This window comes from Balaenoptera borealis, assembly GCF_965194805.1.
Source record: "Balaenoptera borealis genome assembly, chromosome: 11".
NCBI lineage: Eukaryota > Metazoa > Chordata > Mammalia > Artiodactyla > Balaenopteridae > Balaenoptera > Balaenoptera borealis.
The window spans coordinates 80,372,209-80,444,297 of NC_138868.1; the positions used below are offsets into that span (position 1 = coordinate 80,372,209).

The following is a 72,089-nucleotide window of genomic DNA, read 5'->3' on the forward strand; positions in this document are numbered from 1 at the left end:
CACATGTATTAATGTGGAATTGTTGCCAAACTATAGTAAGTGAAAATAGCAAAGAGCAGAGCAGTGTAAATTTACATGCTACAATTTTAACTTAAAAAATGATATAATATTACTGTTTGTATATGTATAAAATAGCTCTGAAAGGATTCCTAGAAATCTACTTGGTTGCTCTGAGAAAAGGAATTAGATGTGATGAAACGGGTGTGAGGAAAATTAACTTTTCATACAAAATGTTTTTTACCTTTTGAATTTGTGCCGTGGCTACATAGTACCTATCAAAAAAAAATAAACCAAATAATTTAGTTAATTTTTAAAATAAAGAAATGTTCAATCCCCGGCAAAATATTGTTATTTATTAGGGTTCCATCTTAAAATCTCTCATATGGTGTGTCTTATACTCATGGTTTTAAGAACAATCTAAATGCTGAAAAATCCCATATATTTATATCTTCTCTCTCTTTTAAAAATATTGAGATATAATTTACATATAACATTGTATTAGTTTTAGGTGTACAGCATAATGATTTGCTATATGTATACATTGCAAAATAATTACGACAATAAGTTTAGTTAACATCCATCACCAAACATAATTACTGTATCTTCTCTTTTGAGTTCTAGACTAATTTACCTCATGGTCTTACTTGGAAATCTCTCAGACATTTCAAAAATTGGCAAAACTGAGCAATTCTTCCTAACTCATCAACGCTTATGCTCAAGGAAGCTATCTGGGAATTATTCTGGCAACATTTCCTCTCTTAAACTCCATATCTGAGCCATCATAGAGTTCTGTGGTCAATCATATATATATATATATATATATATATATATATATATATATATATATGTATTCCTGTCTCTGACTCTCCACTGTGACCACTTTAGTCCAAACCATCATCTTCTCACCAAGTTTTCACGTCTTCCTTCAAAACCTTCTCCAATGCCATTCCCCCAAAACTTCTTCTAAAACCACCCAGATCAAAGTAGATCCTCCTATTATTCTATCAAAGAAGCCTAATTTTTTTCCTTTTTAACTCTTACTAAAATTACAGTTACATGTTCATGTTTGTCACTATTTGCATATATTCTTTCTTGCTGGATTATAATCTCAATGAGGCAGGGACTGTGTCCATTTTCTCAGGCTCCTATGCCCACAACCTAGCACAATGCCTGACACACGGAATATGATTAAAAGATTATTCTCAAATGAATTAATAATTTACAGCATGAATGAGCTCTTACTGTGTAGCAGATACCGTGTTACACTTATTACTTAGGAGTGGCAAACCAGTTTTAGGATATGCAGTTGTCCATGGGCTTGTGGGCATGGACAGATACAAAATGAGTACAGGAGGATATTTTCATGTGCGAATAGGGGGAATATGAGCACATTTGTTGGCTAAGGCAGGGAAAGGGGTTCCATTGATGGAATATAAGTAAAATATAAGTAAAAGCAAAAGATGAACAACAGGTTTATTTCCCCACCTGAATAATGAAGTATGTGAACTAGGTGATTTGCTATAATTATAGGATTCTGCTTCACAACTTTTTTTTTTTTAAACATCTTTATTGAAGTGTAATTGCTTTACAATGGTGTGTTAGTTTCTGCTTTATAACAAAGTGAATCAGTTATACATATACATATGTTCCCATATCTCTTCCCTCTTGCATCTCCCTCCCTCCCACCCTCCCTATCCCACCTAGAATCTAAGAAAAAAAAAAAAAAAAAAGGGTCATGAAGAACCTAGTGGCAAGACGGGAATAAAGACACAACTTTTTTCAGAGCCTGCCCTATAAGGTGACAACTTCCCTAGATCTTTCTCCTTAGGTATGTCAGGAACACATACGATGCCTGGTTGGTGGAAATAGCATCTCTTTTGTAGGGTACCTGGGGAGGGCAAGTGGCAGATTGTTTCCAGTTCTGGATGAGCCCATTGTGAGGTCCCAGCTGTGGAGATCCTAATCCTGCCACCTCTACTGTCTCCTGCTCAGTCCACAATGCGCCCAAGATTGTGAGGACAACTCGTCCTTGAAACAAACAAAACAATAAAATAAAATAACTGACAACTCGTCTTTATTAAATAATAAGAAAATATTCTATATAAAGTCACTTGTCTGTTGCACAAGTGCTTCTTCCTTCCCTGTGGGAGGCTACCCCATGTGAGCAAAGTGCAAACACACAGCCCATTTGAATGCCCTGAAATTTGTGAAGCTAACAGGCAAGACACACCAGCTCACACTCTCATTCTCAGTCACTGCACACACAGGAGAAAATGAACCATTTCAGTTCACAGAGACTTAGGTGAAGAGATATCAGCTTCATTTAGAATTCACATATTATGCCTTCTAAGCATCTCTCCTAACAATTCAACCAGCTGTTACTCTTCAAAACATGTGTCACTTTCTTTGCATTTGGGTCAAACTCCAACTGCGAAGATCCATTGAAGAAATAGAAAAACCCTGCAAATACAGACAGGGGAAATAGTGAGATATTTTTTCCAATAAATAAATTTGGCAAAGTACAAAACTCATAATAATAGATACCTAAAAGCAGAAAGTGTTTATAGAATTAGACTACTTGCCAGGGACTACGTTAAACATTTTACATGATGTTTTTTCATTTATTTCTGCAACAATCCTAAGAGGCATGTATATCTAACTCCATTTTACAGATGAAGAAGTTGAGGTTCAGACAAATTTAGATGTTTGCCCAAGGTCACTCAACAGGGAAAGAATGGAGATGGCACTCATCTTCAGCTCTGTCTGACAGCAAAATCATGCTCTGAGTTATTAGGTTATTCTGCTTGCAGTCAGATAAAATTCTCTGCATCTTTGGAAACTGTGGTATCTTTAAGCTTTTTCTTCCCAATACTCCTCCTCCCCTTTCCTCATGAGGCAACCTGAGGGGCATTTCTGGCCTCAGAGAGGCACAGGGACTCTTTCAGAGCCAGATGATCCTTTATGGCTCTGCCATCATGGTGCTCAGATTACCTTTCAATAAAGATCATCTATCCCTCCACCCATCTATCCCTGAGGAGGAAAAAAAATCTTTTTTTAGACTTTGGGCTCATGGAAAGTTAAATATTGGCAACTGACTGACTACTCAGGAAAGACAGAGAAAATCTCCCTGGGAATTAGTAGCAGCAGTGGGATAGAGAAAGCCAGCTGGTCAGTGTTAAACTTGGCCACACCACTTGAGGGAATTTTTATATAGCTTATTATATGAGGTAGTCATATAATTGATATGAAATTCATAAGTTGAAATTTAGGGTTGAGAGGAGGAACCTGGTTAAAGAAAACTGTTATGAAATATTATTTCAATTTTCCTCTTCCCTCTGATACTATAGACTGTTTCAAGTGCCCCACTGCCAACAAAATAAGGGTCCTCTTACCAAATGCTTCAAAAACAGCATCCACCTCTGGGTCAACCCCTGGGAAGTCTTCCACTATTTGCTTGGGAAAGCCTGGTTCCATGGATTGTCTCTTCTCATCAAATCTGCACCGAGTAAAAGAAAAAAAGCTCAGCATTGCATGGAGGTCATGTCACCAAAATTCGTAAATCATGTTAGGTTTAATGTGGAATTCTAACAAACTTTCCAAGTACTGCAAATAAATGTCAGACATGTTTAGTGCTACAGAAATGTGTGACTTTAATGGTACTGCAAACTTAGCTCTTAAAACCTCTACCAGAAACAGAGGTAACACCCTGATCTAGCAGATGCTGTTTGTTACCATATTTCTTAGGTCTGGACAGAAAGAATCTTAATCATCCTTCTATCACAAAGATATGAACATAAAGTGAATTCAATCATTCATCTAAAATACAAATTTGAAGTTCTCTATCATACTTTGTACATATATGTTGTCCCTACCCTGCACATCTGGATTTCCTATGGCAGTCTCCTATGAAAAGGGATTGGGACAAGAAGCAAAGCACAGTAAGTGCATCTTTGATTGTTGGCTGGACCTTGGTTGGTCCGCCCAGATCTCAGAGTCTGGGCAGATAGCCCAAGAATTAGCCTCTCTGAGAGTCCTATATAGCTAGACTGTTATTACCTGTCATCCTCTTAGGCAGAGGTAATGAATGGGTGAGGCTAAGGGAAGCCCTTGAGAATCACATAGTACAGTTGGGAAATCAAGACAGACACTCAAACAATGAGTGGATTATAAGACAAAGGGAAAAGAATGATTTTCCTGTGGCCTGGATTCGCAGGGCTTCTTTCAAAAAAGAAAAGTACAGTTGGGTTTGGAATGCAGCAGGGAAAGCTTCATGGAAGTAGTGGGACTTGAGCCAGGACTTGGAGGATGGGCAGGGTTTGTGTCGGTGGAGGAGAAAGGAGAACACTCCAGGCGGATGGGTCAACAACACAAAGGGAAGCTCCAGCTTATTGTACATGTGACTCAAAACAGGAGAGCTTAAGAAATGCCTGTTATCAGGCACTGCTATATTTGAAAGTAAGTACTTCCCCACAGTTGTCTAAAGCCCCACCGTTCCTATTGTGAGGGACGCAGGTCTAAGAGTAAGGCGGGGGATTTCCTTAGAGAAAGAAAATAATTTCCCTAATTAGGATCATACAAAGTCATTCCAATCAAATTTTACCTCCAGTATTTGTCCTCTACAAAGAAGTATGTTTTCTTCTTTTCCTTATCAGAAAAGGCTGCATCTATTTTCCTTATTGTTGAAGGAAAACCCAGGGTATGGATGTCTCTTGGGTAACCTGCTTGCACCTCATTTCCTCTGATGGCCCAGAACTGACTTCCTGTGGTTTTTTTTAAAAAATCACAATCACTTTGAATCTATAACAGATATCTTTGGTTTTAGAAATACTTCTTAGCATCTTTAATTTTCATAGTAAAAGGGAAGCCAGAATTTTAGATTTAGTCACCAGCTCAAAATAGACATTAAACAAAAATTTGCAGCTTGAATGAATGAACACAGACCAAATGAGGGAATTTACAACTCTGAGCAATTTCCAGTTAAACTCTTAATCAATTTTCCAGTGAGAGGCTTTATTTCAGCAAGTTAAAGAAATTATTATATAATAATTACCTTTAAAAATGAAAACGCTGTCTTTGCTAATAACTTCATATGCAGCATCTATGCCTGAAGGAAGAGATGGCCAAAACGAAGAGATCAAATGAAATTCAGGTACAAGTGTCCTGAAGGATTTGCGCCAAAAATGTCTGAAAAATATGTAAAAAGAAATGAAAATTGAAAGAAGTCTTTCACCTTTCAGCATATTTTCTTCATTGTCCTGTCTCACACATCTTCCCCCATTCCCACATCCTCTAGGCTCGATGACAGACAGAAATCAGGTATGTTGTCACTGGGGAAAAATCTTTCCTTTTTTTCCAGAAGATTGCACTGGACCTGTTGCCGTAGGATTCCAGAGTAATGTCTTCTGTGAAAGGAAAGTTATCTTACAATGCAAATTAATCAGCTGACTGTAACCTTTAAATATCTACAATTCATGCAAAACAATATATATATTATACCATCATTTATATTTTCAAAAAGATAGACAGATGTGTGTGTATGTATACGTGCATGTAAGTATAGTTTTATATATACACAGAACAATTCTGGAAGGATATTTAAGAGTTCATCACTATGGATGAAGATAGGGAGAACTGAGGAACTAAGAGTCAATGATGTGGTGATGACTTCCTTTTAACTTTCTTTCCACTTGTGCAGTTTTATCATGTGCATATTTATCCAGCAGTGAGTAAATTAATTGATTAAATGTAATGGTATCCTGGTATCATTTTTAAAGGAAGTAAAGATAAAATTCTGATTCTAAAGTTCTACTTGTGCCTTTTGAAAAGCAACTGTAACTTATAACATTTGGGAATGACAATTACAGGGTAAAAATCAAATCATCCTAAGTCTTTGAAAATGAACTTGACAATTTTAGGAAAATGTGGAAAGTGAAGCATCAGAAAGATTCTAAGTTCAGAGCAAAATTTTTTGTTTTAAATATTTAAAAATCCCTATCAAGTTTCTGTTTGTTTTCCTCGCTAAGCATTGTATAGATACATCAAAAGAATAGATAGGAAAATATAGTTTTCTGGTCTGACCTGTCTTTAAAGAACAGAATTTCTCCCCTCAGAGTGCTGACTGCATCAAAGGACAAAGCAGGATCACATGTGGCTGGTGTGCCAGGTTCTGGAGGCACAGATTCTGTGGGCACCACAGGGTCATCTGGAGAAGCTGTCGGAGGTCCTAAAGGGAACAGATATGAGGATGCAAACATTAGAAGAAATGTGATTCTTCTGTCAATTTATATCCTTTCCAAACATTCTCAAAGTGCTTTGAGTTAAATTACAAATGCTTTATGCAGCATTTTGAAGCTTTCCTGAAGACCGTCATTGCAAAGTTACAATGCCTAATTTTTCCAGCATCACTCACCATACAGGGACTGAATGCCATTCACATCATCTTGAGAAAGGTGGAACCGAGTCAGGTCTGCGAATGGCTTGTAGACTGGATACATCAAAGCTTCACTGTTGGTCGAGTGTTGGAGACCCAGGGAATGGCCAAGTTCATGGGCAGCAACGAGGAATAAATTGATCCCTATTTAAGAAATCACAAATAATAGTTACTCATTCCTTAAATACATGTACATTACACAGATCAGCTGTGTATTATATTTGTTTACTTCCTGGAAACACACAGTGCTTCCCCCCTCTTTTTTTTTCTTTTGGTTAATTGATCAATTGACTGAGTACACCTAATGGAAAGCCAAGTGTTTTTCAAGGCTCATTCTTGAAATCAATCTCTGGGACAAAGTATCCAGCCATATCCAATTACTCCCATCTCCAGCCTGATTCTGCTGATTCTTGACCCATTGGAAATCCATAACACCCCATTTCTTCAGTATTCTTAGCTATTAAGAGTTCTCCAAGTTAAAACAAAAATCAACACTGAAATCATTCTGAGAGATGTATAACTAACCTGATGTATCCTTTGTCCATTTTTCATCATCATCAAAGTGAGCATCTCCATAAATCCCTGGCCCAGGTGGATAGGCGTGAGCCAAAACTTTTCCAGGTCCATCAAAAGGGCTAAAGTCTCCATGTTCTAAGAGAGAAAAAAATTTTTATTGGCAAGATTAGTAATTAGGATCTCTCTGGAATCTTTTCTAATGAAACAACAACAGATAAAATTTTGCATGGGTTTTTTTTTCCTTGTTTTTGTTTTTTACCTCGAACTGCAAAAATTATCATTATGTCTGCCTCTCCTTCATTGATCCTGGAGAATGTAAATGGAGTCACCTCCTCCCAGACTGCCAGAGCTTTCTCAATGGCAGAATCAACAGCATCTCTTGGCAAATCCAGTGTATAATTCACAATCCTGTATGAAAAAAAATTGAAGATACTATTTCTCCTGTGATAGTGATTTATAAACCTCAGTATTATGTCAAAATCTCTTTGGACCCATTACCTGTAAGTGAGGTGAGTTTTCCTCCACTTGGGCATGCCAGGAAAGGTGCTGAAGTGACCAACGTCAGGAACCCCACATCTGGGCTTGTGTATCACCTCCAGAGTGTCAGAGTCCAGCTTCCCTGTCACTTCCAACCCCAGGAACCTCTGCATTTCTTGTATTTTTTTAACTACAGGACCACTGTCCTTTCTTCTAACAAACTGTTTCACATCCTTTTCAAGGTTGTAGTAGTTTTCGAGGTATTGCTAGCAGAAACATAAGTATAGTTTTTAGGTCATTCTTATGATTTTTAGTGGTTTATGGTAAACTTGTACAGTTGCTCACTTAATCTATTTGAAATATTCCTCTAGTTTATTGAAATCAAAGTAAGTGTCATATTTGTTTAATTCTTCAATTGCAGACTCCTCCTCACTTTCATTTTATCTTTGTAACAGAATATCTCTGCAGCTTATTTTACTACCAAAGCAATGAAAATTGCAATGAATTGGAAAATCAAGATAATTATCCAGGGAACTTAAAGGAGAAAAACAAAACAAACTTTCTTGTGCATAATTGTATATTTCAGCTACATTTACTCAATTTTCCATTTTATGCTTCTCACAAGGACCTGGCTTGAGAAAAAAACTTAGACAAATCTCTATGTCTAAACATGACACCAGAAATAAAAACATCCATCTAACTTTATATTGGATTAAAATACCTACAGAAGTTCCAAAGCAAGATATATTTCATATACTCTACACTTGCTAATCATGTGTCTTAAGCAGTGCTGCTAGTAAGGTGGCTTTGATCTTAGGAAATTACCTAATATCTCTGGCTTTTGTTTCTTCTGGCATCAAAAGAGGAGTCCAAACAGGTGATACTGAGACCCTCTCCACGTACAACACTCTATAACTCTCTGCCTTTGAACTTCTTATACATTAAGTTCAAACAATTCTGTGAGTTTTATAAATAGAAAGCAGAGAGGGTTTCCACTTGGCCCTGTCAGGGAGCGTGAGGGCTGGCTCCTTAATTACCTGAACAAGGTCCATGCTGTCATCCTTGTCCTTTGCAGCTCTGTCCAATGGATAGGCTGAGCAAACTGCCACACATAGCAACAGCAGAACTGGAAGATTCCTCACTTCCATTGACTTTTCTCAGCTCTCTGTTGTCTTAATGCCTTGCTCTCTGCTTATCTTCTTCTAGGTTAACGGTCTGGAGTCCGACTTTTATAGGGTGACAATGTTTGTTTAGATCACCCACACACAGCTTGACTCATGATTGCTTTCCTATGAATGGCAGCAGGACCATTTCCAAAAATTCCAAATCCAAAATAGGATGATACAACCTACTTTACTAATTTCTCTCAACCTTTCCAATTTTGCAAGTCAAAAGAGTGATTAATCTCCAGGAAATGCTTCCTGTCTTGGTAAGAAGAAAACTGGGGCATTTTTTTTTATTCTGGAAAAAAAAGTGACTGGAATTTACTAGATAGTTTATGTTTGTGGATTTGAGAAGTAGGATGACATGGTAAAAAAGTCAGAATTCTGTAGAACTTTTAAATGTAATTTTAATTTAAGAAGAACATATTTAAAATCAAATGTAATAAGATATAAGTAAATGCAAGGCTGTACATAAATAGCTGCAGTCTATACTATTAAATTCTGTAAAAACAGAAGAAATACTATCTAGAATAAAATTGAAAGGGAAATTCACTTTTTGAGCCTTTGATTTGAAATACCTATTGTCACATTCTGCTTGGATTTGTTAGTCCTTGAGGAGGAGATGCTCATGGGAAGGATGCTCATTCCTCAAGATTTTGAGGAAGAAGGACACATATCCATTTTCTTTTGGTTGGTCTTAATTCTGTACCCAATTTATTAATGGGTGATGGACCTGTAATAGCTACTCCACAAATACTCAAAGAATTGATATAAATTACTTTGTTCACTAGACTGAAATTCTTCTCTGTCTTATCTCCTACTCTTTTCTTATTCTCTTTCAATCTCTTTTCTTCCTCCCTAAATTCAAATTTGTAGATATTTTAAAGTTAAAAAAAAAGCCATCCTAAATTCTTGTCCCTTGCTTATCATTTTTCTCTTCTCTTCTCCTCCTTTTTTTCCTTTTTCTTTTCCTTCCCTTCCCTTTCCTACCTTTTCTTTCTTTTTCTTTGTCAACTAGAGTACTGCTCACATCACTTGTGTGAAATAAATGCTGGTAAGGAAGACCTTAAACTTTCCCAGAAGAAGAAACTTTGTTAAACACTTTACATACAATCCTCCTGCCACCTGCCACCCACCTATCTCCCTACCAACCTCACTTCCTATATCCTTAGAAAAATAAATCAAAAAAGAAACTCAAAAGGAATGCAAGTGGGAGGAAGCAAAACTTACACTTATTAAACATTTACTAAGTGCACAAACTTTTATTTATCACCACACTTTGTTTTTTCTTTGTTTGCTTGCTTATTTGTTTACTAAGAGCAGAATATCCTGGGAGTGAGAATTAAATAAAATGATGAATAAAAATGTGCACTTAATGAACATTTAATAAGTGTACATTTTGATTTCTCCCACTTGCATCCCTTTTGCATTTTCCTTTTTTGCTTTACTTTTTGTGTGTTTTTAAAGAAATATTGGAGATGTTTCACTCAATATTTATAGAAGATGTAATAGGATTCCTCAGTGGTTGTAACCTGTAGCTGGAGGTTTCCAGATGCCTAACGACCAGTTGGCAGGGGGTTATACGGTACATTTAAGCATCCATTTTTAGGCTAGATTCTGTTCAAAGACACCTCAAAGCTAGAGTTCTATATTCCTTAGTGTCTTGTTTCATTTTGACTGAGATAAGGGTAAAATACTTGTTTACACTGATGTCAGGGCAGCTAAGGGGGTTGGAGTGGTAAGGGCTTGTACCAGGAAGAAACAATGAAGTCAGGCAGAAAAGGCAGTGAGAAATTAAAAGAAGAGCTGTGACATCCACAATTGTCAATTCCTTCTAAATTAAGGGTTTTACTTTGTAAATTTTCTCTGCTAGCATAATTTATAAAACATTTTTTAAATTTAGAGGGAAACTTGACAGACTTTATGTTTATTTTCCCAACTATTCAAAAGTGATTGACAAAAGAGGCCATCTTTTTCCTGAGAAAATCACAAGTTTGCCAATGCAGAACTTTGTCATCTTTTAAAACAGACTTCTCTGAGAGGTCTTCCTTGAGCCCCAGGAAGAGTTCATTACTTATTTCTTAACAGTATATGTACCTTCCTGATTTTTCATACTGAACTGTAGTGTAATGGTTTACTTATCTGCCTCCCCATATTACTGTAAATTCTTGAGGGTAGGGACTGTTTCCCATTTATTTCTGTACTCCTAATACTTAGGGTGGGGCCTTGCATACAGCAGGAACCTCAAAATTTGGTAGAGAATTAATTAATATATTAATTATGAATGAAAGGCTCACAGCAAAAGTCAAACAGGTAAATGAAAAGTTAAAAATTTCACAAATGATGCATATCTAAATTCCTATATCTTACATGTCATATTTACTAAATACCCTAATAACTGATTTATTTTATTTTATTTTCATAGAAAAAGTTTCAAGCTATCCTCTTAAGTCTCTCTAATAAGAGAATAAATAAAAGACTTATATACTTAAAATACTTATTCTTACATCTATTGAACACCCAAACTAAGACTGTGGAATCAAGGAGTTTTCTGACAATGAATGAGATAGTTTGAATTTTGTGGATTAAATTTTAAAAGAGAACAGATTAATGCAAAGGAATAGGCAAATTACACAGTAACTGAGTGAAGGAAGGAAGGGAAGGAAGAGGAAGGAAGGAAAGAAGGAAGGAAAGACAAAATGGAGGAAGGAAGAGGGGAGGGAAGGAGAAAGGGAAAGGGAAAGAAGGGAAAAAAGAAGGAAAAAGAGTAAGAAAGAGTAAATATTGGCTTGGCCAAAAAGTTCGTTCTGATTTCTCTGTCGAAATTTTTAGCCAACCCAATACATCAAATGTAGAGGGGAGTTGTGAACACTAGGTAAAAAATGGGCTTTTTCTACACAGGAAGGAAAATGACTGTTCCACAGAACAATCATTTGTCATACGGTGAAATATATACAAGGGTCAGAATGGGTGCTTTTGTAAATCTAACCTCCAGGGATCAGAGGTCTAGAAGTAAACTTAAATCTGATCCAAACTTAGATTCAAAAGCAGGCAGTTAGTCCAAGTAACATTCTGTCTCATAACTTTTCACTTTTGTCTTCCTATTTATCATGATTCTCCATGACTAATCAGATGAGATAACACATGATCCTTGCTACCTCCAGCTGATATATCATTCTTTCAGGTATTCATTCATTTCTCAAGTGTCTGAGTCTTAAATGCTTCAGAATAAACAAAGTAAGACTGTAGATTTGGAGATAATATTTAAATGAGAAATATAGAAAAAAAAGTGACCAAATTAGCTACTTAAAAATAGGAAAGAAGGAAGGATGAGATGACAGAATGAAGGAATGAATGAAGGAGAAAAGGATATAATCTCATAGAGGAGATGACCTCTGCATAAGATTTTATAAGAAATAAAGAAAGAAGCTGTACCGGAAATATGCAGAAGAAAAGCTGTTTAGTTTAGAAAAAGCCCAAGGTAAAGCCACAAATAAGTGAAGCCTGAAATGATTTGGACATAGAGGAAAATCCAGGAACAGGATAAACAACCATACAGAGTCAAGAAAATTTAGAGTCTATACGTAAAATGGCAAAGGGTTAATTTTTTATTGAAGTGAAAAATGTGTGAAGGGGAATAATGAAAAATGAAAAATAAAGTTATGGGAAGACAGATTGAAGCTCATTGTGGAAAGCCATTAGCCTGCAGCTAAGATGTTTAGTTTATTTAATTTATTTTACAGCAAGTCCCCTACATATGAACCTTCAGGTTGAGAACTTTCAAAGATGCGAACATGCGTTCCATCAACGTCAGGCGTGAGTGAAATTGCAGCTTGCCCTCCCTCTCCTATTGCTGACCATCTTTCAGCTCTACCATCTCCCACCTCCTCTCCCTCCTCCAGTCAGTAACTCTTCTTGCCCATTCACTCGATGCCAGCCTCTTTATGGCAGCTATTGTACTGTACTGCTGTACTTTCCAAGGTACTGTACTGTAAGATTAAAAATGTTTTCTTTATTTTTTGTGTTTGTTTGATTTTATGTATTATTTGTGCGAAAAGAATTATAAACCTATTACAGTACAGTACTATATAGCTGACTGTGTTAGTTGGGTACCTAGGCTAACTTTGTTGGACTTATGAACAAATTGGACTTATGAACGCACTCTCAGAACGGAACTCGTTAGTATGTAAAGGGAATTACTGTAGATGTTTAGTTGATTTTGTTGGTGATGGAAAGCCATGTTTCTACAAAATACATTCAATTAAATTTTTTACATTTCAATAAAATTTTATATTTTTACTATAGAAAATTTAAAATATAGAAAAAAGTTAGAGGAAAATAAATCATTTACATTCAAGCTGCTAGGAGGAAAACACTATTAACACTTTACTGTACTTTTGATTTTTTAATACCTGTGTATACTTTTTTATATCATGCTGATCATGGAAAAGTTATAAAATTTTATCTATTTTTTTTCCACAAAACTGAATCTCATCAGCCAAAAATAAGCACTAATAAGGTGATGTATTCCCTCTGCATTATAGAATAAAACATGCTGCTTATGGGTTTCTTAAAATGTACATTTTTCATGGTTGAAATCAGATCATATATGCTAATTTTTATGTCTGTTTTCCACAGAAACATTCAAACATTTTAGTTGGAATGTGAACTAGAGTAGAAATAGGGAATTGAGAACAGATAATATTTGCACGTGGAATGACTATCTTTTTCATTTATAAAAGCCTAATGACTCAGATCACTCAACAGGAGGGGTAAGTGTGTTGAAATCCATTATTCAAATTCCTTAGCAATAACAATGGCCATTATGTGACTCCAGGCAACTCTGATTTTATGGAAAGAAGGAGAGCATTTTGTAATATTCTTGGCATAATTATTTCAATTGTGCAAACAAATAACAAAGTTTTTAGTGGTACTCCAATGGGCAGTATATTTCATCTGATTGTAGGATATAAAATGTTGCTCGAGAAACACTTTTTTTCATATGATGATTAGAGTAGAAGCAGAAGGGAAATAGGTGTGAGAAGCAGCATGGACCAAGCATAACCCCATACTGCCAAATCCACCTGACAAGTCACCTTTCAGTTAGAAAACTGCAAACAAACCAAGAAAAGATAGCTCTGTTAAACTTTTTAGAGCCTGAACTATGCATTCTGGAATTGTTCATTTTGAGTCAGTTGGCAATTGTATGTCTTTATGTAATTTTCCAAGGGTGGTTCAGGAGAAATTTACTGATTCTAGCATATCTGAGCATCTCTTTTGTTAACCTCTCTTATGGAAGATATCGTGGATGGGTATGCAACTTTACGGTCACAATTTCTTTTCTCTCTTCCAGAATCAACATCCATCCAATAGAGATGTAGCTTCAGTGTTTTCTCATTCATAGAAAAATAAATGTCCTTGTCTCTGATCAGACATTTGAGGAAAAAAATATATTTCTAGTTCTTTCAAACGACCATAAGTTCCTGAGGTTTCATATGATAAACATAGATAAGCAATCTTTTGTTTTATCCAATATAGCTTCTCTGTCCTTATAAACAGTGGAAAAATGTATTCTAAAAGAGCAACTTTGTTTTCAATGTTATAACTTCTTTTTTTCCTTGCATTTTATGTGCTGTAGTGCAAGTTTGGGAAAGACTACTTCAGTGGCTACTAGCCAGTGTCTTCTTTTTTTAAAAGAACTATTAAATATACATATATATATAATTTTCTAATTATATATAGTTTTGTGCTTTACATTTAGGTCTGTGATTCATTTTGAGCTAATTTTTGTGAAGAGTGTAAGACTGCATCTCAATTCAGTTTTTTCCATGTGCATTTCCAGTTGTCCCAGCACCATTTGTTGAAAATACTATCTTTGCTCCATTGCATTGCCTTTGATCCTTTGTCAAAGATCAGTTGACTATATTTATGTGAATCTATATCTGGGCTCTCTATTCTGTTTCATTGATCTATTTATCTATTCTTTTACCCATACCACACTGAGTTGATTACTGTAGCACATTGTCCTCCTTCAACACTGTGTTGGCTATTCTGGATCTTCTGCCTCTCAATATAAACTTTAGTATTAGTTTGTTATACCCAAAAAATAACTTGCTGGGATTTTGATTGAGGCCATTTGTTTTCTCAGACTGAAAATTTTCCCATTTAATGTTTTTTGTAAGATAAGTGAAAACATTGGAACATTGCTTCTGTGAGATTTATCTGGCAGTAGTGATTGAGGTGGATTAGAATAAAAAGAAAATAACATTGACTGGTTTATTATAATCATCTAAGTGAGCTGTAAGGGGAATCTGAAGGATTGCAGATATAAGTAAAAAGAATTGAGAATGGAAAGAGATGATACAGACAGAAAAGGGACAGGAAGGATAAAAAAGGCATAACATAAATCACAGCAAGATCCTTTTTGACCCAACTCCTAGAGAAATGGAAATAAAAACACAAATAAACAAATGGGACCTAATGAAACTTAAAAGCTTTTGCACAGCAAAGGAAACCATAAACAAGACCAAAAGACAACCCTCAGAATGGGAGAAAATATTTGCAAATGAAGCAACTGACAAAGGATTAATCTCCAAGATTTACAAGCAGCTCATGCAGCTCAATAACAAAAAAACAAACAACCCAACCCAAAAATGGGCAGAAGACCTAAATAGACATTTCTCCAAAGAAGATATACAGATTACCAACAGACACATGAAAGAATGCTCAACATCATTAATCATTAGAGAAATGCAAATCAAAACTACAATGAGATATCATCTCACACTGGTCAGAATGGCCATCATCAAAAAATCTAGAAACAATAAATGCTGGAGAGGGTGTGGAGAAAAGGGAAGCCTCTTGCACTGTTGGTGGGAATGTAAATTGATACAGCCACTATGGAGAACAGTATGGAGGTTCCTTAAAAAACTAAAAATAGAACTACCAAACGACCCAGCAATCCCACTACTGGGCATATACCCTGAGAAAACCATAATTCAAAAAGAGTCATGTACCACAATGTTCATTGCAGCTCTATTTACAATAGCCAGGACATGGAAGCAACCTAAGTGTCCATCATCAGATGAATGGATAAAGAAGATGTGGCACATATATACAATGGAATATTACTCAGGCATAAAAAGAAACGAAATGGAGGTATTTGTAGTGAGGTGGATGGAGTTAGAGTCTGTCATACAGAGTGAAGTAAGTCAGAAAGAGAAAAACAAATACAGTATGCTAACACATATATATGGAATCTAAGGGAAAAAAAAAAGGTAATGAAGAACCTAGTGGCAAGATGGGAATAAAGACACAGACCTACTAGAGAATGGACTTGGGGATATGGGGAGGGGGAAGGGTAAGATGTGACAGGGTGAGAGAGTGGCATGGACATATATACACTACTAAATATAAAATAGATAGCTAGTGGGAAGCAGTCACATAGCACAGGGAGATCAGCTCGGTGCTTTGTGACCACCTAGAGGGGTGGGATAGGGAGGGTGGGAGGGAGGGAGATGCAAGAGGAAGAGATATGGGAACATATGTATATGTATAACTGATTCACTTTGTTATACAGCAGAAACTAACACACCATTGTAAAGCAATTATACTCCAATAAAGATGTTTAAAAAAAAAAAAGGCATGGATGCCATTAATCTTGTAAAATGGGAAGAATTGAAACTAGTTCATCTACAGTTGAGGTTGAGTTCCTTTCTTTGTGACGTGGCAGGTCTCTCCCTGGTGTGGAGAAAAACAAAGACCAACCAAATGAGACCAAGCAATTGCTATTTATCCAGAGCTTGCTGTAGCAAGGGAGTCAGACACCAAAATGTGTGTTTTCACAGAGACTCAAAGCAGATAGACACATGGGAAACATTACGGTGTGGAAAAGGGAACTTTTCGTGTATATCCTGATTGAAAGCTATTGATCTGGGGATGCTGTAGGTGGGCTAACTAGAAGTGCGTATCCTGTGAAATTGGTTAGGAAATCCAATTGGATCCTCAGTTGGAAATGAGACAAAAATAAGGCCGTCAGTTTCTCAGAAAATCTTAGGCATTTTAGATTGATTATCACAGAAGTTGTCGTTTAGCCTCCTGGATTGTCACTAGAGATATCAATCTAGCTTCCTGCACTTACAACAAGCTGGCTTCCTAGGTTGTTTATTGAAGATAAGGAGATTGGTTTCCTGGGCAGGTTGCTACAGGTAATAGATGAAAGTTTGGGGTATTTACACTTGGCTGAATTACTTTTTCTTTTGTTATCCATATATTTTTTGATTAAATTCTGGAATTTATAAGTGCTTTATTCTGCAGGTTAGGTCAAATATCTATAACCAGTGATACTCATTGCCCTGACAAATCTGTGTAATGATCCTAGGCACTGCTTTGCCACGGCTGAGACACTTCACCTTCTTATGAGTCATGATTTGTAATGTTGACACACCTTTTTGGATGGGTCATATTATGTAGGAAGGACAAAATGAAATTGTATTGTATAACTAAATTAGAGTTGGATATGTACCAAGGCAGAGCTAACTCATATAAACCTAGAGAGTATGTGTTGGTGTGCCAGCTTACTCTCCATTAAAGCTATACCATTAGAATAATGGAATAAAGGTTCTGAACTTTCATTATTTTATATACTTTTAGGTAATTAGTGTCTCTTACTCTTCTCAGAATGTGTAGTATGGTCAAACAGGTATGTATCAGAACTCTCTTTTAAGAAAGGAGAAAGCTACTATATATTGATTATCTACTATGAACCCAGCATGTTATATTATGTGTAATCTTTACACCCACATTACAAGGTAAATATCAGTATCCTCAGTTCACAGATGAAAAAATGGAGTTCAGAAAAGTTAAAACATTTGTTCAAGTTCACATACACAGTAAGTAGCAGAGATGATGCACATGTTGTTCAGTCAAAACCTATAAATCAAATAGAAACAAGAGTTTGTAGTGTCTTCAGACTAAATTAAATCTCTGCATTTCATCTATTTATAACACCATCTTAGCCTGGATCTAACCCTTTCCAAAAATTTTCTCTCTCAAATATTCATATTTTCAAAAACTAAATACTGGCTATGTCTATTATCCCAGTGTATGTCTCATAGTCTTCAATATTAGGGCCTCCTCTCATGAATTTCTGACGTTCTGACTTCCCTCTCCTCTTTCTAAGTCCAGTCTTTCCTGTCAATTATCTTTCACTTGTGCTGTCCATATGAAACCCAGTTAGGACAAATGTCTATGAGCAGTGAGTATGTGTTATTGAAATTCAAAAAACCAAAGTCTCCTCAGTCAGCAAGGTTGGTCAAAGTTCCAATTCCAGAAAACATCAGCAAAAATCTTGCTAGCCATGAATTCCTAAGTGCTCATTAAAAAAATCCAACTCTAAGGTTCTAAGCATAAACACACAATTCAGTACCTTTGTGGCCCAAAACACATTTCACAATCCTTCCTTCCTTTGAAAATCATATTTTCTGCAATTACAAGATTGGAACATACTGTTCCAAGTCATGAATTTAGAGGAAAAGTGGAAAAACTTCTCAAATTTCCACCCTCACTTATATTCACATCTCCCTCAAGATATTTTATTGTCAACTTGACTGCTCAAAAAAAGTACAGAATTAGAGTAAGATTTTTTGTTGTTGATAATTTATTAACTCTTTTATATTGCCCCTAATAGTTGAGCCAAATTGTATCAGATCATGCTCCTTATTAGTTGAAAAATTATTAGTCAATAGAATCAAAGTCGGATAGTAGAAACAGCTTGAGTTTGGGTGAAACAGTCCTCAGTTAGAATCTTAATACGGACTTACTAGGTCTGTGACACCAAACAAATTATTTACCTTCTCTGTGTCCTTTTTTCTTTATTCTTAAAATAGCAATAAAAATGTCTATCTTACCCCTGACTAGCCATGGGCTGACACCAGCCCAGAGGGCTCATGGACCCCAGCTTGTGCAGCTAGCTCCACGGGAACATGGCTCCATGCTCTAGCAGGTCCACAGCCACTGCATGAGACAGGACCTAGCAGCCATTTGGACCAGCTCCACCTTCCAGTGTGCACACTGTAGTTGGGCCAGCCACAAAAGAAGGGGGCACACAATTCAATTAGGGGACACACAACTCAATAGGGGACACTTCTACAGCATATAGCTTTAGTAACCAGAGGGGAACATATTGCTGACCCCCATAGGACATGTCCTACATAACACCACTTTTCCAAGATCTGGAAATTCAACTGACCTACCTAATACATAGAAGTAAACACAAAGAAATAGGCAAAATGAGGAGACAGAGGAAAATGTTCCAAACAAAGTAACAATATCTTTTAAAAAGTGAAGATAAGCAATCTATCCAATAAAGAGTTCTAGGCAATGGTCATAAAATGCTCACTAAACTCGAAAGAAGAATGGATGAAAACAGTATGAATTTCAACAAAGAATTAGAAAATAAAAAACAAACAGAGCTGAAGAATACAATAAATGAAATTTTAAAATATGATAGAAGGAATCAACAGTAGATTAGTTGATACCGAGGAATGGGCCAGCAATCTGGAAGACAGAGTAGTGGAAATCACCCAAGCTGAACAGAAATAAGAATTTTGAAAAAATGAAGATATTTTAAGTGACCTCTGTGACAACATCAAGCATACTTAACTTGCATTTAAAGGGTTCCAGCAGGAGAAGGAAGAAAGAAAGTGGAAGAGAACTTATTTGAAGAAACAATAGCTAAAATACTTCTGTAAATTGGGGAAGGAAACAGGCATCCAGGTCCAGGAAGTACAGAAAACCCCCAACAAGATAAAAGTAAAGAGATCCACACCCAGACACATTATAATTAAAATGGCAAAAATTAAAGATAAAGAGAGAATGTTAAAAGTAGCAAGAGAAAAGCAACTAGTTACATACAAGGGAACTCCTATAAGATTATCAGCTGACTTCTCAGCAGAAATATTGCAGGCCAGAAAGGAGTGGCACAATATACTTAAAGAGATAAAATTTAAAACTTATAATAAAGGATACTCTATCAAACAGGGTTATCATTTAGATTTGAAGGAGAGCTAAAGAGTTTTACAAAGAAGCAAAAGCTAAAAGATTTCAGCACCACTAATTTGGCTATATAAGAAACGTTAAAGGGACTTCTCTAAGTGGGAAAGAACAGGCCACAATTAGAAATATAAAAATGATAAAAGGAAAAATCTCACCAGTAAAGGCAAACATACAATAAAGGTAATAGATCAATCATTTAGGGACTTCCCTGGTGGTGCAGTGGTTGAGAGTCTGCCTGCCAATGCAGGGGGCACAGGTTCGAGCCCTGGTCTGGGAGGATCCCACGTGCCGCGGAGCGGCTGGGCCCATGAGCCGCAGCTGCTGAGCCTGCGCATCTGGAGCTTGTGCTCCACAACAAGAGAGGCCGTGATGGTGAGAGTCCCACGCACCGTGATGAAGAGTGGCCCCCGCTTGCTGCAGCTGGAGGGAGCCCTCGCACAGAAACGAAGACCCAACACAGCCATAAATAAATAAATAAATAAATCATTTAAAAGCTAGTATGAAGGTTAAAAGACAAAAGTAGTACCATCATCTATAACCAAAATAAATAGTGAAGGGATTCACAAAACAAAAAAATATAAAATATGATGACAAAAGCAGTAAACTTTGGAGAGAGGGGAGTAAAATTACAAGGTAGTTAAAATGTGTTTGAACTTAAAACATCACCAACTTAAAATAATCAAATATATATAGCTGTATATAAATCTCATGGTAACCACAAACCAAAACTCTATAATAGATACACACACAAAAGGGAAAGTAATTCAAACAACACTAAAGAGAGTCATCAGATCACAATGGAAGAGGGCAAAAGAAGAAGAAAAGAACAGTAACAACAACAACAACAAAAACACTACAAAATCAACCCCAAAACAATTAAAATGGCAATAAGTACATACCTGTCAATAATCACTTTAAATATTAATAGATTAACTGTTCCAATCAAAAGACATAAAGTAGCTGAGTGGATACAAAATTAAGACCCATATATATGCTGCCTATAAGAGACTCACTTCAGATCTAAAGACACACACGACTGAAAGTGAGAGGCTGGAAAAAAGTATTCCATGCAAATGGAAATAAATAGAAAGCTGAGGTAGCAATACTTATATCAGATAAAATACACTTTAAAACAAAGACCGTAACAAGAGAGAAAGAAGAACATTGCATAATAATCAAGGGCTCAACCCAAGAAGATGATATAAAAATTATAAATATATATGCACCCAACATTGAGGCACCTAAATACATAAAGAAAAGATGAACAAACATAAAGGGAGAAGGTGAAAGTGATGCAATAATATTAGGGGACTTTAACACCAAAGAGACATCAATGGACAGATCCATCCAGACAGAAAATCAATAAGAAAACAATGGCTTTAAACAACACATTAGAGGAGATGGACTTAATGGATATATAAAGAACATTTCATCCAAAAGCAGCAGAATGCACATGTTTTTCTAGTGCAAATACATCAAAAATACATCCACAACTGGAACAATTCTCACAGAATAGTTACTGAAAGCTTGCAGAAGATCTCATACAAGCAAAGCTTCAAGATAGAACCCCACATCACCAGGCAGGACAAAGGGAAAAGGGAGAAGAAGAGGATTTGGGATGGGACCAGTGTCCCTGGGAGGGAACTGTGAAAGAAGGAAGGTTCCCTCACCTTGGGAACCTCCTTCACTGGCTGGGAGGTCCGCTGGGACAGACAGGGAGCTTCAGAGGCTCAGAGAGACACCAGCAGAGATGATCTTTTTCACATCACCACATTTCCCAAGTTCGAGTGGTGTACCTGCTGGTGTGTACAGTGAGTGGGTGCTGAAACTTGGGCTTCAGCAGATAGACACAGGGAGAGGACTTGGTTTAGCTGTGCAAGGACAGACTGAAGGGCCTGAAGTGTGGCCTGGGCCACAACTGGGGGTGTGTACAAGACAGAGGCAGGTCTGCCACAGGAGCCCCATTGTCAAAACAACAAGGGAGATGCATGAATCTGCCACAGCAGCCTCATTATCAGCACACTCAACAGGGCACTACTCAGGGCTGTCATGGGTTTTGAGAACTTTGTGGGCATGTATACATAGAGGTGGGGCTGAAACCTGAGTCAATTACTGGCATTTCCATAGCAAGCATGGGGGCTTAGCTTCTGCAGTTTCTGGGCAGGCAGTTTTGTGAGTGCACATGCATGCCTAAGGGGCCTCTGAGCTATTTTCCAGTTCTCTCAGAGCAGAGGCAGTCCCCAAGTGCAGTGCCAGCAACATTGATCTTTGTGGGCACACACAGGGTGGCAGCCTGCATAACAAACTTTCATGTCCCTGTGGAGAATTCCTGGGGAAGAATATGCAGCAGGCTCCTTTCCCAAAGGGAGCACTCCAGTACCATCTCCTCACACCACAGCTTAGACCTGGATCTGGGGGCTTCTACTCCAACAGCTGGGGAGCAGACCTTACCCCCAACAGGTTTGTGCCAACCACAGAGCAAAGAGGAGAGCCTGCCCAACATTCAGCGTAGGCTCTGGTCTCCTTAACACAAAGCACACCCTCTATCAAGGGGGAAAACACCAGCACACCCTGATGGAAAGATGGGGCAAGCATCCATACCAAAAGCAGCCCTTGCACCAAAAATATTGGACACATACCGTCTACACAGAGTCACTCACATATAAAAACAACACTTCAAGACCACAGGAGATAACTGTTTCTCCTAAATTAATAGAGTCAGAGAAATATAAGTAAAATGAAAAAGCAGAGGAACTACTCCTAATTAAAAGAACAAGAGAAATACCCTGAAAGAACAATGAAACAGACCTCTCCAGTCTACCAGTTCCCAAATTCAAAAAAAGTGATAAAAATGCTGAAGGTACTAAGACTATCAATAGAAACAGAGCTCACTGTAACAAGGAACAAGAAACTATAAAGAGAAGCCAATCAAAATTAGACAACTAAGTTGCTGAGATGAAAACTAAGCTAAAGGCAATAAATAAACTAAATAATCAGTGATATGGAAGATAGAATTATGGAAATCACTCAATCAGAGCAGGAGATGGAAAGACAGAAAGCAACATACGAGGCCTATGGGAAAGTATAAAGTGTGCCAATCTACACATAATGAGAATCCCAGAAGAAGAAAGAGAAAAGGGGATTCAAAATATATTTGAAGAAATTATGGCTGAAAACTTCCCAAACATAAAGAAGGAAACAGATATCCAGGTATAGGAAGCACAGAGAGTCCCAAACAAAATGAACCCAACAAGACCTACTCCAAAATATATCATACTTAAAATGGCAAAAGTTAAAGAAAAAGAGAGGATTCTAAAGACAGCAAGAGAAAAAACAAAGAGTTAGTTATAAGGGAATCCCCATAAGGCTATCAGCTGACTTCTCTGCAGAAACTTTGCAGGCCAGAAGGGAATGGCATGATATATTCAAAGTCCTGAAAGGGAAAATCCTGCAACCTAGGATATTCTACCCAGCAAGATTATAATTTAGAATAGAAGGAGAGATAAAAGAATTTCTCAGACAAACAAAAACTAAAAGAATACAACAATACTAAACCTATCCTAAAAGAAATATTGAAAGGTCTTCTCTAAATAGAAAAGAAGCTAGAATCTACAGGAAAGAGAAATCACAATAGGAAAGGTAAATATATAAAATAATTGAAGATCACTTAAACAGATTAAAAAACAATAAAAAAAACTCTGTGAAAGTGATTATAACTATAGGGAACAGCAAAAGGATAAAGATGAAAATATAAAGTAGGACATCAAAATTATGAAATGTTGGGGAAGGGAATAAGAAAATGTAAATCTTTTAGAATGTGTTTGAGCTTATATGACTACCAGTCTAAAGCAAGTAGGTCTAGTTACAGGTTAACATACTTGAAAACCAGGGTAACCACAAATCAAAAACATACAACAGATTCACAAAAACCAAAAAGAAAGGAACTCAAGCATAATGCACAAGAAAACCATCAAACCACAAAAGGAAAAATAAAAGGAAGAAGAAAGAAGAAATACAAAATCAACTGGAAAAGAAGGTTTAAAATGTCATAAATACATAATTATCAATCAATTCTTTAAATGTCAATGGACTAAGTGCTCTGATCGAAAGACATAGAGTGGTAGATTGGACAATAAGACAAGAAACTACAATAGGCTGCCTACAAGAGACCCACTTTAGAACGAAAGATACATATAGATTGAAAGTGAGGGGGTGTAAAAAGATATTTCATACAAATGGAAATGACAAGTAAGCAGGGTTAACAATACTCGTAACAGACAAAATAGACTTAAAACAAAGGCCATAAAGAAAGACAAAGAAGGACACTATATCATGATAAAAAATCAATACAAGGAGAGGATATTACACTCGTTAACATATATGCACCCAATACAAGAGCACCTAAATACATAAAACAAATACTAACAGACATAGAGGGAGAAACTAACAGGAATACAATAATAGTGGGAGACTTTAACACCTCACTGACATCAATGGACAGATCTTCCAGATAGAAAATCAATAAGGCAACAGACATCATGAATGACACAATAGAACAGTTAGGCTTAATTGATATCTACAGGACACTGTATCCAAAAGAAACCAGAATACACATTCTTTTCAAGAGCACATGGAACACTCTTTAGGATATACTATATACTAGTTGTTTTATGAAACAACCCTCAACAAATTTAAAAGGATAGAAATTATTTCAAGCAGCTTTTCTACCATAATGACATAGAATTAGAAATCAACCACAGAAAGAGAAACGAGAAAAAAAAAAAAAAGATTACTTAGAGACTAAACAACGTGCTACTAAAAATCCAGTAGGTCAACAGTGAAATCAAAGAGAAAATTAAAAATATCTTGAGACAAATAACAATGAAAATACAACCATACAAAATCTATGGGATGCAGCAAAAGCAGTTCTAAGAGGGAAGTTCATAGTCGTACAGACCTTGCTCAAAACACAAGAAAAATCCCAAATAAATGGCCTAACCTACCACCTAAAAGAATTAGAAAAAGAAGAAAAAACAAATCCTAAAGTCAGCAGAAGGAAGAAAATAATAAAAATCAGACAGGAAATAAATAAAATAGAGATTTAAAAAAGAGTAGAAAAATCAATATAAAGCAAGAAGTGGTTTCTTGAAAGGATAAACAAAATTCAGAAAACCTCTGGCCAGGCTCACCAAGAAGAAAGGACCCATATAAATAAAATAAGAAAAGAAAGAGGAGAAATAACAACCAATACCACAGAAATACAACAGAAAAAAAAATTATGAACAACTATATGTCAATAAAATGGACAACAAAGAAGAAATAAACCAGTTTCTAGAAACTTAACAGCCTGCAAAATCTGAATGAAGAAGACACAGACAATTTGAAAGCAATCACTAGCAGTGAAATAGAAACTGTAATTCAAAAAACTCCCTGAAAACAAAAGTCCAGGTACAGCTGACTTCTACCAAACATACAAAAAATTTATATCTATCCTTCTCAAATTCTTCCAAAAAATTGAAGAGAAGAGAACACTCCCAAGCTCATTCTATGAAGCTACCATCACCCTGATAACAAGACCAAACAGACACTATTAAAAAAGAAAATTACAGGCCAATATCCATGATGAGTATATATGCAAAAATCCTTAACAAAATATTACCAAGGCAAATCCAACAACACATAAAAAGGATCATACACCATTATCAAGTTGGATTCATCCCAGGGTCACAAGGATAGTTCAACATACACAAATTAATCAATGTGATACACCACATCAACAAAAGAAAAGACAAAACCCATATGATCGTCTCAATAAATGCAGAAAAAGCATGTGATAAAATTCAACATTCATTAATGACAAAAAATACTCTCATCAAAGTGAGTATAGAGGAAACATATCTCAACATAACAAAATCCATTTATGACAAACCCACAGCCAACATAATACTCAATGGTGAAAAGCTGAAATCTTTCCCACTAAATTCTGGAACAAGACAAGGATGCCCACTCTTACCACTTCTACTCAACATAGTATTGGAATACTATGTACATAGTATCACATAAGGAAAAGAAATAAAATCTATCCAAACTGGAAAGGAAGTGTTACCTCTTTGTATCTGCATATAAATGTCCTTATATGCAGATGACATGATACTTTATATAGAAAACCCTAAAGACTCCACACAAAAACTATTACAACTGATAATCAAATTAGGCAAGATAGCAGAATACAAGATTAATATGCAGAAATCTGTTGCATTTCTGTACACTAACAATGAAATATCAGAAAGCGAAAGTAAAAAACAATCCCTTTTAAAATTGCATCCAAAAAAATAAAATACTTAGAAATAAATCTAACCGAGGAGGTGAAAGATTCATAGGCTGATAAGTATAAAACATTGATAAAGGAAATCAAAGATGATTCAGGGAAATGGAAACACATCCCATGCTCTTGGATTGGAAGAATTAATATTGTTAAAATGGTTATATACCCAAAGCAATCTACAGATTTTATGTGATCCCTATCAAACTACCCATGACATTTCTCACAGAACAAGAACAAATAATCCTAAAATTTATATGGAACCACAAAATACCAAGAACTGCCAAAGGAATCCTGAGGAAAAAGAACAAAGCTGGAAGCATAACCCTTCTAGACGTCAGACTATACTACAAAGCTACAGTAATCAAAACAGCATGGCATTGGCATAAAAACAGACATATAAATGAATGGAACAGAATACAAAGCCCAGAAATATACCCACACACACAGTAAATTAATCTTCAACAAAGGAGGCAAGAATATACAATGGAGAAAAGCAGTCTCTTTAGCAAGTGGTGTTGGGAAAGTTGGACAACTGCATGTAAATCAATGAAGTTAGAACACTCCCTCATACCATACACAAAAATAAACTCAAAATCGTTTTAAAGACTTAAATATAAGACTTGACACCATAAAATTCCTAGAAGAGAACATAGGCAAAACATTCTCTGACAAAAATCATAGCAATATTTTCTTAGGTTGGTCTCCCAAGGCAAAAGAAATAAAAACAAAAATAAACAAATGGGACCTAATCAAACATAAGTTTTTGCACAGCAAAGGAAACCATAAACAAACCAAAAAGGCCACATTCAAACTGGTTGAAAATATTTGCAAATGATGTGACAAACAAGGGCTTAATTTCCAAAATATACAAACAGCTCATACAGGTCAATATCAAAAAAAAAAAAAAAAAATTAACAACCCAGTCAGAAAATTGGCAGAAGAATTAAATAGACATTTCTCCCAAGGCACATGAAAAGATGCTTAACACTGTTAATTATTAGAGAAATACAAATCAAAACTACAATGAGGTAGTTGTAGTTGTAGGTCAGAATGGCTATCATTTAAAAGATCACAAATAAATGCTGGAGAGGGTGGGGAGAAAAGACAACCCTCCTACACTATTGTGGGAATGTAAATTGGTTCAGCCACTATGGAGAACAGTATGGAGTTTCCTTAAAAAACTAAAAATAGGGTTACCATATGATCCAGCAATCCCACTCCTGCACATATAACTGGAAATAACGAGAACTCTAAGTCAAAAAGACACATTCACCCCAATGTTCATAGCGGCACTATTTACAAGAGCCAAGACATGGAAACAACCTAAGTGTCCATCAACAGATGAATAGATAAAGGATAGTGGTATATATACATATACACAAACACACACACACACACACACACAATGGAATATTACTTAGCCATAAAAAAGAATGAAACATTGACAATTGCAGCAACATGGATAGACCTAGAGATTATCATACTAAGTGAAGTAAGCCAGACAAGGAAATACAAATATTTTATGATATCACTTATATGTGTGATGTAAAAAATAGTACAAATGGGGGCTTCCCTGGTGGCGCAGTGGTTGAGAATCTGCCTGCCAATGCAGGGGACATGGGTTCGAGCCCTGGTCTGGGAAGATCCCACATGCCACGGAGCAACTGGGCCCGTGAGCCACAACTGCTGAGCCTGCGCGTCTGGAGCCTGTGCTCCGCAGCAAAAGAGGCCGCGACAGTGAGAGGCCCGCGCACTGCGATGAAGAGTGGCCCCCACTCGCCGCAACTAGAGAAAGCCCTCGCACAGAAACGAAGACCCAACACAGCAAAAATAAATAAATAAATTAAAAAAAAAAAAATAGTACAAATGAACTTATTTACAAAACAGTAATAGACTCACTGACATAGAAAACAAATTTATGGTTACCAGAGGGGAAGGCAGGAGAGAAATAAATTAGGCGTATGGAATTAACAGGTACACACTATCATACATAAAATAGATAAACAACAAGGACTTACCGTATAGCACAGGGAACTGTTTTCAATATAGCTGAATATAATGGAAAAGAATTGAAAAAAAAGAATATATATAATATATATATATAACTGAATCACTGTTTTGTACACCTGAAACTAACAAAATATTGTAAATTAACTATACTTAAATTAAAAAATAAAAAATAAAATAACTGATGATAAATGTAACAAAAATGCTAGTTCAAAAAGATACATGCACACCAATGTTTATTGCAGCATTATTTACAATAGGCAAGTGTGGAACAATCTTTTTGTCGACAGATGAATGGATAAGGAAGTTGTTGTATATATATATATATATATATATATATATATATATATATATATATATATATACATCGGAATATTACTCATCCATAAAAAGTGAAATTGTGCTATTTTTGATAACATGGATGGATGTAGAAGGTATTATGCTAAGTGAAATAAATCAGACAAAAAAAGGCAAATACTGTATAATCTCACTTACATGTGGATCTGAAAATCAAACAAACCAAGAAACAAAACAAAATGAGAACAGACTCATAGATACAATAACAAATAGGTGTTTAGCAGATTGGAGATATTTGGTGGAGTGGGTGAAATAGGTGAAGAGGATTAAAAGGTACAAACCTCCACTTATAAAGTAAATAAACCAAAGGGATGTAATATACAGCATAAGGAATATGGTAAATAATGTTGTCATAGTTTTGTATGGGGACAGATGGTTATTAAACTTATTGTGGGGATGGAGTCAAGATGGTGGGGTGGGAGAACAGGGAGTTCACGTCTCCCCACAACTAGAGCACCTGCCAGACACTGGTGGGGGACCTCTACACCCAAGGAGACAGGAGGAACACCCGAGCGACCAGGTAGGATGTGGGGGGGGAGTGAAGGGGGAGGAGAAGTGGAGTCCGGATGGGACTGGCACCCCTGAGGGGTGGCTGGGAGAGGGGAGGGCTTCCCACACCTGGACAGACCCTCGGGGGCTTGGAGGATCAGGGGGAGTATGCCTAGCATTTCCCCTGCCCAATTGGGCCCAAGTAAGCCTGCTGGGGTCCTGGGCTGGGTCCTCCACCTTCTGGGGCCCTCTTTGGCCACATTGGTCCTAGGGGCATAGGAAGGAGCAGGGGAAGAAGAGGAGAGGCGAAAAGGGAGGGACCCTCCAAGATTGGAGGATCAAGGGGAACACACCTAGCATTCCCCCCACCCACTCAGGTCCAGGGAGCCTGCTGGGATGCCAGACCTTGTCTTCCACCCTTGAGGTCAGAGGCACTCCTGGGCCCCTCTGGCCGTGCTGTGCCTATGCCCTGCCCCCACCCCCCAAGGTCCTTTTCCGGCTGCATGGGACCTAAGCATAGGCATCTGCTCGCTGTCTAAACCCCGCCCCTTCCTAAGCCCCGCCCACCACAGCTAAGGCCTTTTCCAGACTTTTATTTTTTTCCTCTTTTTGCTATTGTGGTTCTGTTTTACATTCTGGTTGTAGTTTCATCTGTATTTTTACTTTTTCTAACATATCTATTAGTTTTCTAATCTTATTTTATTTTTTACTCTTTGTTATTTTTCTCCTTTTTTTCTTTCTTCTTTGCTACCCTGCACAGCTTGCAGGATCTAGGTTCACGAGCTGGGGGACAGGCCTGAGTTTCTATGGTGGGAGCTCCGAGTCAGAACCAGTGGACTAACAGAGAACCTCACACCCCAGGAAATATTCATCAGAGTGAGGTCTCCTGGAGGTTCTCATCTCGGCACCAAGACCCGGCTCTGGGTCTTTTTCCAGACTGCAAACTCCAGTGCTGGAAGTGTCAGGCCAAACAACCAGTAAGACAGGATCACAAACCCACCCATCAAAAAAATAAAAAAGAGAGACAACCAAAAAATATGTTACAGCTGAAGGAGCAAGGTAAAAACCTAAAAGACCAAATAAATGAAGAGGAAATAGACAACCTATCTGAAAAATAAATTCAGAGTAATGATAGTAAAGATGATCCAGAATCTCAGAAACAGAATGGAGGCATGGATCAAGAAAATACAAGAAATGTTTAACAAAGATCTAGAAGAACTAAAGAACAAAGAAAGAAAGATGAACAACACAATAACTGAAATGAAAAATACACTAGAAGGAATCAATAACAGAATAACTGAGACTGAAGAATGAATAAGTGAGCTGGAAGACAGAATGGTGAAAATAACTGCTGAGGAGCAGAATAAAGAAAAAAGAATGAAAAGAATTGAAGACAATCTCAGAGACCTCTGGGACAACATTAAATGCACCAACATTAGAATTACAGAGGTCCCAGAAGAAGAAGAGAAAAAGAAATGGTCTGAGAAAATATTCAAAGAGATTATAGATGAAACTTCCCTAACATGGGAAAAGAAACAGCCACCAAGTCCAGGAAGCACAGAGAGTCCCATACAGGATAAACCCTAGGAGAAACACCAAGACACATATTAATCAAACTAATAAAAATTAAATTCAAAGAAAAAATAATAAAAGCAGCAAGGGAAAAGCAAAAAATAACACACACCCCATAAGGTTATCAGCTGATTTTTCTGCAGAAATTCTGAAGGCCAAAAGGGAGTGGCAGGATATACTTAAAGTGATGAAAGAGAAAAACCTATAACCAAGATTACTCTGCCCAGCAAGGATCTCATTCAGATTTGACAGAGAAATCAAAAGTTTTACAGACAAGCAAAAGCTAAGAGAATGCAGCACCACCAAACCAGATTTACAACAAATCCTAAAGAAACTTCCCTAGGTAGGAAACACAAGAGAAGAAAAAGACCCACAAAAACAAACCCAAAACAATTAAGAGAATGGTAATAGAAACATACATACTCATAATAACCTTGAATGTAATGGATTAAATGCTCCAACCAAAAGACACAGACTGGCTGAAGGGATACAAAAACAAGACCCATATATATGCAGTCCTCAAGAGACCCCCTTCAGACCAAGGGACACATACAGACTGAAAGTGAGAGGAGAGGTTGTAAAAAGATATTCCATGCAAATGGAAATCAAAAGAAAGCTGGAGTAACAATACTCTTATCAGATAAAATAGACTTTAAATAAAGACTGTTAAAAGAGATAAGGAAGGACACTCCTGCTACAAGAGATAAGGAAGGACATTTGGATTAATCAAGGGATAAATCCAAGAAGAAGATACAACAATTATAAATATTTATGCACCTAACATAGGAGCACCTCAGTACATAAGGAAAATGCTAACAACCATAAAAGGGGAAATTGACAGTAACACAATAAGAGTGGGGAACTTGAACACCCCACTTACACCAATGGACACATTATCCAAACAAAAAAATAAATAAGGAAATACAAGCTTAAAATGACACAATAGACCAGATACATTTAACTGATATTTATGGGACATTCCATCCAAAAACAGCAGATTACATTTTCTTCTCAAGTGCACACAGCATTCTCCAGGAGAGAGCACATCTTGGGTCACAAATCAAGCCTCAGAAAATTTAAGAAAATTGAAATCATATCAAGCATCTTTTCTGACCACAACGCTATGAGATTAGAAATCAAATACAGGAAAAAAACTGTAAAAAACACAAATACATGGAGGCTAAACAGTGCACTACTAAATAATCAAGAGATCACTGAAGAAATCAAAGAAGAAATTAAAACATACACAGAAACAAATGACACCAAAAACATGATGACCCAAAATCTACGGGACTCAGCAAAAGCAGTTCTAAGAGGGAAGTTTATAGCAATTAAATGTCACTTCAAGAAACAAGCAAAATCTCAAATAATCTAACCTTACACCTAAAGCAACTAGAGAAAGAAGAACAAAGAAAATGCATAGTCAGTAGAAGGAAAGAAATCATAAAGATCAGAACAGAAATAAATGAAATAGAAATGAAGAAAACAATAGCAAAGATCAATAAAATTAAAAGTTGGTTCTTTGAGAAGATAAACAAAATTGATGAGCCTTTAGCCAGACTCATCAAGAAAAAGAAGGGAGAAGATGCAAATCAATAAGATTAGAAATGAAGAAGAAGTTACAACGGACACCACAGAAACTCAAAGGATCATAAGAGACTACTACAAGCAACTATATGCTAATAAAATGGACAACCTCAAAGAAGTGGACAAATTCTTGGAAAGGTACAATTTCCCAAGACTGAACCAGGAAGAATTAGAAAATATAAACAGACCTATCACAAGTAATGAAATTGAAACTGTAATTTAAAAACTTCCAACAAACGAAAGTCCAGGACTAGATGGCTTCACAGGCCATCTGAATTCTACCAAACACTTAGAGAACAGCTAACACCTATCCTTCTCAAACTCTTCCAAAAAATTGTAGAGAGAGGAACACTCCCAAATTCATTCTACGAGGCCACTATCACCCTGATACCAAAACCAGACAAAGATATTACAAAAAAGAAAATTACAAACCAATATCACTGATAAACACAAATGCAAAATCCTCAACAAAATACTAGGAAATAGAATCCAACAACACATTAAAAGGTCATACACCAAGATCAAGTGGGATTTATACCAGGAATGCAAAAATTCTTTGATATACACAAAGCTATCAGTGTGATACCCCATATTAACAAATTAAAGAATAAAAGCCCTATGATCATCTCAATAGATGCAGAAAAAATTTTGACAAAATTCAATACCCATTTATGATAAAAACACTCCAGAAAGTGTGCATAGAGGGAACCTACCTCAACATAATAAAAGCTATATATGACAAAACAGCAACATCATTCTCAATGGTGAAAAACTGAAAGCATTTCCTCTAAGATCAAGAACAAGACAAGGATGTCCACTCTTGCAACTCTTATTCAAAATAGTTTTGGAACAGAAATCAGAGAAGCAAAAGGAAAAAAGGAAATACAAATTGGAAAAGAAGTAAAACTGTCATTGTTTGCCAATGACATGATAGCATACATAGAAAATCCTAAACATGTCACCAGAAAACTACTAGAGCTAATCAATGAATTTGGTAAAGTTGCAGGATACAAAATTAATGCACAGAAATATCTTGCATTCCTATACACTAACAACAGATCAGAAAGAGAAATTAAGGAAACAATCCCATTCACCATCCCAACAAAAAGAATAAAATACCTAGAATAAACCTAATTAAGGAGGCAAAAGACCTGTACTCAGAAAACTATAAAACACTGATGAAAGAAAGCAAACATGGCATAAACAGTTGGAGAAATATACCATGTTCTTGGATTGGAAGAATCAATATTGTGAAAATGACTATACTACCCAAAGCAATCTACAGATTCAATGGAATCCCTATCAAATTACCAATGGCGTTCTTCACAGAATTAGATCAAAAAATTTTACAGTTTGTATGGAAACACAAAAGACTCTGAATAGCCAAAACAATCTTGAGAAAGAAAAATGGAGCTGGAGGAATCAGGTTCCCTGACTTCAGACTATACTACAAAGCTACAGCAATCAAGACAGTATGGTACTGGCACAAAAACAGAAATATAGATCAATGGAACAGGATGGAAAGCCCAGAGATAAACCCATGCACATATGGTCACCTAATTTATAACAACAGTGGCAAGAACATACAATGGAGAAAAGACAGCCTCTTCAATAAGTGGTGCTGGGAAAACTGAATAGCTACATGTAAATGAATGTAATTAGGACACTACCTAACATCATACACAAAAGTAAACTTCAAATGGATTAAAGACCTAAATGTAAGACTGGACACTATAAAACTCTTAGAGGAAAACATAGGAAAAACACTTTTTGACTTAAACCACAGCAAGATATTTTTTGACCCACCTCCTAGAGTAATAAAAATTAAAACTAAAATAAACAGGGCCTATAGAAACTTAAAAGCTTTTGCACAGCAAAGGAAACCATAAACAAGATGAAAAGACAACCCTCAGAATGGGAGAAAATATTTGCAAATGAAGCAACAGGAAAAGGATTAATCTTCAAAATATACAAATATCTCATGGAGCTTAATATCAAAAAAACAAACAATGCAATTAAAAAATGGGCAGAAGAGCTAAACAGACACTTCACCAAAGAAGACATAGAGATGGCCAAGAGGCACATGAAAAGATGCTCAACATCACTAATTATTAGAGAAATGCAAATCAAAACTGCAATGAGATATCACCTCACACCGGTCAGAATGGCCATCATCAAAAAACTACAAGCAATAAATACCGGAGAGGGTGTGGAGAAAAGAGAACCCTTTTGCACTCTTGGTGGGAATGTAAATTGATACAGCCACTGTGGAGAACAGTATGGAGGTTCCTTAATAAACTAAAAATAGCACTACCATATGACCCAGCAATACCACTACTGGGCATATACCCAAAGAGAACCATAATTCAAAAAGACACATGCACCCCAATGTTCACTGCAGCACTATTTGCAATAGCCAGGTCATGGAACTAATCTAAATGTTCAACGACAGATGAATGGATAAAGAAGATCTGGTACATATATACAATGGAATATTACCTTGCCATAGAAAGGAACGAAATTGGGTCATTTGTAGAGATATGAATGGACATAGAGTCTGTCATACAGAGTGATGTAAGCCAGAAAGAGAAAAACAAATATCATATATTAACGAATTTATGTGGAATCTAGAAAAATGGTACAGATTAACCTATTTTCAGGTCAGGAATAGAGACGTAGATGTAGAGAATGGACATGTGGACTCATGGGGGAAGGAGATGGTGGGACGAATTGGGAGATTAGGATTGACATATATACACTACCATGTGTAAAATAGACAGCTAACGGGAACATACTATAAAGAATAGGAATCTCAGCTTGGGGCTCTGTGATGACCTAGTTGGGTGGGGGTGGGGGTGGGGGTGGAAGAGAGAGGTCCAAGATGGAGGGGATATAGGTATACATATACATATAGCTGATTCACTTCACTGTACAGCAGAAACTAACACAGCATTGTAAAGCAATTATACTCCAATAAAAAAAACCAAAAAAAAATAATAAACTTAATGTGAATATTATTTCATAATGTATGCAAATGTCAAATCACTATGTAGTACACCTGAAACTAACATAATTTGTATGTCAACTATATTTTAGTTAAATAAACTAAGAGTCCTCGGAGGGGAAAATGTCTCACCTTTGAGCTTGGTATATGTAACAGAAATGTATATATAAATTTCTAGACAGTTAATAAACATTATTATTTGTAACAATTACATATTTATAGTGCTGGCAAAAATTAGGTGACTGTATTTCTAACTTTGGATGGTCTTTAGTAGTTGGGAATGAGGGAAATATGGAAAAAATGGAAGAGGACCCACATGGGGCAGAGTATCTACTGAGATGTAAACATACCTGTTGGGGAGAAAAGCAACAAAACTGGGGAACTCTGGGTCAAGAGGAAGTTGAGATGGCAAGAGATAAGCTTCAGTGGAGTGCCTACTAAGTGCTAGGGGCTTCACTTATGTCAATTCTCAGAACATACCTAAGAGGCATATAGTATTTTCCCTGAGATTCAAAGAGGTCAACTAATTTGCTGAGGATCACATAATGAGTCGCAGTGCAAATTTTCTAACTCATCAATATCATGGTCTTTGTACAACCAGTCACTGCCCACAACTCTGCCTTCCAAGATATTTGCAACAAGTCAAGAGAGAAGCCACACCTTCACTTCCTGCAGTATAGCAGATGATGTATTCCAAAGAGTCATTTCACTGTAAAACAACTTCGGTCTTAAAACCTACTTTTCAATGCTTTCCTGGGCTTATAGAAGATAATGGAAATCTCCAGAGCTTTCCTAGTTCCCCTACAAACATGCGTGTGCTCACATACACTCATACAGAGTGAGCTGAAGCTAGATTAAGGATGAGTGAGCAGCTAGCCAAGAACAAATGGGGAAAAAAGAGGAAATTCCCCAAAGTCAAATGCTTTTATCAGAAGGACCTTGAGGATACTAAATTTCGAGCAGTCTGTAAGGTGGAAAGTCTGCATTTAAGGCTCTTGCCACAAATCCTAGAAAAGGGGCAAAGTAGTTCCAAATGAGAAAAATCCCCTGACTTCCTAATAGAAGCCAATATACCAATATTCTTAAGAAAAAAGTATGCCCTTTTTAGACCTTCTAGATTATTGAAAATTAAGATTTTTAAAAATTGAGCTCACAATCAAAGTTCACCTAATACACAAGGAAACAAGCTCTAGGACTGAAAGTCAATAGAAACAGCAAATAACAGATTTAAACCCACAAAGTGTTTGGATATTTTAATTATCAATCCAGACAATAACAACAACGAATTTAAGGTATAAATAAATAAAAGATAGAATCACAAAAATGAGCAATCAATAAGAATCTAAGAACATGACAAGTCAGATTTGAATATGAATGAAATGACAATTTGCATTTTTCAGCTCTAAAACCATTTGCTTCTTTTTCATATCTTTCATTTCTCTCTGTATTATGTCCCTGTTTTCCACTAAATCTTTGAAAATATTTATACCTTTTTTAAAAGTCCTTTTTCTGCTAATTTCATCATTTGTCATTTCTGCATCAGTTTCTATTGACTAATTGTTGTGCTTATTATGGGTCACATTTTGCTACCTTTTAGCATGTCCAGTGCATTTTATTGCAGGTTAGACATTGTGAATATTATGCTGCTAGGTGCTTAGATTTTTCATTTTCCCTTTAAAAATTGTTTAATTTAATTTTGGCAGGTATTAAGTAATTTCCAGATCACCTTGATCTTTCCAAAGTTTTATTTTAAGCTTTTTAGGGTGGATTTAGTGTAGCCTTTACTCTAGGGCTAATTTAGCCTTCTTATTAAGGGAACTTTACCGATTGCCCTAGGTGTTCAATACCTTGCCACTCTTGCTGGGTGGAACTCAAACCACTCCAAGCCCTGTGTTATCGCTGGGAATTGTTCAGTCCATAGCCCTTGGTGGTGTATATGCAGATTAGTATTCATCAACAGACTCCAGGGGACTCCTTTCAATTTCTGTAATGCTTATTCTGTATAGATCCCACCTCTTTCCGTGGAGAAATAACATTTCTTCCAAGGGTAACTTGACCCTAATCCTTGTAAAGGCAACTCTTGTATTATTATACTGAAGGAGCACATATGTGAGAATGGGTCTAACCTATGAAGGCCCACACTCTCCATCCCTATCTTTCTGATTCTTTCTGATCCTCATATTTTCCCTGATCTCAGTTTATTGCACTAGTCAAAAAAGATCATTTGAGCTGAAATGGGCTTGACCATTTCTTGGATCTTGGGTATATCAATCAACAATGGTGTGAAAATACATAGAAAGCTACAAGCATTCCACAGACCCATAAGTTATCAGTGAAAGCCTTAATATGTGTGTAATCCAGAGACGGAGAATGTGTGTCAAGGTCATGGAGGAAATTGACATGAGCTGTGATGAAAATTTTACTGGAATGGGAAGTTCCCATTTCATTCCTTCTTCTCTCCAGGCTTGTGGTCATACACTGTAGGTGTCCTTGGGGTTGTATGTAGTCTGGAGAATGCTGTCTGGACTTGAGACGAAGGATGCAGGTGGTCTTAGACAAGTGGCCAAAACAAATATAACCTTTTCCTTTTTCTGTTTGCCTTATCTCTTATTCACCCTTTGGTACAGCAACGTAGAGGCTTGTTTTATTTAAGAGTAAGTCCAGAATTATTTTCAAAACACATTCTGTTTTTCAAGAAAAAAATTCCTAAAAACCAAACACTTTCAAAGTTTTGATTTGAGCAAAATATATATATCATAAAAGATATTAGAAAAATCAACACTGACAATAGAATAAAATTACATTATCACCATAATTATATAATTTACTTATATATTACTTCCATTAATTATCATTTTAAAAATTCTAAGTATAGTCTGTTTTTACTCCAAAATAACTAAAATGATACCCTTACTGAAACATTTAATTGTTATAGAAACTAATCATTTCTTGATTTATTTAAGCCAGAGAAATAATTATAATTTCTCAGTTCAAGGATGTTAGGAAACAAGATATTCTTTTGGCCTTTGAAGGTGTCTCTTTTCAGACTTAGTAGTAGAGTCCAGTAAAAATCGACAATGAGGGTTTTCAAATTTGAAGAATCTTATTATGTATTTTATATAATCACTTACCTATATAATCATTTATCTATGGCCTATAGATTTTACCTTATCTTATGATACATATCACCATGTAATGGTACTGGGCACATAGCAAATATGCAATAAGTACTTGTTAAACAGATGTGAATTGACAAACACCATTAATTATATCACTCCTAACAACATAGCTTGGTATTGCTTTTCAGCCTTCTGGTGATATGATGGGATAGGACATCATATTCAAGTACGTTAGATCCTTGGAAGAAATAGTAGTGTCCTAAAAATGAAAACAAATAAATAGTTTAATTAGCTGCTTGTATTTCTTTTAAAAAAAGAAAGATAACAGATCTGTGTTTTTATAGGTTATCTAGATTAGATAAAGTCCAATTCAAGATTATAAACGTTGGGTCCCTTGGCTAGGTATCCTGCCCCCAGATATCTTCTTACTTCTAGTCATTTCACCATAAATATCTTCATTAACCTTATTGAGAAGGTTGTTTGGTCTTTAAAGCCGACTCTTAAAATAAAAATGTTTTTGAAAAGTCACAATCCAGGTGGAGAACTCAGAGTGGAAGAGAGGAGAGTGGACTCAGGTAGGGTACATAGAAGCCTTGATGGGGAAAGTAAACAAGACACGAGGGTGGGAATAAAACCCAAAATATCTTGGCCCAAGCAATTTTGCTTATGCTGACCTTGCTTGAAGACATTCATAAACACAAACTCAAATTCAAGCTTCTTTCATCCCACTCTCAGACCCAATCCATGAGAGCCCATGAAGGGTGGAAGGGACTGAAAGGAAGGTAAAGAACTCAAGATATAAAAGCATACAGAAGACTCTGCTTGCCTGAATCTTGACTGCTATATGCTCACTCACATGTACTGTGCAGCTTGATGTGATCGGAAATTCCAGAGACTCAGACACATGGAAGTGGCAATAATCATATTCTCCCTGTCTGATAGACCACCCTAGCAGAAATACACCATTGGTTCCACCTAACTCTTTCTTGCCCACCTATTCTGAGCTAGACACATAGTGGATTTTCTCTCTGTGGCCCTATGGAGAACTGAAGAGTCCTTTCTTTTCTAATTTGGATCCCTGTTCTCTGATCTTAGAGGCTTTATAATCAGTTCAGTATTTTAAAAAGGAATTTCTAGTATTTTCATGGTTTCCTAATCTACTTACTGTTGTAATAGAAGACTGAATCAACTTTAGGGCCAATTCCTGGGAAGTATGTGATAATCAGTTTGGGATAACTGGGGTCCATGGATTGTCTCCTCTCATTGTACCTGAGCAGAGAAATAACCAGCAGAAACTGCATCAGAAAATGGATTTCATGACACTAAGCTTGACATTTCATGATTATGAATCACAAAACCCACCTTATTCTCTCCTGAAAGGCTCTTCCTGAAAGGGTTTAAACTTCACCCATAAGAAAACCAAGGACCTAAACAGTTCACTCATTTACTCCAAGTTTCTATAGGACTCAAACCCTCAAAGAGAAGATAGATGTTAAAGTTTTATCCAAATGCAGATAGTATGAAATTATTCATGAATGAGTATCTTTATTTGGCAAAATAGTAAAGAAGTTCAACTCACCACAGAGAGACTGAAAGCCATGTATGTCATCAGCAGAGAGGTGAAATGTGTTGTAGTCAGTATATCTGTAGGTGGGGAACATTATGGCCTTTGGATCATTGGAATGGCCAAGACCCAAGGAATGACCAAACGCATGAACAGCAACTAGGAACAAGTTTGTGCCTAAGAGGAAACCAATCAGAAGAGGGAAAGAACAGCAAAATATATTGACATCTAGAAAATAATGACACAACATCTAACACAATAAAAAGGGAAACATTTGGCAATACTTTACTTATTTCCCCTCCTTCATGCACAAGTTTTTTCAACCTTGGCACATTATAGGCCAGATAATTCTTTGCTGTCAGGGCTGTCCTGTGCATTACAGATGTTTATAAATCTCTGGTTTTACCATTAAATTTAAGTAGCACCACTACCCTTCTAGTTTTGACAACCAAAAAAATGTCTCCACACATTTTTAAATGCACTCTTGGGGCAAAATTGCCTCTGGTTAAGGACCAGTGCACTATCAGACAAATGAAATATGTTCTATTTTTTAAATTTCTGAAATAACTCACAGCTGGGTTCATTGCTTCTAAATAATTCTCAACCCACATGACCCGTTCTGCTTTTACTCTTAATCAAGTTTCACTGGATATAGAAAAGTCTTTAGTAACCATCCTTTACAAAACCCAAATCTAAGGCCATATTAAATTCCAGGTACTATGAGTCACTGAGAAATACACCACATTATGTCTAAGCCTTATACAACCCAAAGAAAGCCATCGTGTTCTCTATTTTCCAATGAGGACACAGTATCAGTAAGATTAACTGACCAAATTAGGGTTTGAGCCAAGATTCAAATACAAATATCTTGGCTCTAAAAATTCCTTGGCTCATCCTTTTCCTATACATGATTCTAAATGAAATCAAAGAGACTATATTTACAATTTAGACATATTTACACTACCAAGTTATAGTCATACCTGTTCATTTTTTTTAATATATGTCTCAGAGGATGCACCTTTGTAGGTAAGAGACAGGAGGGTGTCCTTTCTCTCAAATTTCCTAATTCTCAGAAGATTTGAAAATTCCTGACTGTTATTATTTTTAATCTGCATTCTATTCTAATGCATTCATTTTGGTATTTCTTTTGCTATAGCAAAATTGAAGCTCAGAGCTAACTTCCCAGGGTCAAACACCACTTAGCTACAGAGCCTGATCTTGAAATACTCTCCAGAACCCAAGGTAAACAAAGAGTTCACACCTCTCTGGGGGGATGTCTACGAACACAAATCTTCCAAGCATTCCCTGTAACACACAGGTCCAGTAACTAACTCAGGGATGCTTTTGCTTCTCTCAAATAATGAGAAAGAAGAAGCAAACACTGATTCTCTCCACTCTGCATAAGACTGGAAAGAGTAAACAAAACCTTTTACAATTTGGCCTAAACCTGAATTTATCTTATTCCCAATTCCTATACTACTTTGTACAAAAGATCACCATTGGTTCTCATCTCAAAATAATGGAGTTTTGTTTGTGTTCTCTTTCCTTTTAGATTGTGGGCTTCTGAAAGGACTGTGTCTTTTTCATCTCTGTATCCAAGCACCCCCATCACCTAACACCCTAACAGAAGCTCAGTAAAGATGGTGGGACTTGTTCATTTAATTTACTGTGTCAAAATTAGGCTGAGAATAAGTATTTTAAGTTAGAATTTTCATAGATAATTTAATTTTTTGAAAGTTTAGAATCAAACAAATTAAAATAAGGCAACATGGGCAAGTAGAAAGTATACATTGGGCTGAGATAAGAGCTAGGAAATAAATGTTCTGGTCCCAGCTTTTTCACAAGGTAACCACTAACATTCTCTTTTCTCTATCTGTAAAGATCTGTATTAAATGACTTTCCTAAGTTTCTTTAGAATTTTAAAAATTCTGCGAGGCTAACCAGAATAAGTTTCTCCTGTTAGATGAAGAGATTACAAACCCCAAATACCCTTGGATAAAATTTAGACAAATTTAACATGTCTACTAAGGATTTGAGGCTCAGCAAGGCCCTAATCCTACATCATTTGTATTTTGAGGATGAAAAAGTTCACTTCTCAATCAAGGATTTCATAAGCTTAGGCCACGTGTCAGACTAAAACAAATAGCCTTTCTGGTCTATAAAAATATCTCCATCCAATGCATGCAATATAGACAAGAGAGGGGGGAATGCTAAGCAGAGAATATTCTTGATGACTTTCTCTTCATTTACTTTCCACATGAGTCAGTCATATAATCTAGAATTTCTGATAGAAAGATTAGGAAAGCTTCTGATATGATGGTTTGAATTTTCCGGTGGATGGTGACTTCTCCAAATAACAGGGCATACTAGTTACCCTTATCCCCCAACTGTCTGGGATGGATGATGAATTATAGCTCCTCTGTAAATACACACAGGTATTTACATTGATCTTTAACAAGATCATTGCTAAATGATCAACTGGGCATTCTGAAAACTTTATCCCAGAATCACAAACGACTACATGACCTTATAAACTTGTGTTTCTTTATAAGGATCTCTAAATTCTCTATAATATAATTTCATCTTTATGTGTCACTACGAATCACAGAGATTGTCAGCATACAATGAATCATGCAAATGATCACCTCTATCCTAGGATTGTTGGCATACACAGAATTAGTATCTGTGTTTGCTCAAGTTTATGGATTGTACTGCCAAATATTGATTCCCTAGATAATGGCTTTTTTCTTTCCATACTATTGTTCTTAAGGTTCCTGAATTTATACTAATAAATTAGTTTATCTTCATAGATTCTTAGAACTGACCTTTAAAATAATCTAGTCCAATATGCTCCATTTATAGACAGTGAAATTGAAACAGTGTTAAATTTTTATTTAGTGGCAAAAATTTTAATCAGAAGAAGTTTTCCTATCTTATAATCCTTTCTTAGAATGTAGCCTTTCAAAAACAGGATATAACTTAGAATTTGTTAGGATTTTCCTATTGTTTTGGGGTTTGGGGAACCTACCTTTGTAGCTTTTAGTCCAGATTTCAGCCTCATCAAAATGTGCATCTCCTCCAATACCAGGTCCAGGTCCAAAAGCATGGGCTAAGATTCCCCCTCTGCCATCAAAAGAATTGAAGTCTCCATGCACTTATTAAAAGAAAATAAAGAAAAAGAAAATTAGTACATCTATACATGCTATAGGTCATGCCAGATGAAACAGATGAGGTAAGTCCAAGTTCTCTACCTCCAAATGCAAATTGTATCATGATGTCAGCCTTGCCTGCATTAATCTTTCTGAATTTCAAGGGGGTCACATCACTCCATACTTGAAAACTTTCTGGAAGGCATAGTCAACATCCTCAGGCTTCATGTCAGGAGTGTAATTGCTAATTCTTTACCAACAGAACAAAAGAGAAAAAAATACATGGAAACCATGTGTTAATTTTGTCTTATTACAATACTTCATTTCTGCTAACATCATTTGAGAATGAAGCGTTTCATAAATCAATAAGCCAGATGAGAAAAACTTGCTTCATTAGCTACAGAAATATGTATCCTTGGACACCTTAGTCCTTAAACAGAATCTAACTTGATTTCTACTCATTTATGATTTACAGGTCATCATTATGAAGGATTTACATTTGTAGAAGCTCATGTTTTTTGCCCCTGCTCCCAGACTTCTGCATTTATTCATCTAAATAATCTATAAAATTTTCTCTTGCCTCTCTCTTATTTATCATAAATTCAGCTTTATTCTCCTTTTATTTACAGCCTTTCTACTCTGCTCTGGACTGATAAGCCCAACAACTCCATTGAGTGAATAATCCTCCCTCTAGAGACACTATTTTACACAGGAATAGTGTTAACAATTGAGGGAGGTTTCCTGTAGACCTGGGGGAAATTAGAAAAATACTTGGCTATGATGTTATACCTGTAGGTGATAAAACGGTTCTTCTAGACTGGCCTCCCTGGCATTACTCTGAAATTATGAACACTGGGGACTCCACATCGAGGTCTGTGCATCATGTCCAGAGTAGATGTGTCCAGTTGCCCAGTCACTTTTAGCCCCAAGAACTGCTGCATTTCCTGGATTTTATCTTCCATGAAGTTCCTATTGACTTTCATTTTTGTCATTGGAGTTGTTTCCATCTCAAGGTTATAAAAGGTTACCAAGTACCTCTGGAAAAAAATATATTTATTAATACATTATTTTATGTGGAAAGGTTTCTGTTGGAGCTCTGTATTTATAACTCAAATGCACGCTGATGCTTTTTTAAGGCAAGGGTTTTGGCCATTTGGGAGAGTTACTCAGTTTTCTTCCTGAACTCTCACATATATAGATGTTATTAAACTTTTGTTTGATTTTTCTCCTGTTAATCTGTCTCATGTCAATTTAATTTTTAGACCAGCCAGAAGAATCTAGAAAAGTAGAGGAAAATTTCTTCTTCCCAGACACTTTTTTCTTACATTCCTCTTTGGCAAAAATAAATAAGTAAGTAAATAAATAAATACATACATACATATATAAATGAATAAATAAATATATAAAAATAAAACAACGACATCAAAAAACCATACTAAAAGCAAATAGCCTCCTGAAGCAGTTTTCAACTAGTACTTTTCAAGATAAAACTGGTCAATGCAATAAATGTTAAAGACAAAAATCAGGCTAGATAAATTCTATAGCGTCAATAGTTACCTGAACAAATACCACATCATTTTCTTCAGGGCTTGAATAGTCAGTCAGGGGAGCAGCTCCAGAAGCAGTGACCTGCAGAACCAGTATCAATAAAAGAAACTTCATTCTACACCTCTTCTGAACAGCTTAACCCAATTTATCCTGTTCCTTTTCAGTACAAGTTCCTTAAATGTCTCTCTTTATATAGCTCTTAGGCCAGGCTCTGTAAATACGAAATCCTTTGCATGACTCACAATTGATATCATCCTTTGATTTATCTCAAACAAATGCAAACACATGTATGACCTTATTCTAGGACCAACAGTGGGTCAGTTAATATCTAACCCATCAATGGGTCAATTAGCATCAAACTCATCCCTCATTCAGACAACTCAGAGTATATTTCTTCAAAATAAATAAGCCACAACTTCCATCTACCTTATAAAATAAACCATTATATGAGAAATATTAAGCACCTAAAATATGAAAATAACTTAAAAATACATTTTTAGGAAGTTCAGAATCTGAACTTTCACTATAATACTTTCCTTATATTTATTATAAGTGAAATAAGCTTTTTTTAAAAAACTAAATTTAAGAAGTTAGATAAAGTTCTTTTGTTAGAATAGAAGAATACTCTCTAAGCTGACTTTAGCTCCCTAGAGAACTGTAATATAGAGATTCCATGTTTAGAAAGGAAAAGTTTATAACATCATGATGTTTGATGTTTGTTCTCTGTATTGTGCAGGCTTAGATCTTGTTTCTATAACTTGAGATTTTCAGGCATCTAAATTGAGGCCTAATCCCAACTGCATAGCTGGGTAGAGAGATTCCAGAGGCAAATTTCCTTTCCTCCTTCATGTTGGTAGCGTGAAGGTCAACACTTCAACTTTGGGAGATAGCAAAAGTTTGCCTCTGGAATCTATCTGTCTCCCTATCAGCTCAGCCTCCTCCCTAATGGTCCCATTAACACAGAATCTGTCTCTCATTCAATAGAGAATGTTTGAAGACTGAAAGCATTTAAGACTCAAGGAATAAATTACAAAGACAGAAATGCAAGAAATAGGGCTCCCTTCTGATTCTATATGAATAGTCTGGGGGGTGGGGGGTGCACAAAACAGTGTGTCATGATTCAATCATTGCTCTGACCCGCCTTCAAGGCCTGGGAAATGCTGGCTGCTCCCCAGGATTTCCCTGAGGCTCAGGCTCCAAGGTGAATGATTTCCTTCTTAAGTAGGAAGGAAAGGGGGTCCCCTGCATTGTACCTGGTATCTACCTCCATACTCTGCCTTTTTCAAGCTCTGTGATTTAACCTCTAGGATTTTCAGATATTTCATTTGAAAGTGAGAATGATAACTTTTGCCTCCTCATGCTTTTACGATGATTAAATGAAGCGATGTGTAATAAGTACAGCACATACTACAGGTGCTCATTAATATTTATTCTTTTCCCCTTGGCCTCAAAGGACAACATCATGCACTGTAAGTTTGCAACCAGATGTGGTTCTAGGATTCATGAAGAGGAAGATAACATAGAAGAATTGTAAGGTAATCCTTTCAAATATTGAATTTAACTAGAGAATTATAAGAGGAGTATGACAGTTTGGCTATAAATTATGGAAAATGGAATTTATTAGAAAATATGGGAGGGGTTGTTTCTCCAACAGCAGAACAATGCCCAGTGAGGGCAGGGACAGTGAGTGTTGTCCTCCACTGTATTCCTGGTGCCTAAAACTACCTTAAAATTAGTAGGTGCTCAATAAATATATGTGAATGAATCTAGTTGGAGAATAGGGCCTAAAGACATCAGTAGTAAACTTCCTTTATGGGAGCAATCATTACACAAGAGACTGTGCTCCTAAACCTTTCTGAAAGCATACAAAACTGGTCTTATACACAGCAGGAAAGAATCTGGTTCTTGGAAGACTTTCAAGAAGTCTAGAAAGTGTAGGATGTAAGATGCATGGTTAAAGCTGCCCAAGATACAAAGGAAGTGAAAGAATGTCCTCACTGACAGGTTGCTAAAAGTAGAAAGTGACACTCTAATTTTAATGGTCTCTGGGTCTTTGCTCATCAGATGTCCCATATGGGTAATTTGGGTCCCTTTGGAAGCCAGAGAACATTGCAGTCAGTGGTCGTAAACTGAGGGTCTAGGGTCAAGTTGATCTGCTTTAGAATCTTAGCTCCATCACTTTATGACCTTGGGCAATCATTGCCATCCCTTTAAGACTTAATTTCTTCATTTGTAAAATTGGAACAATAATAGCAGCTATCTCAAGAGTTGTTATAAGAATTACTTTAACTTATAGGGGAAATTATATAGCCTAATGCCTGACACACCTTAAAGATTCAGTGATTTGATATCTTCCTTCCTTTACTGCACTCTTATGTAAGACATTTAAAAGAGGCTGGTAATGAGGATGAGAAAAGGAGATCAGCTACATGCCCAGACCAATCTCCTGTGGTAGAAGGAGCTACAATAAGATTATGATCTAGGCCCAGGATGGAAGCCGAGAGTCCCATCAGAGACATGGCTTCCAGGGGACACACTGAGTGAAGTGATAATCAAGGGGTCATTAGCAATGCTTTAGGTGAAAAAGAGCATATCTATGAAAGTGCAGAAAGTAGCCTAGATCAGAGTTCCTCACAAGGGAGGACTTGCACTGAGTTTCCTTATTAAAAGGCAGATTTTATAACCCAAAGCTTCCAAAAGTATCTAAAGCTCTATTATATTGTTTCCTTCTTGACAAACACCAGCACATTCTAAGGTATATCCCTGATTTAATCACCTTCAGCTGGTTGTTGTCAAGCTTGAGGTACAGAGGCAAATCAAAACATGGTCATCAGTAAGGACCAAGAAGGAGAAATGTTCCCCAAATATACAAAGAAATCCCTTAGCTGACCTCTTCACCAATAGTCTGTTCATGCAGGAAGAAAACTTCAGCTAGTTAAACCTCTCCTTTTATGGATGAAGAAATGGGAGTCTGGAAAAGGGAAGTGAATTGCCTAATAAGACCTCTGGGAGGTCTCCTGACTTTCCTGACTTATTGCTACAATATACATTATTTTGTCCCTTATCACTTTGATTTTTCTTCAGATTTCTATCTCTTTATGGGTAACTTACTACTGCATACACTATAAAAATGATACTATAATACCCTCAATCTTTTTAGTTAAAGTCAGGTTGTCCCCTTTGCCATTGTAGGGGCCAGAAGTAACCAGATAGTCCTGGGAATGTTGTAGATGAATCTGGATCCTCAGGGCAGTGGCAGTACTGGTCTTCTCTCTGAGACTCACCTTCTGTACATCTCTTCCCTGCCTTGGCCTGGGCATTGTCCTGCTGCTAAGGTACCTTTGTTGTCAAGGATCCCAGGAATTGGCCCAGAGCACCTCTGAAAAGCATAATGTTTAGAGTCACCCTACCCAGTTGTATGGACTTAGACACGTTAACTTTCGCATGCCTCATTTTCTTTATATGTAAAATGGAAATAGTATTGAAGTTTTGTAAAGAATAAATGACATAATCCATTAAAGCACCTACTTTCCTATGATGAGAACTCCATAAATGTTCATTCTTTGCCTTCTCCTTTTACCACTGTCTCTGTATGTTGGTCATGCCATGGTTGGCCTAGACCAGCTAACTTTTTCCATATAGGAGAAAAGTTAGCCTAAATAACCGTTTTCAACCAGAAGTGCATCTACACCCAGCAAAGAAGAAAAAACAGGCTGGAGAAGTGGTCGTGTTGATGGTGGAGATGGCTCTTAGAGTCCTCTCCCACCTTCTTCCAGAATCAACTGGAACTTGACCCTACATGGAACTGCTACATGGCTGTCCATAAGGCAGATTATCGGAGTAACTGGTTAGAAACCCACTGCCTTCCAAACTAGTTCTCAGCCCACAATTGTGTCAGTGAGTTCCCTAACCCCATGACATTCCTCCCAAGGGGGAAGGTGCAGAACACTGGTGAAAACATGGAATGTATAGGGTTTGGGAGTGAGGTCGATCACACTGGGTGCAGCCCAGAGAAGTAGAGGGAGGAAATAGGGAAGGTAATGGTAGCAGTGGTTCCGTTTTCTTGTCCCTTTTCTTACCCCAGCAAATGGTTCTCCCTCAAACAACTATAAAATAAGACAAAAATGCAACAGGAAGCAGACGTCCTATGTGTACATCCCAAGGTAGAGACAACATGATGATATACACATATGTATTGTTAGTCAATTGTCTATTTTCCTGGGCTTTCCAACAAAAAAGTAAGTGCCTAAGGGTAGAGATAATGACTCAGATAACTCTGAACTGGTTTGACTTTGAAGCTGGGTTTAATGGGAAGAGCGAGGCTTTGGAAATAGACTTGGCCTCAAACTTCAGCTATGTTACCTACCAATTGTGTGGCTTTGGGCAAGGTATTTAAGCTTGTTTTCCTCATCCATAAGTGACCATTTGAAGGATTAAAACAGATGATGCCTGAAACTGCTCAACATTATGCCTGGCACATTAACAGCCTGTTCATAAATGTTGGTTCTCTTTCTTTGGTGACACCTAGAGCAGTGTTTCTCAACATTTCTTTCATTATTGCCTCCCAAAAAGAGGCAATTTAGACATTTCCCCTATGAAATTTCAATATCAGAGATATATACCTGTTTATGTACAGTATGCATATCTGTCCTTTATACATAAAAAATAAGATGCTGAAAATCTAGAAACAATAAATGCTGGAGAGGGTGTGGGGAAAAGGGAACACTTTTGCACTGTTGGTGGGAATGTAAATTGATACAGCCACTATGGAGAACAGTATGGAGGTTCCTTAAAAAACTAAAAATAGAACTACCATATGACCCAGCAATCCCACTACTGGGCATATACACTGAGAAAACCATAATTCAAAAAGAGTCATGTACCAAAATGTTCATCGCAGCTCTATTTACAATAGCCAGGACATGGAAGCAACCTAAGTGTCCATCATCAGATGAATGGATAAAGAAGATGTGGCACATATATACAATGGAATATTACTCAGCCATAAAAAGAAATGAAATGGAGGTATTTGTAATGAGGTGGATGGAGTTACAGTCTGTCATACAGAGTGAAGTAGGTCAGAAGAGAAAAACAAATACAGTATGCTAACACATATATATGGAATCTAAGGGAAAATAAAGGTCATGAAGAACCTAGTGGCAAGACGGGAATAAAGACACAGACCTACTAGAGAATGGACTTGAGGATATGGGGAGGGAGAGGGGTAAGATGTGACAGGGTGAGAGAGTGGCATAGATATATATACACTACCAAAGGTAAAATAGATAGCTAGTGGGAAGCAACCGCATAGCACAGGGAGATCAGCTCTCTGCTTTGTGACCACCTAGAGGGGTGGGATAGGGAGGGTGGGAGGGAGGGAGATGCAAGAGGGAAGAGATATGGGAACATATGTATATGTATAACTGATTCACTTTGTTATAAAGCAGAAACTAACACACCATTGTAAAGCAATTATACTCCAATAAAGATGTTTAAAAAAAAAAAAAAAAAGATGCTTTTGTCCCTAGTAACCAATTTCCACCCACCTGGGAGTGATATCACCCCCACTGAGAATATATGTCCTATAGTAGTGTATATTCTACATTGCTGGGTTAGTAAATGACCCATGCCACCAGTTCTGCCTGTTCTGACATGGCATTTCACCAGAGGGCTGATAAAAAGTACATATTCTGGAAGACATCCATAAAACCAAGAGATCTGGATTTCAGAGACACTATTTAGATCATAGAACTATTTAGATCATAGAGGTAAGCCTGTTGAACTTTGTGTCAGTGAAAAATAATGACATTCTCACAAAGGATTGACCAAACGTGTTTGTAGGTTAGATCAACTCACAGAGAAAATAAATCAATGGCTAGAAAGACGAGAACAAATCAAAGAGAATATGCATAGTTCTTTTCAAGAGTGAGGCAAGAGAATTTTTAAATCACTGAATTATTTTTTCCTTTATTTCTCTACTTTCCTTCAAGCTGCTAGCCAACTCTGTTTCTTGCCTCAACATTTGTGACCCTGAGTACATTATTCACATTCTGACTTCTTTCCTAGCACTTAAATCACTAAAGTGGCTATGGTTTGAGAAGAGAGGGGTTTTTCCTAAACTGAGCCAATGCTGGGAATGATGGGGGGATCTATACGTTCTTTGTGTCATGAAGAACTGGGCTTCACTTCACAGCAGCACTACAAGGATATGATGCATTATATCTGACACAGCTGCACTAAGATTCATATAATCTACATATACAGGCTACCTAACATGATCCTTTCTACATAGGGGGTGTACTATGTTGTTGTTGTTGTTATGATGATGATGATGATGATTATACTTTAAGTATAATTGTCTAAATGTTTTGTCTCACTTTTCCACAAAGTGTATAAATTTTATGTTTTAGCAATCATTGTGGACCCTTTTTGAGACTTCAAAGAACACAAAGCAATAGTATTACTAGACAGTCAATCAATAGGTGTTTGACTTTAAATGAATCATAATAAAAACATGGAGGTGATACCACTGGACCTCGCACAGGCATGGCCCACATTTCTGCAGCAGGCAGTCTCTTTTCTATGCATGTACTCAAATCAGGGGTAATCTAGGGCAAATTTATGAAATAATTAAATGCCCCCCAAAACCCAAGACTTAGCTAAAGCTGTTAATGTGCACATAAGAAAAACCAGAAGAGGTTTTTCCTTTCATCTTGTTCATGTTCTGAGTGCTTGGCTTTATGATCAGTGAGCATATTGTCTCTGGTTTCTGCCAGCCGAAGGACGTATGTACTTCCTTCTGCAGCATACATCTGGCAGGCAGCCAAATAGGTTGTGGATCCAAGAATAGGCAGTAGGTCAGAAGTACAGGTAATAACTTGGGTTTGTGACTGGTATCTAAGCCTTCTTTGTCTGACTATGCCAGCCATCAGGGGAGTTTGTCATAGGGGTCCCATTCATAAGGGGCCTTTATCATCTCAACCTTATTGCTTTGTTCGTGTTGGCACTACAGCATCCTTACTGCCTATGCAGCAAAGGTCTTTGCTTTCCTAGGCTATTTTGGTGAGTAAACTTTATGGATTTTATGGGATGCCTCTTTTCTTTGGTTAAGCCATAAAAAGCCTTATGGTCTGAATTGCTATTAAGATCCTGCTCTTCAATAACCAGATCCTTTGAATTGGAAAAAAAACTTTAAAATTGGTAAATTTTTAGAGAGCTCTCATCATAAACAACCGTTTTATTGGTACCTATGGAAAGATCAAATTAAAAGGTGGATACAAAGAAATGTAATGGCTAATCTTAAGAACTCCCTTAAAAAAAGAAAAACCAATTCAGGAAGCCTAATTGAATTTTTGGTCTTAGCTTCCCCTAATGGGTCTTACAGGTACTCATGAAAACATTAGGTTAATTAACAAGATAATGGCACAAAGCTGATGGGAAATCAAGGGACTCTTCCCAACAAAGTGGAAAATTTTTAAGGGTTATTAAGAAATAAGGTAAATAAAGCACATATTGAAAGATGTGGCCCAAAGAAGAATCAGAAAGGAACGAGTCATGGCACTCATCCCAGCAGGGTGGAAGTCTTTAGATGGTTATTAAGAAATGGCATAAATACAATAGACATTGATGGGGTTTAAATAAAGGTTTTAATACAGTACTACCTAAGGTTGGGTGGGCCAAAGTGGCCCCTTATTTGTCCCTGCAACATTAAAGGGCCCCAAACAAGTTCACTTTATCTACCCCAGTTTGGAGAAATTTTAGAAGCTGGAAGGCAAAAATTACAATGAAAAACCTGACCTGTGATTGCCTGGAGGCAACAGTTAGGCCAATTAACAAAGTTAAAGATTGACAAAAGGGCCTAGGTCCCTTGGCCTGACTTCTCACTGGGACCCAAGGCTTTTCACATAAGGAATGGGTAAAATGGCTGGGGGATGGAGAGAAGTTTTAAGGACTCCTTGATGTGGGAGACTTATGAGCTGTGGTACCAAAATCCACTGGTGGAACCCTGATTTAAGCTACAGTTAGACTGAGAAAAAGTCAAAGTGCAAGGGTTGATAGGATTATAAAGGCTGAAATGTTTGAGCAGGTGTTATGTGAAAAGGTTATGTCAACATTGCCTGAGTATTTTATGGGAATGGATGTTATGTCTAGCTGGGAACACTTCCCCTACTCAGAATTGTAAGACTGAGATTTGTTGATAAGGTCCTAGTAGAGGCTATGGTTAGAGGTATTATAAGAGTTGTTAGAATTGATGTGACTGTTTGTAGGAAAATTGGTGTATTTGAATGGGCTTTATATAAAGTGGTTACATCTTTTTTGCTTGATTGTATTGTGGGGATGGACATTGTGTCTCACTGGAGAACTTTCCCCTGCCTGATATTGTAAAGCAGGGCATGTAAATCTGCCCTTTGGGCATCATTAATTGAACATGCTAAAGGACGCTAGCAGGGTTGCCTGAGCCCACAGTGTGAGGTGGAAGCTGGAAGCTAATGTTCAAGAGTGAACAGAAGCAACTGTCTTTGTCTTGCAGAGCTCTACAAAATCAGGAATGTAAACGCAACCCACAATCGTCTGAGTCGGAGCCTGGTTAATTTGGTCAGTAGAACTTGAGCATCTCCTCCTCACCACCCCCCAACCCCCGCCGGCCAAAAAAAAAAAAAAAAAAAGAGGAAAAGGGGCTTTTAAAACACAAATGCTAAATCACAACTTCCTTAAGATTGCTTGTCAAAGACAAATATAAATCTTAAAATTATTCCCCACACATAATAAGACTTTAGCAAACCAAGTGAGTAAACTTAATTTATTCCAATTATTGCTCACAAACTAGTAATTTTTGTATTGCACCTGATTCATGGGTAAAATTTTTAAATAAGAGCTAAGAGTCTCTGTTTGGGTCTGTATGTGTGCATATATGTTATAGATATGGTAATTTTCTACCTCTGCATGGGACTGACAAAATTAATTCATAAAATTAATTTAATAAAATTAATTTAATAAAACTCTATTTAATTGGCTAAAACAAACAAGATCTTAAAAAAGAGTTCTCAAAAATATAAACAAACCCAAATGTTTTTCAAGCTCACATGATCTAGGATTAATCTTTAGTAAATAAACACTTGTTGGTTTAATTAAAATAAGCATGTCTTTAAAGTTATCAACATTAAATATAAAACTTTTACTTAGGTTTGCCAAGAATTAAATAAGTTTATGTTATCTCTGTTACAAAATTTGTCAGCAAGAAAAATAGCTTGGGATGGGGACTGACTTTGTTTAATATCTCATGAAATTTTCATGAGTAATCTAAACATAATTGTTGGGAACAAATGATTTAGATAGACATAAATGGAACAGGACTTAAGAAATGCTTTCCAAATCTTTTGGTAACTTAAAACTTTAGAGTTTTGCTAACCAAGTTAAGGTAAATGATGGGAATTCATTGACTATCTAGATAATTTCCAGATAAGATAAAATATTGAACATTAATTGTTAATTTAACTGAACATTAATTGCTAATTAATTGCTATTTTTGTCTTATTAGAGAAAATCTGAAGATGTTTGGGTCTTATAGTAAACATGTTTTATACCACATTGAAAAAAAATATGTGCTAAGGAAATGTATGCTTCCAAAAATTGTGACATGTATTCATAAGTTTGCTAATCAAAAAATACTGGTATAACAAACAGTTCACAGTTGCTTACCTCTTAGTTTTCACTAGATATTAGGGTTTCTAAGTGTTAAGAATTCTAATTAATGTAATTAAAACTACTAAAATTAATAAGAAAACGATCTTCATATGCAAGGAAATTTTTAAAAAGTTATAAGGAATGGAAATGTATTTTGTTAAGGGAAAAGAAAGTAATTTTGTCCTAAAGAACTTGAGATAGAGATAAAAATAGAGATAGAGATAGAGATATAGAGAGAGAAAGAGAGTGAGAGAGAGCATAGGACAAAATCTGGATGTTAAAAAAAAAAAAAGAAAAAGGATGTTATAGAAGGTTTGTGGAAAAGGAACCCTGAGAAAAGAGTTTTGTGTGTGGTTAGGACTAGCTACATTTAGAATGAATTTAATTGAGTGAATGAATTTTAATATCAAATGTAAGCTGACACAAAACTAGAATTTGATTTTCTCTCTTGTTAAGAGGACAAAGTTTTCTAGAAATATTGATCTACTTTTGATAAAAGATTATAAAAGTTTTCTTTACCTTTTAAGTAATCTATTGTAACTTTATGTATTTGCCTTCTAAATCTTTTATTATCACTTTGGTTAAGTGAAAAACTAAGTATTGTTTCACAGTGACCTATGATCGTATTTGACCAGATGTTTTAAAACATTTTTTGATACCTTTGATAAACTTCCCCAAATCAAAAATTTTTTAAATAAATTTATTTATTTTATTTACTTATCTTTGGCTACATTGGGTCTTCGTTACTGCGCACGGGCTTTCTCTAGTTGTGGCAAGCGGGGGCTACTCTTCATTGCGGTGTGTGCCCTTCTCATTGCAGTGGCTTCTCTTGTTGCGGAGCACGGGCTCTAGGGTGCACGGGCTTCAGTAGCTGTGGCTCACGGGCTCAGTAGTTGTGGCTCGCAGAGTCTAGAGCACAGGCTCAGTAGTTGTGACGCACAAGCTAACCTGCTCTGCGGCATGTGGGATCTTCTCGGACCAGGGCTCGAACCCGTGTCCCCTGCATTGGCAGGCAGATTCTTAACCACTGCACCACCAGGGAAGCCCCCCCAAATCAAATTTTAAATGAAGTCCTTTTGACCTTTGGCTAACTTTGGAATTTTTCAGAGGGTCCCTGAAAAATCTCAAAGAGAGATATTAAACATTATTTTCAAGAAATAGAAGATTCTGGAAGTTTTTTGTTGTTGTTGTTACCTCTCCCTTAACCACCTACAAGAATTTAGATAAGAGTCTGTTTCTGGAATAGAGATATCACCAGATTTATCTGCAAAGAATATGGACTAGTTGTGGTGGGGGACACTCTGCAGGACTTAGGGGTCAGAGTCTACTCTTTGTTCCACTGTCCCTGCATGACTCAGCAAACATTTGTTTCCCAAACATTTGCTTTTCCATCTCCATGTGAATTGCCTTCATCCCCCTTTGAAGTCCCAAACCAATACCCTCAACATTCTCTTTTGTCTTTAGCTGAAGACGGTATTTAAGGTGAGGGTTTTGGCCATTTTGGCAGGTTACTCAGTTTTCCTGGGTCTCTCCCATGTATACATGTTATTAACTTTGTTTGATTTCTATCCTGTTAATGTGCCTCATGTCAGTTCAATCCTTAGATGAGTCAGAAGAATCTAGAAGAGAAGAGGAAATTTTCTTCCTCCCTTACAAGGACAGTCCACAGAAGGGAAGGTCAAAAGAAGGAAACACACACACACACAGGAGCAGAATGAAGCCACTTGGACCTTGCTTTGCAAAATTGGAAGTGGGCTTCTCTTTTCTGCAGACAGGTTGCCTAACATATCTCGTACAAATACAGATGAAGAGCGGAGGCCCTCCTTAGCACCAAGGAAATGAATGAACTCAAGTTTCATGTCTCGTGTTTCATTATGAATAACAAAGCTCTTGGGATTTTCCAACCCAAGTCAGCTTTAAGAAGATCCACTCTATGGAGACAGCAAGGAACTTCCTCCTTTCTAATACCAAGTTCATCAATTGATTAATAAGCCCTGCAAAAAAAAACTGAATCATGCTTAGAATTCATTTTATAAATACAGAATATCCTACAGTGAGTGACAACAATGTCTAAACATCTGTGTTTGGGCATAATTCAAGCAAGTCCTTCATGTCTTTAGTCACATTTTTGTCTGATTTTGGAAAGACTCTGATCCTGCTTTTCTTTAATCCAAGTGCAGCCTGTCTTCCAGGACCCAGTTCTGGTAACCCAACACCCATGAAGTCCATTTCTTTGCTTCAAGCCCTATGCAAGCAGCTAACAGGCTCTGTATTTTCTGCTTCAGCTTTTGTGACCCTGAGCAGATTGTTTGCATTCTAATATCTTTCCCAGAACCTAAATCCACTGAAGGAGACCAGAATATGTCACCCTAAAATATGTCTCTTTGAGATAAAAATTATTTTGAGCTGAAGACAATTATGAAGCAGCAAATGCAAAAAAAAGAAAAAGAAAAAGAAAAACTCCCTCTTTGCCCAAAGACAAGATATAAATTCTATTTTTTTTTTAACTGCAGATAGACTTTTAGTCCAGAGGAGGCACCAGTAGAATCCATAAATTAATCTTACTCCATTAGTTTCTTCCTATATATTTACCTTCCCACGGTTTGCCACCCTTGGAAGCTTAAAACTGCTATCCTTTTCTTGTCATTTCTCTACACATTTATTTTTCTTTGTTGAAGATGCTATACAAACTGGATTTCTAAGCCACCTTTTTGAGTTACTTTTCATTTAGATTCCTCCCTCATAATGCAGACTATATGCATTTAGTAAACTGTTTTTCTCTTGTTATTCTGCCTTTTAGTTAGGGTTCCAGCTGAAAACCTAAGATGAGTTGTGGTGAGTTGCACTTCCCCTACACCACTAAAGTGGATTTCTTGGGTTTCCTTCCTCTCAGCTTCTCCACTGGTGCCAACCACATTGACACCTACCCAAGCATCATATCCTTGTTGAACCTGCCAAAACTAAGATGTGTGGTTTAGAGATGACAATTTATGTGCTTTCTATGTCTAATTTCTGAGAATAATTAATTTAATTGCTACTAGAATTATACACTGAGAATGAGAATTGCCACCTGAAATAAAAATAAGCAAATATTTTTTCTTTTTATCACAACGAAATTTTCAAAAAGTATAATATATAAATAATACATGGCAGTTATAAAAGTATTTGAACCACAAAAGATATAGGAAAATTAGTAAGGAATCAGCTTTGTAAAACATGAAGAATAGAATAAAATATCCATGAATATTTCAACCACCATTACAGCACCATTCTTTTATGCGCCTTTTTATGTATATATGGACATACAGTTAATTTCAGATAAGTGAATTCATACCACACATGCAACTTTTATTATGTACACCTTCCTTTCTCAAAATAGTGGGTCTTTTTGTTGTTGTTATTTGTTTGTTCATTTGTTTGTGTGCATCCACTTCACTTTTTCTCTCTCCACTGAATAACTCATCCCATCCTGCTCTGTGGTTTCCCTTCTTTAATAATCTGATATACAGTTTTCTATATTTTTTCTCCTTGTTTATATTGTATGTACACACACACACACACACACACACACACACATACACATATACACATATACAAGGGAGGAGGTTTGTCATGATTTGTTTTATAAAATGGAATTATACTATATGCATTTCTCTGAATCTTGCTTTTCTCACTTAATAATCACATCATAGAAAACCATCCAAATCATCCAAAATAGATCTAACTTGTTCTATAAAAATCCCTTTATTGTATTGCATAATTTAGATATACCACAATTTTCAGGGATTTCCTTACTGATGGGTATATACTCTGTCTTCAGTTTTTTATTCCACAACAGTGGAAAGGGAATCTTAAATCTACTCTACATTAACACTTTTCTTCTCTTATCTTTGCAGATTTGTTAATTTTCTGTTTGTTCTTCTCTGTATCATTGTCTAGTAACTTGAATGGAGCAGTGGTTCAGAACCTTTTAGAGATTATGGGTCTTTGAAAAAATCTCATGAAAATGATAAAACCTCCCCAGAAAAACATACTTACACTTTTTAAAAAATGCTTATAATTTTAGGGGTCTTGACCCCAGAGGAAGAATTCTTGAATTTGAGAAAAATTCCATACAACAAAGTCACAAAGGAGATTCTCTCATGGTAGCAATCATCCCCCCAAATCTCCAGACCTCTTCCTCCGGATGATGACCTGTAACAGATTATGGACTTGTTGGGGAGGAAAAATGTTCCTTCCACCCATCTAGGTTCTTCTGGCTGATCTAAGAATTAAACTGACATGAGACTGATTAACAGGAGAAAATCAAACAAAGTTTAATAACATGTATACATGGGAGAAACCCAGAAGAACTGAGTAACTCACAAAATGGCCAAAACCCTCACTTTATTTATTTTTTATATTTGAATTTTATTTTATTTATTTTTTATACAGCAGGTTCTTATTAGTTATCTATTTTATACATATTAGTGTATACATGTCAATCCCCATCTCTCAATTCATTCCACCCCCACCCCCCCACCACTTTCCCCCGTTGGTGTCCATATGTTTGTTCTCTACATCCGTGTCTCTATTTCTGCCTTGCAAACTGGTTCATCTGTACCATTTTTCTAGGTTCCACATATATGCGTTAATATACGATATTTGTTTTTCTCTTTCTGACTTACTTCACTCTGTATGACAGTCTCTAGATCCATCCACGTCTCTATAAATGACCCAATTTCGTTCCTTTTTATAGCTGAGTAATATTCCACATATATATATATATGTACCACATCTTCTTTATCCATTCATCTGTCGATGGGCATTTAGGTTGCTTCCATGACCTGGCTATTGTAAATAGTGCTGCAATGAACATTGGAGTGCATGTGTCTTTTTGACTTATGGTTTTCTCTGGGTATATGCCCAGTAGTGGGATTGCTGGGTCATATGGTAATTCTATTTTTAGTTTTTTAAGGAACCTCCATACTTTTCTCCATAGTGGCTGTATCAATTTATATTCCCACCAACAGTGTAAGAGGGTTCCCTTTTCTCCACACCCTCTCCAGTATTTGATGTTTGTAGATTTTCTGATGATGCCCATTCTACCTGGTGTGAGGTGATACCTCATTGTAGTTTTGATTTGTATTTCTCTAATAATTAGTGATGTTGAGCAGCTTTTCATGTGCTTCTTGGCCATCTGTATGTCTTCCTTGGAGAAATGTCTATTTAGGTCTTCTGCTCATTTTTTGATTGGATTGTTTGTTTTTTTTAATATTGAGCTGCATGAGTTGTTTATATATTTTGGAGATTAATCCTTTGTCCGTTGATTTGTTTGCAAATATTTTCTCCCATTCTGAGGCTTGTCTTTTCATCTTGATTGTACTTTCCTTTGCTTTGCAAAAGCAAAGCCCTCACTTTAAATACTTAATAATCTTAACACTTAATACTTAAATAAATCTTCAGCTAAAGACAAAACAGAATTTTAGGGTAGTGGTTTGGGACTTCAAAGGAGAGGAAGGCAATTGACATGAAGGAAAAGCAATTGTTTGGTAAACAAATGTTTGCTGGGCCACGTAGAGAGGAATTTTAACAGGCTTTGCTAGGTTCCTTCCTGTTTACCTCACTTAGCGCATATTATACTACAGTTACCTATGGTGATAGCTCCCTTCTTGGAACAGGCCTTCTATCTAAATTCTTTTAAGCAGTTAAGGGGAACGTCAAAGGTTCTACCTGAGCCTTTTGGGTCTTGATTGTTTTCAGCTCACAGTAATCCACATGCCAAAGAGGCACATCTTGGGGTGGCAAATCTTGCTGCCCTACAGACTTGTAACAGTAAAGGCAGGCAGCTGAGAAGGCAATGTTCCCAACCTTCTCTATAGAAGTACAAGGTACCATATGGCCACTGGACAAATGTTCTTTTACATACTGACTTGGGTAAGTTTGGGGGCTAATGTGGAGGTACTGTCTTTCATGCAACCTAATTTTAAGTGCTTATCATTCACTTATCACTTTATTCTCATAAACTTGCCATTTGCCATTGTTAATGTTGTTTTGGTTCCATTCTTATAGGAATAATAGGTATAGTATATAATTACTTAGACCCCAGATCTTTTAAGAACAATTTTATCACATGCTCAGACTGATGGGTGGGAGACGAGAAGCGTTTCTGAGTGCCAGACCCTGTTTCTGTTGTAACAATAAAGAAATGGGTAGGAGATGCTGCGGTTAGGGAAATGGACTCCATGTGTCTCCTCTCCTATGTCAGTTTCCCCTTTCTCATCTCTCCCTTAAAGTTTAGAGGTTAGCCCAAGGCCATAGGACATGAGGGATAGACAAGGTCCCATGTTCTACTGAGCCACGGCTGGAAACTTACCACTCAATGACACAGATGGTATCACATTTGGAGTATCTTTTATGTTTAACCATATGTAGTTTTTTTTTTTTTTATGTATATTTGATTTAAAATATTATATTAGTTTCAGGTATACAGCAAAGTGATTCAGTTATTTTTTCAGATTATATTTCATTATAGGTTATTACAAGATAGTGAATATAATTCCCTGTGCTATACAGTAAATCCTTGTTGCTTATCTATTTTATGTATAGTATCTCTTAATCCCATACTCCTAATCTGTCCCTCCCTCACTCCCTCTCCCTTTTGGTAACCACAGTCTGTTAAAAATCATATGTAGTTTTTTTTTTTTTTCATATGTAGTTTTTTTGTTTTTTTTTTTGTGGGCATATGTAGTTTTAAATAACAAATTCTTCTTGTTTAAGTGATATGATGGGACTATTACTTTACATTTAAGAAATATATAAAGAAGAAAATACAACCTGCATGAGTCTAAGGTGGCATGGTATTCATTGAAACCACAGCCTCCTCATCGCAAAGAGATGGGCTCCCTAAGGTCACCAAATAAACACATCAAAGTGCAGTCTCAAGCCAGTGCTCTATGTGAAGTGAAGAAGGCACCAAAGCGCAGAGATGATTAAGGTCAAGTTGGGCCCCTGAGGCAAGGAGAGAGGAGCCAGGGGAAGCTTTAGAGCTAATGACCATGCAAATTCTACTGTTAGACAAACCTGGATCAGGTTTCCTTAGGCACCAAACTAGGGAGAATGAAAAACTCAGGGAAAACCATTTTAAGAAAAGCAAGTTAATGCCATGTGCTGCTGACAGCAGAATGTCTCAATTCCCCAAAATTCTGCGACAGAAGATGGCACACATGAAAATAGACATGGATTGGATTTTAATGAGTCAACCAAATATTACTAAGACTGGTACCAAAAAATAAACCCAAATTCCCTGTCATAATCATCCCATTGGAAAATCCACCGTTTTGATATTTCATATTGCTGTTGGCTTACCCCTCTATTTTTCTGTGAGGAAAATCTTTGCAGTGAGCAAATACTGTGATTTCAGCTGCAAGTTCCTTATTATCATTGGCACCTCAGCAAGTGTTTGGCTGGCTTTCAATCATGACAGGGATCCTTTCACATTTTCCTTGTTACCTAAGAGTACCAGGGCCTGGATGGCTTTGGCTCCTCCTAGAGCCTCTTCTGCTCTTCAGCCTTTGGCATGTCTGACCCAGTAGCATCTCCCTTTGACTTTATTGGTATCTCAGACCTAGGAAATCTTGTGATGGTGTAAAAGAGGAAAGTCACTGGAGAAAATGAGGAGCTTTTTTTTTTTTTTTTGGCTGCATTGGGTCTTCGTTGCTGTGCGCGGGCTTTCTCTAGTTGCGGCGAGCCGGGGCTACTGTTCATTGCGGTGCACGGGCTTCTCAATGTGGTGTTTTCTCTTGTTGCAGAGCACGGGCTCTAGAGGGTGAGGGCTTCAGTAGATGCGGCATGTGTGCTCAGTAGTTGCAGCACGTGGCTCAGTAGTTGTGGCACACAGGCTTAGTTGCTCCACGGCATGTGTTATCTTCCCAGACCAGGGCTCGAACCCACGTCCCCTGTATTGGCAGGCAGATTCTTAACCACTATGTCACCAGGGAAGCCCCGAGGAGCATTTCTGTATGAGAGCATTCTGTATGGCAAGCACTAGGCCAGACACTTTATACACATTATTTCCTTCAACTCCATAATGACTCTAAGATGTTGGTATTATTCCTACTTTTTAGATGAGGAACGAGAAGCTCAGAGAGTTTTAATAATTTTCCTGTAGTCGACCAGCTAGTTAAGGAAATAATGGAATTTGAATGTGGTATGTTCACATTCACTAATGCCAGGGTTTGAGGCCTTGGGAGAGCTCCCCACAGCCTACCCTAATATCATATCCTGAAACAGCCATTGTTCTCTCTGTCAGACAGAAACAGAGCATTGTTTTCTTGTTTTGTTTTGTTTTATTGTTGTTTTTTAGAAGAAACTGTATCTGGAGCAATTTTGCTTTTAAATAAAGTTTTAATTGATATATATATATATAATATAAATACAGAAAAGTATGCAAATTATAAATGTTGATATTAAAGTATTTTCACAAAATGAACACACTCATGTAACCATAAATGGGTCATATTATTTATTTAGTGTTTTTTCTTCAGGAGTTTCTTAAATTTTCTGGGGTTTTTCTAGCTATTAACAATTAGTGTAATTTTTATTAGGGAATGTCTCTTCAGAGAGAGAAACTAATTCCCAATTTTCATGAAGAAAACACCAACCAAACACCAGCCACTGCATAATCAGGGGTTTTTACACCTCTCTCTGAAGCAATTATCTTCTTTCTTTGCTGTCCCATAAGACCCCTGCTCACTACTGTTAAAACAAAATTCAACAGAGTAAATTTGAAGATCTAATTGGCTTTATTCAGTAATTCATGAATTGAGGGGCATCTCATCTAGCAACTAGAAGAGCATTTACAGGGGTTGTGCAAAATGGAAGGTTTTCAGGGGAAGAAGGGTGGGACAAGGGAGCTATTAGCAAAAGAAAAAAGGATTATTTTTAGGTCATGACATCTTTTTGGAGGGAATGGAACAGCAAGAGTTTTATCATTCAGGTTGACTCTTCTTCCTCTGGAGGATGGAGAGGGCCTACATGACAACACCTCACTGGTGTTGACCAGAAAATTCCAGACTGTTTGATTAAGATTACATTTCTGGGAGAGGTTGAAACTATAATTAGATTAGGTATTACATCTAGGTTTAACACAAGTGATGCCTTTTGGGACCTGTGGTTTGCTTTTTAACACTGCTGTGTGACAGCCTTGAATATGCTTTATTCTTGTCATTACGTAAATACATTCAGGGAATTAAAGGAATATATGTGTCTTTTGAAACCTCTTCAAACAATTATTTAATTTTTTATGATTGATCTCCCAGTCTAAATCTGCCTCAATGGTACCACAATTTCCACCACCAGAACTGAAGCAACAGGATGGCCAGGGTTTTTGGTGTTTTGTTCATTTATGTACCCCAGTAACTAGACTAGTGCCTGGCATAGAATTAGGTACCCAATAAATATGTGATGAAGGAACAAATGAGTGTATAAAATAGATAACTAATAAGGACCTACTGTAGAGCACAGGGAACTCTACTCAATACCCTGTAATGGCAATATGAGAAAAGAATCTGTATATGTATATGTATAACTGATTCACTTTGCTCTACACCTGAAACTAACACAACATTGTAAATCAACTATACTCCAATAAAAATTAAAAGAAAAAAAAAAAGAATACCTCCATTCATCCAATCTCGAAATCTTCCATTTATTTAACCTGCAGGTCATCTGACTCTCTTCCTCTACTCTATTCCCCACTCACCACCACTTTTAATAATTTCCAAGTCCTGTCATCTCATACACTTCTTATCACATTCATTTAGTTCCTCTTTTTCTAGTCCCATCTAGTCTATACATTTATGATCTTATACCTGGAATCTAAATTCTTTTCTAATTAGTATTTTAATCCATTCTCTGTGTAAGACACATTGTTGCCAGAATTTTTTTCTACATATTATGTTTTGCATAGTATTCCTGTTCGCAAAAATTCATTCATAAACTAAAAGGAATTATCTCAGAACAGAGGAATTACGAATGATTTTTACTTCCTTCTTTTTATGTTTCCATAGTTTCCAAATTGCAGAAATTTTAAATTCAAAATTCCAATCCATATTATTTTGTAAAGATAAAATTCTTTCAAAAATTAATTCCACAAATATTTACCGTGTGCCAGGCATGGTTTTAGGCTCTAGGGACAGAGTTCTTGTTCCCAAGGAGCTCACAGTATTATAAGAGAGAAAGAGAACAAAACGGATAATTACAATCAACTGAGAAGGATATGTCCTGGGTAAGCTGTCCCTGGGGCCCTTACAGGGATCAAGCAATGACAAGGCAGTCTGGGAGCCTGGGTCAGGTAAGCACACAGGAGGGGCACCCACCCTTTCCTCTGGGTCAGAAAAGGCTTCCCAGAGGAAGTCTCAGAGGAGACTGTAGGTCATCTGACTCTCTTAGACCAGGTGAGTAGAGAGGGGAAGCAAGGAGTGAGCAAGGTGAAGCAGGCAGAGAATGTACAAAGCCCAAAAGAATAGGAATATCTGGGGAAGAGGGTGTGTGTGTGTATGTATGTGTGTGTTGGGGAGAGAGGACATCTCTAGAGATGGGACTTGTCTGGGAGGGGAAATTTTGAGTTTCTACCCATTTTGAGTTCTTGTGGCTGGACTAATAATAAAATTGGCACAAGATTAACAGCAGAAAAAGAAACAAATTTAATTTATTGCTTTATTTATTTATTTTGTACTCCAATTTGAAACAATCTCACATCACTTTTGGGGGATTTGATTCTGTTCTGTCCTATCCAGATGGCAATGATAATGTGAGGCTGGAATGAAAAATCAGAAGTCTGGGCTTGGAGAGTGATGGTTGATAATAAGAATGGAAGCCACCAAGTTAGAAGACAAGCTTGCAAAACTTCTTAGAGGTATAGGGCAGTACTTGAGCAATTCCTCTAGAGTACTGGTTCTCAAAGTGTGGTCCCAGACCAACAGCAGCAGCCTCTCCTGGGAATCCATTAGCCATGTAAAATTTTGGCTCCTTCCCCAGACCTCCTCAATCAGAAATTCTAAGGTGGGCCCAGCAACAGTGCTTTGGGAACCACTGCACTAGAGTTTAAAGGGAGACTTTACCAAAGATCTGCACTAAAATCTAACTTAAATTATTTCTTCTTCCCCCCTTTCATGCTTCCTGGAAACAAAGATAAAAACAAATAAAAACCAGGCGTTTCTGAGACCTATGAATGGTTGATTTAAAGAAGGTTCAATTTACATAGATGCAAAAATCCTCAACAAAATACTAGCAAACAGAATCCAGCAGCACATTAAAAGGATCATACACCATGATCAAGTGGGGTTTATCCCAGGAATGCAAGGATTCTTCAATATACACAAATCAATCAAGATGATACACTGTATTAACAAATTGAAGGATAAAAAGCATATGATCATCTCAATAGATGCAGAAAAAGCTTTTGACAAAATTCAACACCAATGTATGATAAAAACTCTCCAGAAAGTAGGCATAGAGGGAACTTACCTCAAAATAATAAAGACCATATATGTCCAACCCACAGCCAACATCGTTCTCAATGGTGAAAAACTGAAACCATTTCCACTAAGATCAGGAAGAAGACAAAGTTGCCCACTCTCACCACTATTATTCAACATAGTTTTGGAAGTTTAGCCACAGCAATCAGAGAAGAAAAATAAATAAAAGGAATCCAAATCGGAAAAGAAGAAGTAAAGCTGTCACTGTTTGCAGATGACATGATACTATACATAGAGAATCCGAAAGATGCTACCAGAAAACTACTAGAGCTAATCAATGAATTTGGTAAAGTAGCAGGATACAAAATTAATGCACAGAAATCTCTTGCATTCCTATACACTAATGATGAAAAATCTGAAAGAGAAATTAAGGAAACACTCTCATTTACCACTGCAACAAAAAGAATAAAATACCTAGGAAAAAACCTACCTAAGCAGACAAAAACCTGTATGCAGAAAACGATAAGACACTGATGAAAGTAATTAAACATGATACAAAGAGATGGAGGGATATATCATGTTCTTGGATTGGAACAATCAACATTGTTAAAGTGACTGTATTACCTAAAACAATCTACAGATTCAATGCAATTCCTATAAAACTACCAATGGCATTTTTCATAGAACTAGAATAAAAAATTTCACAATTTATATGGAAACACAAAAGACTTCGAATAGCTGAAGCAATCTTGAGAAAGATAAACGGAGCTGGAGGAATCAGGCTCCCTGACTTCAGACTATACTACAAAGCTACAGTAATCAAAACAGTATGCTACTGGCACAAAAACAGAAATATAGATCAATGGAACAGTATAGAAAACCCAGAGATAAACCCACATACATACGGTCATCTTATCTTTTATAAAGGAGGCCAGAATATACAATGGAGAAAAGACAGCCTCTTCAATAAATGCTGCTGGGAAAACTGGGCAGCTACATGTAAAAGAATGAAATTAGAACACTCCCTAACACCATACACAAAAATAAACTCAAAATGGATTAAAGACCTAAATGTAAGGCTATAAAACTCTTAGAGGAAAACATAGGCAGAACACTCTATGACATAAATCACAGCAAGATCCATTTTGACCCACCTCCTAGAGAAATGGAAATAAAAACAAAAATAAACAAATGGGACCTAATGAAACTTAAAAGCTTTTGCATAGCAAAGGAAACCATAAACAAGACGAAAAGGCAACCCTCAGAATGGGAGAAAATATTTGCAAATAAAGCAACTGACACAGCTCATGCAACTCAATATTAAAAAAACAAACAACCCAATCTAAAAATGGGCAGAACACCTAAATAGACATTTCTCCAAAGAAGATATACAGATTGCCAACAAACACATGAAAGGATGCCCAACATTACTAACCATTAGAGAAATGTAAATCAAAACTGCAATGAGGTATCACCTCACACTAGTCAGAATGGGCATCATCAAAAAATCTACAAACGGGACTTCCCTCATGGTACAGTGGTTAAGAATCTGCCTGCCAACACAGGGGACATGGGTTTGAGCCCTGGTGTGAAAGATCCCACATGTCACAGAGCAACTAAGCCCATACGCCACAACTATTGAGCCTGCGCTCTAGAGCCCACGAGCCAAACTACTGAGCCTGCGTGCCACAAATACTGAAGCCCACGCGCCTAGAGCCTGTGCTCCACAACAAGAGAAGCCACCGCAATGAGAAGCCCGCGCACCCCAACCAAGAGTCACCCCAACTCACCACAACTAGAGAAAGCCCGCACACAGCAATGAAGACGCAACACAGTGAAAAACAACAAACAAACAAACAAATAAATCTACGAACAATAAATATTGGAGGGGGGTGGAGAAAAGAGAACCCTCTTGCGCTGTTGGTGGGAATGTAAACTGATACAGCCACTATGGAGAACAGCATGGATGTTCCTTAAAAAACTAAAAATAGAACTACCATATGACCCAGCAATCCCACTACTGGGCATATACCATGAGAAAACCATAATTCAAAAAGAGTCATTTACCACAATGTTCATTGCAGCACTATTTACAATAGCCAGGACATGGAAGCAACCTAGGTGTCCATTGACAGATGAATGCATAAAGAAGATGTGGCACATATATACAATGGAATAATACTCAGCCATAAAAAGAAACGAAATTGAGTGATTTGTAGTGAGGTGGATGGACCTAGTGTCTGTCATACAGAGTGAAGTAAGTCAGAAAGAGAAAAACAAATACTGTATGCTAACACGTATATATGGCATCTAAAAAAAAAAAAGGTTCTGAAGAACCTAGGGGCAGGACAGGAATAAAGACGCAGATCTAGAGAATGGACTTGAGGGCATGGGGAGGGGGAAAGGTAAGCTGAGACGAAGTGAGAGAATGGCATTGACATATATACATTACCAAATGTAAAACAGAAAGCTAGTGGGAAGCAGCTGCATAGCACAGGGAGATCAGCTCGGTGCTTTGTGACCACCTAGAGGGGTGGGATATGGAGGGTGGGAGGGAGATGCAAAAGGGAGGGGATATGGGGATATATGTATACGTATAGCTGATTCACTTTGTGATACAGCAGCAACTAACACAACAATGTAAAGCAATATACTCCAATAAAGATGTTAAAAAAGAAAGAAAGAAAGAAAGAAGGCTCAGTTTAAAGGCCCCATTCCAAGAAAAAAAAAAAACTTACTGAGTACCTATGGTGTCCCAGCCACTGTCTGATGTATAGTAAATGCAAAGATGAGTGACTATTCCTGCCCTAGAGGAGGCCTGCACAAACCGGTGTGTGTGCATGTGTGTGTGTATTTGTGTGTTTTTGCTGGGGATGGTAGTGGAGTAGAAAGTGGGGAAGCCTTTTTGGCAATGATGAGTCAGTTGGAAGACTGTCAAAAAGTGGGAAGGGTTCTTCCCTGGTGGCGCAGTGGTTAAGAATCCGCCTGCCAATGCAGGAGGCATGGGTTTGATCCCTGGTCCGGGAAGATCCCACATGCCTTGGAGCAACTAAGCCCGTGTGCCACAACTACTGAGCCTGCGCTCTAGAGCCCATGAGCCGCAACTACTGAAGCCCACATGCCTAGAGCCCGTGCTCCGCAACAAGAGAAGCCACCGCAGCGAGAAGCCCACACACTGCAACGAAGAGTAGCCCTCGCTCACTGTAACTAGAGAAAGCCTGAGCGCAACAACGAAAACCCAACGCAGCCAAAAATAAATAAAATTTTTTAAAAAGTGGGAACGTGCACTTTAGGCAGAGAACCAAGCTGTAGAAAGTCACAAAGACTGCCTTGTCAATATCTTGATCCTTAAAGATATAGTAGAGAATTGCAAGAGCCAATATAGGTAGGGATTTGATTTTTTTCTGCTTGGCTTCACTTTGATTTCACAACTTTGATGAAAAAGGGGTATCTGTTTTCTAATTCCTCTTGATCTTAATCAAGTGCAACACTGCATGCAGTTTCAATTCTTTCAATAATTTCCCTGAGGCTTCTGTTCCCTCTGATTCTTCCTGAATCTTCCCCACACTAAAATGACCAAATCCTCCACCACCCACAGTTTCCTCAGGCCAGGCTAATCCTGGGCAAAACTGTTTCTCCTAGTCAGCATTTATATTGCTTGCTTTTCTCCAAACAATGAACTTCGTCTTTAGGAGGTTTCTAAAGAAGTATGACATATCTCTGCTCAGAAAAGTTACAACCTAGCTAAGGACATACGACCTTGACCAAAAAAATAAATGAATAACAATATAGACTGTACAGAATTTATCAAATAATTCTATGGTCATTAAACAGTGTAAGAAGACAGGGACAGACAAGCTGTGGGCCAATTCAAACCCAGCTTGCTGCCTGTGTTTGTAGAGCCTGCAAGCTAAGAATGATCTTTCCATTTTAAAATGGTCATTTTTTTAAAAAATTGACACATTAAAATGGTATGAAATTCAAATTTCAGTATTTATAAATAAAGTTTTATTGGAACACAACCCTATTCATTCAGTTGTATTTTGTATATGGTTGATTTCTTGCCACAGTGGCAGAGTTGAGTAGTTGCAACAAAGACTCTGTAGTCTACAAAGTCTACCATATTGACTACCTGGCCCTTTACTGATGGTGTTCTGACCCCTGCCTCAGTTACTGAACCCATTCTTCCTTGACTTCTTTGTCTCAGATTTCACCTCCAGAGCCATGTTTTCTCTCTCCCTCAGCTCCTCATGGCCAGACTCTGCCTCCTGTGTCATCTCCCTCCTTCCTTCTATGCTGCCTATGCTTTCTCTATGCCTTCAAATCTCCCATACTAATTATCTCACCAAACTTCCCCCTTTTTCACAAACTTTCCCCACTGCCTCTTCCTCTGAACTTCTCAGAAACTTTCCCTTTAAAATTAAGCCTTCTGAGGATCCAGAGGCTAACCCCTTAATTTCTTATACTCCCTGGACTAAAGCTGAAGTACGAGTCATAGTCAAAGGATTTTCCCAAAGTAACTGAAAACCCTCACAGTGGATTTGCTGAGGAATTTAATAAAGTCATTAAAACTTATGAACCTTGTTTCTCTGACTTATGTCATTTGGTTTATATGCTTGTCAGTGAAGACCAGGCTCAGCATTGGATAAAAACCACTTGGGAAAATCTTAAAAGGTCTATAGAACTACATCAGGAAGACAAACCTGCTAACTTACTATATAAGATTAGGCTCAGGCAATTGCTAGGCAAATTCATTGAGCAATTCCTAGGGCTTTTCCAAAACCTATTGATTGGAACAAAAATCAGGCTTCCACACAAAATCCAACAAACCTGTTCATGAATATTACAATCTACTTCAGAATGTTTTTGAAGAAAATTATGATCTTCCTCCAGATGTTGACTCCATCTGAGTAGCTTTTAACTCTATATTTATTAATGAGCTGAACCGGACCTTTCCCTTCTAGTAAAAGGGACCAAGATGGAATGGGAAACTATGTCTACTCCAGATTTAACAAATCTGGCAAACCAGCTCTCCCATACTCTAGATGAGTCACCTAAAAGGAAGACAGCCAAAATTCCTAAACTTCAACAAATGCAGCCTCCTATATAAAACCAAAGCCTCCTAGTTTCTGCTTTTATTGCAAAGATTCAGGACACTGGATCCTTGCTAATGCATTTAAGTGCATTAGGCACCTCCAGCCCTCTAACCACTTTTTCCAACATCCTCCCAATTCTCAATGATGACACTTCAAGGAACTACAGGGGCTCTTCCCAAACCTTCCTCTTAATTGACTTAGAGAAATATTTCTCCAGATTGGGGATGAATCTTTTCCAGTCCTGACATTGGGGCTACACTCTCGGTACTCAGCCCCACTACTATAAAATAGCACGTGCCTCGGAGTACTAAGACAGTTCAAATAATGGGGCTCTCTAGTGATCATCAAGAGGTTCCTGTCTCTGAACTTATTCTTTTTGTTTTGGCCCTTTGAGAGATTCCTATCTTTTTCTCCTTAGTTCCTCTGGCCCTATCCATTTATTAGGCCAAGACTTCTTAGAGAAGTATTGTGCCAGAATTTCTTCCTCCCAAAAGGGGGAAATAACTCTAGAAATTGACAGCAGTCATTAAAGTAACACACCAGGTGAATTAAATGACCCTTTGACATCTTTTATTTGTTCCATCTCTGATGATACTAGAACAGATTCTGGAAACACTGATCATTTACCCCTATTGAATCAGCTACCACTTTCCTTATGGGCAAAGTCTCCAACTGATGTTGGCAAAATTCACAGAGCACCTGCCATCGAGATTCAAATAAACCCCTTAAAACCTCTCTCCAAAATTAATCAATTTCCTATAAGTAAAGAAGCCCTTCAAGGCATAAAGCCCACAATGGAAGATTACAAACCTCAAGGCCTCATTATCCCTTGTTCTAGTCCCTATAACACTCCCATTTTACCAGAGAGAAAGGCTAAAGGCTGTGAGTGGAGGTTTGTTCAGGACCTCTGAGCAATAAACAACATCATTATAACTTGAAACCCTGTTGTTCCTAACCCTCATACATTATCAACATCCAATCCCACCAGAAGTAAATTTTTTACTGAAATTGATTTATGCAGTGCATTCTTTAGTAGCCCAGTTGATGAAGCTAGTCAAACCTTTTGGCTTCACTTAGGAAGAAAAACAATTCACCTGGACAGTAATGTTTCAGGGTTTTACTGAGAGTCCTTATTTCTATCAAATCCTGAAGACTGATCTGGATAACCTAAAGTTCCCTAGAGATTCTACTTTGTTGCAGTATGTGGATGCTTTGCTTTGCTTTCTTTCTCAAGCCTCCTCACAGGAAGACAGCATCCACTTGCTAAAGCTTTTAGCCTTAAAGGGACAAGGGGTTGCCAAAGAAAAATTGCAGTTTGCCCAAACCCAGGTTTGATATTTAGGGCATTGGATATTAGAACAAGATATACAGATAGATTCAGATAGACTTCATAGTGTCCTAAGTTTCCCCAAACCCAGAACTAAGTACCAACTGTGAGGTTTTCTTGGACTAGTTGGTTATTGTCAAAATTGGATTCCAAATTTCTCT

At 37.1% G+C, this 72,089-nt stretch overlaps 2 protein-coding genes across 2 annotated transcripts; both read right to left on the minus strand.

Moving 5' to 3' along the window:
* Positions 1-838: 838 nt before the first annotated feature.
* On the minus strand, positions 839-16,227 carry MMP3 (matrix metallopeptidase 3). The gene is made up of 10 exons (XM_082339971.1): positions 8,461-16,227; positions 7,445-7,689; positions 7,206-7,354; positions 6,956-7,081; positions 6,410-6,574; positions 6,079-6,223; positions 5,051-5,184; positions 4,601-4,760; positions 3,393-3,496; positions 839-2,460 (listed from the first exon to the last, which is right to left on the minus strand). Exons 1-10 carry the CDS (start codon positions 8,569-8,571, stop codon positions 2,360-2,362), a joined length of 1,440 nt encoding a protein of 479 aa, XP_082196097.1. The 5' UTR covers positions 8,572-16,227; the 3' UTR covers positions 839-2,359.
* Positions 16,228-28,334: 12,107 nt separating this feature from the next.
* Positions 28,335-51,683, minus strand: LOC309606630 (macrophage metalloelastase-like). Its single transcript, XM_082343927.1, is given in 7 exon segments — positions 28,335-39,842; positions 42,694-42,819; positions 42,917-43,006; positions 43,009-43,064; positions 43,604-43,626; positions 43,630-43,858; positions 44,343-51,683. Coding segments are annotated over 7 exon segments (870 nt in total). The 5' UTR covers positions 44,477-51,683; the 3' UTR covers positions 28,335-39,630.
* Positions 51,684-72,089: the final 20,406 nt, after the last annotated feature.

What these genes read in the sequence shown, in the direction of transcription:
- MMP3 (XM_082339971.1), bottom strand. Translation starts at nt 8,571, where the DNA reads ATGGAAGTGAGGAATCTTCCAGTTCTGCTGTTGCTATGTGTGGCAGTT. An exon ending in AAAACTCACCTCACTTACAG is followed by an intron (nt 7,355 to 7,444) that starts GTAATGGGTCCA and finishes TTTTTCATACAG; the next exon opens with GATTGTGAATTATACACTGG. An exon ending in ATGGACAAAGGATACATCAG is followed by an intron (nt 6,575 to 6,955) that starts GTTAGTTATACA and finishes TTTCTTAAATAG; the next exon opens with GGATCAATTTATTCCTCGTT.